Here is a 60,814-nt window from a genome sequence, read left to right on the forward strand (position 1 = left end):
CTGAGGTGTGTTGGAAATATTCCTTGAGTCGGAGAGGTCGAAAATAGGATTCTAGGTCACCACAGAACTGTATCCTGCTTGTGGGGGTGGGAGGGGGGCAGAAGGAGAGGCCCCGAGATAGGACAGATTCTTCTGCTGGGCTAAGACTATAGCTGGATAGATTAACAATATTGCCGGGTGGGTTCAAGGAACCACTGTTGTGGCCCCTTGTGGCATGTAGTAGTTTAGATCGTTTAGTGTCCTTTTTCTTTTGGAGAGAAGCTAAGTGTGTGTTGTACATGGCTTGCCTAGTTTTTGTAAAGCTCTCCAACACCACTTTCTACAAACCATTACCCTCTGATCCCACGGAGGGTTACCAAAAGTTAGTGCCTGTCTCACCCCCCGCAACCTGCAAGGTCTCGTGCCAGCAAAGGGAAGCTGCTCCCAGATCTGGAGCTGCATTCCCCTGTCGTGACGGCTGTCCTGCCCCGTGGTCTCCATGGGCTGGTAGGTCATCAACCTCCATCTCTGTCCCAGCTGCAGGATGGCCTCTGGTTCCTGCTCCTTCAGGCACCTGGAGATGCTGAAATACGGGTGTGGTTGGCAGAGCAGGAGAACACCCCATGAGGTTAAGAAATGGCAGTCAGAGCCTTTTCCCTCCCTGGGAGATTACGGTGTCCCTCTGTGGGGACTCCCTTCCTGGCAGATGCTGTGCTTTCGTTCCTGGACACTGCCAGGAGGCCCAGCTCCCAACCCTAGCAGCTTGGCTGTTCCATCCCGTACTGTGTACCCAAACTGCCTTGAAAGGACTATCCAAGCCCCTCCCAGGCCTGCTCCCATTGCGGGTCTCTCTCCTGGCGGAGCACAGGCTGTTCTGATATCGCCCAACGGGCCTGGATCCTAGTTACATGCTGCTCCTTCTCACGTGACCCCTGCACTTATTCCCTTCACCTGGGGAGAGGTTCAGTTCAGCTACTACCCCTTTCATGGCCATCTCACCCTGGGACAGCCTGAAACTGGAAACCTGGGCTCGAACAGTAACTGTTTGCTAGGAAAGGTGCTGAAGATGCAACAGAAGAGGAAATCCTTTGGACTGGATTGAAATTATTCCAAAGGAAAGTGAATGAGAGAAAATGTCCAGCGTTATCCTCCGAGCGAAAGAAAAAAATGAAGGTCAGAAAGGACCATTCTGTCCATCTTCTCTGTAACACAGGCCCTAGAACGTCACCGAGCGCTTCCTCCAGAAAACCTACGACATGGGACTGAGCCAAAGCATGTCTTCTGGAAAGACATCTCCACGCATTAGAGCCAGCTGCTCAGAAACAATCTTTCTTCTGCAGTGACGTGAAGTTAAAGGATACGGAAAAGAAGAAAACCTCGACCTGGGTTGTCACTGGAGCTGAAGCAGAGAGGCCAGGACAAACACGGCTAGGGCCCGGGACTGACTATCAGCAGATCTGCCGTTTTCTATTCCTGGCTTTTTGACCATGAGCGAATCTCTTTGCTTCTCTGTGCCTCAGTTTCCACGACTATAAAATAACGCTACTCAGGGTTATGTTTTCTTCTCTCCTCTTTTTCAAGGCGGGACACTTGGATACATTTGGGGCCTGTCTACGCTACCGGTCTAGAGTGTATTTCTAAGCTGATGACCCCCACATGTTGTTCAGAAGCTATGGATGGCACAAGCTCCAAAGTTAATTCTGTGCTTAGCCCCTAGGGCACAGCTGGGCTGGGCGGCCTTTTCTCGCTGTGCTGTGAGGAGCAGGTTCTGGGCACTAGGGATATGAAGAGGCTCTCAAGGACTAATACATGAAAATAAATATCAATGAACTGCAACCCAAATAAAAATCACTGCTGCTAACATTGGTGGGTGATAAAATAGTAGCAGAGTGGTAATTAATGATGAGGAGAGGGCAGTGACACAGAGCAATCGGATCCCTTGAGAAGCTGGACCCATTCAAAGAAAACCAGCTGGAAAAGAACCAAAGGAAGGGTCCTTTCGCTAGCAACAAAGCATGCAGGCCACACCTACAGAGTGGGGCAGTGTATCCAGGAAAGCACTGACTGTGAAGAGGATTTTGGGGCCATGCTCGGCAAGCCATTCAACATGAGCACCCAGGGTGATGCTGTGGTGAACGGGGCTAAAGCCATCATTAGATGTATGAAAAGAGCAGTGAGGAGCAGAGGGAGGTGACACACCATGAGGAAGACTCATCATGGAATCCTGCATCCAGTTTTGGCGTCCACCTTTGAAAAAAGATTTGGAAATATTGGAGATGGGGCAGTAAAAAGCAATGAAACATTTTGAGGGCTGGAGAAAAATGCCTGCGAGGGAGCTATTGAAAGAGCTCAGCCTGTTTAGATGATAAAAAAGATCGGGAGGTGACGTCATTTGAAGTGTTGAAGTGACTTCATGAAGAGAAACTATCGGGTATTAAAGGGCTCATTGATCTAGCAGAGAAAAGCATAACAAGACGCAGTGGCTGGAAACTCAAAAGAGACCAATTCATATGAGAAAGAGGGCACACATATTCAACACTGAGAATGAATCACCAAAGGAACAAACTAGAAAGGGAAGTGGTGGGAATTCCCCACCTCTTAATGTCTTCTAATGAAGACGAGATGGCTTTCTGGAACGTGTGTAGTCAAAAACTAGCTACTATTCTCTACAGAAAGCATGTGATTTGCAGGGGGTCTGATGACGTACTCTAATTGTCTCTTCTGTCCATAAAGTCTGCTAATTTATGAAAAACTGAGCTTTGCATGGGGAGAAGCCTCTGATGTTTTACTGTGTTCGGCTTGAGCCCACAATGAACGCTCATTGCGTGGGGTGACCCAGGGGAAGCAGCTCAAACATCCGGTGTGGCTGGACAGGGGCAGGACATCAGCACTGCTGGGGAGGGGTGGGTGTGGCAGTGACATCACAAGGGCCTTTGGCAGGACCTCAGCCTATTGGACAAAGGTGGTGGGGAGGCGATGATCTCACAGAGAGATCTTGACATCAGCCAGGCAGGACAGGGGGGCAGGACAGGGGCCACCTCGGAGATCCCTGTGGCTTTGCTTCAGCACGTCTCCTTCTCGAGGTCTCTCCTGGAGGACTGAGAGAGCATTCACTTGCACGTACGTGAGCGCAAGGAGGACCCTCTTTGGAGTTTTCTCCTTTTCTTTTCCTGGTTTTGCTCGAAAACAGACGTCCCTCTAGAGAAGGTAAGAGCCTCGGAGAGGTTTGGAACCTGTTCAGTCTGATCCATCAGGTGCCGGCAGATTTTTAGGAAAGGAAAACACTAGATTGTGGGGGCAGCATTTTATTTCCGACCTAGGACTTTGTCCCTTAGAATCACTGGGGACATTGGGGTTTCTCCTTTTTGTTTTCCCTTTTGCTCTGTCCCTCCTACCTTTCTCTTCTTGCTTCCTTTGTCCTCTTCCTCTGCTCTCCTCCCACCACCAGGAGCTGTGTGTCTGGAGCGGGGGTGGGGGAGGTGGGGGGTGGGGATTGTGGGAGGCCCTCACAGAGAGGTGAGACTGGACTAGTGCTCCGAGAGTGATCCCCTCGGTGGTGACCAGGGCCATTCTTTGGGCTATTTGGTGAGACCCTTTAGCCTCCCACCCCTCAAAGTCTCAACCTTGATTGGCTGAGGAGGGGGCTATTGACAGGGAGGAAACTCTGGTCTTTCTTGTTCTCTTTTATGACCAAGCAAATAAGTCACAACCAGTTAGATGTTTGACTAATGTGGATGCTGCTCTCCATTCATTGTCTCAGAGCAGTTCATGATCCTCTCGAACATTCCAATTCTTCTGAAATACTTGCTGAATAATTACTATGAACAATTGTTGGTCTGTAGCTCATTTGAGAGCAACTGCATCAGCAAAGACAAGTCCCTGCACCTTTCTCAGCCTTCGTTTCTCCTTCTGTCAAGGAGGAATAACAATCCTCTCCCATCTACCTTGCCATGGGTGGGTGATGGGGATCCACTGAAGAGTGTCACTCGGAGCAGTGCAGACTAGGGGGTGTCCGATCACACTGAGCCAAAGCAGATTATGACCAAATATTCGATTTCATTTGCATTTTATTATTTTGAAATTGTGAAGAGCAGCAACTACTTAGCTCAGCCTGAAGCATCTCATCTAATGTTCTAGATCATAGTGTCTCCCCTTTGTGTACGACGAGACAGTTTAATGCGCTTTGACAAACAGGAGATGCTCTTGTTTTGCAAACAAATATTTTTGCAAAGAATTTTCATCCTACTTGTTATGATTTCAAGAAACAAAGTGGTTTTGTCTGAATGGATTTTCTGACAGAAAACGGTTTCCATGAAAATGTTCACACCTTATTTCCTGGGCTCTGGAAGTGCTGGGATGTCAGGATCCTGCAGGTGCTGTCACCTCCGCCCTAGGGCCGTGTTCTGCACCCCCCTTCTGCTGGCTGAGTTTCTCCCTCCCTTGGCAATAAGACAGACACTTGTTTTCACAGCCAGTCGATCGCCCTCGTGTCATCACCCTGCCTGCTGGCTGGGCAGGGTAACTCCTGAGGTCACCACCCTCTCCAGCCTGCCTTGGGCTTGGGGAGTGAGGAGGAGGGTGAGGGACGTCTGCTGACCCTGAACATCCGCCATCCATCGTACCATCACTGAGAGCAAGTGAGTGGCATTCGGGTTCCCCGGTGGCTTCCCCTGTCTGTGGGGAGAGGCAGAAAGAGGGGGAGAGGATATCTCCCAAGGGGGATTTCATTTGCAAACAGCCCCCAAGAGCCCCTCACTCTTAGACCGGGCAGGAGCTTCTCCAGAGCCGTCTCCAGTGTGTTTGGAAAGGTTCCAGCAATGGGGCTCCCAGCCCTTCCCTTGTGGGACACTGTTCCCCAGGCGGAGAGTCTCTGAGCTGGGCCAGAGCCTGTGAGCTGCTGAGCATGGAAATCAATGGGGAACGAGGAGGGCCCTGGTCTTCCTGTGCCTAAGGTCTTTGTGACTTTGACGTGGGGAATGGTTTCCCAGGAGAAGTCGGGACTCCTGGCTTCTGTTCCTTCTCTAGCCTGGGTGGGAGAGTGGCCTGGGATAAGAGGAGGGGGCTGCTTGTCCAGAGTAACCGATGGTCTTTGGGACTGACCCCATTGCTGGAAAAGGATGAGACTTCCTGGATATTGCAGCAGCAGGGATTAAAAGGGGGAACGTTGGGAGCGGATCATGCAACGAACTCCTGCCCGTGTGTGTAGATGGCACTCCCTGCACTCCTGTGGGGGCAGAGGGGGCGGCTGTGGTTGAAGCAGGGAGGAGGAGGGCCGGAAAAGGGCCAGGAGTGAAAGGCTGCCTTGAGCCCAGACTCACCCCTGCTCCCCGCTCGGTTCCAGGATGGCCAGGCTCCTGCGGATGTTGCGGAGGAAGGCTCTGCAGGTGACTCCAGAGCCTGAGGGAAGCAGCTGCCGCCTTCCCGAGGGGCAGAGCAAGCCCTGCGTCCCCGCTGGCGGGGAAGCAGGTCCCGTCCAGGCCAGACGGCGGAAGTGCCCGGCCTTCTGGAAAAGGACCCCGGCTCCCGGCGCAGGCGCCGAGCTGGGAGCGGCCCCGACCAGGCCCCGGTGGAGCTGGCCCAGGCTGCGGTTTGGCAGACAGGACCCAGCCCAGGAGGGGCGCCGGGCAGGGTGGCTCTGCGGCTGGTTGTGTGGGCAGCAGCGGCCCCAGGAGCCCAGCCCTCCTTCCCATCAGGAGGCATCGCCCTGCCCGGTCTCTGAGGACCTTCCAGCCCCCGCCGGCCAGGAGGTGGAAGGTCCCTGTCCCAGCACCGGCAGCTCAGCCTGGGACCGCGGCAGCACCTGGGCCTCTGGCAGCAGCCAGGCCGATGGAGGCCACTGCTTTGTGCCAGGTGAGGAGCCAGGCTGGGCTCCGGGAGGGCTGAGGATGGGATGTGAACACCCTGGGCCCAGACGCTCTCCCAGGGATCCGGGGGGGGGTCCCCAGCCCAGGTGTCTGGCCTGAGCCCCATGAACCCCACGGACAGCAGGGACACGGAAGCTCTGGGCTTCGGCAGCTGTTGGGGGCTGAAGGCATCCATGAGAGGGAGGTCTGGGGCCCCATCTGCCCTGGGGGCCTGAGTTGGGAAGAGGGGTCTGGAATCCTGCTCTGCCCACCACGCCCCTGTCCTTCCCTCCCTGGTGCAGGCACCCCCCTGGATTCGGAGCAGGAGGAAGGGGTGGACGTGGCCAAAGATGAAGCTGCTCTCAAGGTCATCCGAGAGCAGCTCCAGTGCAGAGATAAGGTACAAATGTTCCCCACCTGGGCTGGAACCAAGATGGCCCTGTCCCTTCCCAGCATCCCCACCCCCTGCCGAAGGTCTTGTCCTTCCTGATCCACCACCCTAATGGGGCCCTTTTACATGCATGATGTGGGACCCCCAAGATGGGGGTGTTTGTCCCACAACAGCCGAGGTCGTCTCCCCCCACAGCCACTGTCCCGGTTCCTGATCCTGCTTGCGTAGGAGTGGGGGGGGATTTGGAGAATAGGCGGGTCCCCACAATCTCCCATTGAGGCCTGAGCCCTGGAGCTGGTTTGGGTGGGGCAGGAAGGTCCCTAGCTAACAGGTTCTCTCTCGCTATACCCCACTCCTGGTGGGTCCAGGATGAGGGGCAGCAGCTCCTGTTCCTTCAGGCCATCTACCCCGCATGTCTGGCTGCACGGGAGAGAGGGGAGGACACGCTGGAGCCGCGCTGCTGCAAGGCGGCTGTGGTGAAGAGGATCGTGGTGAGTGAGACACGCCATACGGCAGCTGGCGAGAGGAGAGAGACATGGGATTGGCAGGGGTATGGCCAGGCTAATGGGTGGGGGCTGGGTGGTGTTGGAGGGGGCAGCAGAGGGCAGGGATTGCTGGGGCTGAAGACTTGGGAGAAATTCTGAGATTGGTGGGTAGTGGGCAGGGGGGGAATTGTGGGGCTGGACGGCAGCTGAGAGTGGGGGACAAGGAATCCCATGGTCCCAGCTCGGTCGTCGGGATGGGGCTGAATGGGGGCAGTTTTGACAGGGAGGAGGAGAGAAGGGGATTGGGAGTGAGCTGGGCAGGAATCCGGGAAGGGGGACAAGTTGGATGGGCAGGAAGGAATCGGGGGAGCGGGAGGTGGTGGGGGATCCTGCTGGCCATGTGGGGCACTGGCTGTGTCATATCCCCACTGGGAGGTGTCAGTCGGGCCTGAATCTCACACGCTCCTTTGTCTCCTTCGCGTCTCACAGGAGCTCATCGAGGAGCTTCCCGATGACTCGTCACCCAGCGCCGTCCTCGCCCACTCCCTGGCTGCAGTGGGCTACCTCTGGTACTGAGACAGCCCCACCCCCCCACCCCGCCGGCTCCCCTCACCCCAGTGCTGCTCAGGCCCAAGGCTGGGAGTCACCGTCACTGTCCCGCCCAGGTCACCTCCCAAGAGTGGTGCCTCTGGCAGAGATGGTGGGGTGGGGAGGGTCACTCTCTCCTGGCGGGGCTCTTCTTTTCACTCCCATAACATGACAGGAGCCTTGGGGAGGGGCTCACTCCTGGGCTCAGATACAGGAGCGGCCGCAGGCTCCAGGGAACAGGAGCTACTCCTGTCCTGCCACTGTCTGTCTGGGAAGCCTTGGCCTTGTCATTCCCGAGCTCAGTGCCTCAGTTTCCATTCTCGCCAGCCTGTGCCTCTATCCCTGTGGCTTGGTGTCCGTGTTGGCCACAGTCCCACCCCCATACTGCACAGTCTAATACCAGCTCCTCTCTCTTGCCAGCACCATGAAACCTGCCCTGGAGCCAGCCCTAGAGACCCACCTCTTGCGAGCTGCCCTTCACTCCGTCTTCACCCTGGGCACGGAGAAGGACACCACCGACATCCAGGTACATCCTCCTCCTCCATCCTCCTCCTCTTCCAGAGCAGTCCTTGGTCCCTGCTCCCTTGATTCGCTGGAGCTCCAGTTTTCGGGGTGGGGTAGCGGAGATGGAACAAGCTGCAGGGTTGGATCCTTCCCTCCAGCAGGGAAGAGATTACCCCTCTCTGGGGGATTTCTTTCTTTCTTTCTTTCTTTCTTTCTTTCTTTCTTTCTTTCTTTCTTTCTTTCTTCCATAAGCCGTGCTGTGCCCAGAAGCCCAGCCTCCATCCATAGCAACTTGGCTGTTTCATACTCTTCTGCCTACAAGGCCCTCTGCAGGGACCTGCTAAACTCATGGATCAAAGGTCCAGGGGTCATCAATTCTTGTGAATTGCCTGCAGTGGGATGTGAAGGAGAGAGGCCAGGAGATGTGTTTGGGAGTCTCTCCAGTGCTTCCCAGAGACCCCTCTTCCCATCCTGTGGCAGGTGTAGGCTCAGGTTCCCTAACTCTGACCCATGCTTTGCAGGCTCTGCATAAAGTCATCCCAGAGGTCCTGGATGCCATGCTGGGGAATCTGCTGGCAGGGTCCCCAGACACAGACAGGCTCCACTTCATCTTGGAGGTGAGCCCCGTTTTACCTGAACTCTTTGGGGGACTGGTAAGGAGAGAAGGGAAGATCCATTTTCTATTGTGTCCTCCTAGCTGGGTCCCCAGTGGGCCGTCCTTGGTTGGGGAGGTCAGTGCAATGCAGTGTCAGGTCCTTCCTCCTTGAGGGACAGAGGAAGGAGCTGGGACTTCAAGCCAGAGCTCTGCCTGGTTCTGCGGAGCACAAACCACAGGGCTCCTGGCTGTCTTGGGGAGTGAGAGTCTGAAATCCCACCCTTCCCCCACCCCTCCAACACACACACGCCATGAGATTTGGGAGATGGTTCTCAGAGAAGAGGCACATGCTCCTTCCTAGAGAAACAGGAGGACCCCAGGGAATCAGCCCTTCCCTCTGATCTGCTCTGATATTCCTGGGGGGATTGTGCTCTCAGTCACTCCCTACACCCCCCTAAGGATTTGCGTAGCAGGGAAGGGTGAGGGTTCAGTCTCCTTTCTGGTGAACTGTTCAGGAATCAGGAGTTCTGGGAGGAGGGGACCAGCCCCGACCCCCAACATTGTCCCAATCTAGAGAGATGCTGACAAGTTGTGACCTGCAAGGTACAAGCTGCGTCCTGTGGGAAAGAATCCCCTTCTAAAGCTCTGCCATCGAGGCCTCAGATATTCCCCCCTGCACAGAATGTCTCAAGCCCCTGGGGCTGGGGGCGTGGGGGGCTCATTTGCAAAGCAGGTGCAGCTGGCCATTGAGTCTGACCTGCCTCCTTTCCCCACAGCATGTCAACTTCTGGGTCGTGTCCAGGGTGTCCCAGGAGCGAGCCAGGGCCATCAGGAGCAGCACAGCCCTGCTCAGATACACAGTCACCCTCCCTGAGTTTGACGTAAGTGACCTCCGACCCCAGCTTGCTGGCTCCAGGCGGAGGCGGGCTGGCTCCAGCGGGCTGCAGGATCTGCTGCTGCCGGGGCTGTGGCTTAGGAGGGTTCTTCATGGGAAGGCAGGGTCAGAGCAGGGACTGAGCTCGGCTTGAGTCAAGTTCTTCTGGTCCTGGTTCAGTGTTGTCCCTGGGCCTTTAAGGAGCCCATGCTCCACCCCTGCTTGGCATCCCAAAACAGCTCCGGGCTCCCTTGGCAGCAGAGCAAATGAAGGGTCGATCTCAAGCTCCTCTCCCCCAGCATCTCCTGCAGAGGGGCTAAGGGGAAGGAGCCCTCTGGCCCAGGGAGGACAGGGAGCTAACAGGAAAATGCTGATGGAGTCCCCTCTCCTCTCCCTTCCATTAGATCTCAGCCGAGTTCCCTAGGATGGGGCACCATGTGGCCCAGCTGGCTCTATTTGTCAGCGATCCAGACAAGGACATCAGCCGGCAGGCCAGGGAGGGGACTTACCGGCTCTACCAGCTGCTGCTCCGACAGAGGGGTAAGGAACCCAGCTGGGACACGGAACCCAACAGGGGACTGAGAGTGACCACAGGTGGACAATGGGACCCCAGACCATTTCTCTCAGACTGACCCCAGCTGGAGGACAAGTCTCTCTCTGCCTCTGTTCTTCTCCACTCCACTGTGGAGCCACCATTGGGATTGGAAGGACACAGAAACTGCAACCAGAATGAGGAGAAAAGTCTCTCTCTCTCTCTCTCTCTTCCAGGCCTGACCATACATGACGCGGAAGATCTCTGGTGCTATGACTGGCACCAGGACAGCAGGCTCTTGGGCTACAAAAATACAGCCAGAGTTGGGGAGGTAAGGGCACTGTGCCAGGGCATGACACAGCCCGGGGAGTGGGGCTGGCTGGGTTCCCTGCAGTGAATGCCTCCTGGAGACAGGAGAAGAGCCCACTCCTTATTTCCAGTTCAGAGTTCCTCATCCAGCAACCAGTGGGACAGGCTGGTGCTAAAGGTCCCACATTGGAACCTCGCTAGTTGCCGTGATTTGAGTGTCTTACATGGCTGCATTGCTCCGTGGCATAAGGAGGATCCCCGGGTGGGTGAGTTAATATAGGATTATGGCTCTGGGTGTCTCTCTGCTCCTTGTCCCCCTGGCTGATCCCCAAGTGTCTGAGAGGAGAGCACTGGGTCAGTCAGTCACGATTCCTTGATCAGACCCCTGTTTAATTCCCTGCACCCTGTAGAAGCAGAGAAAGGAGGTGGGCTTTGCCCAATTCCATTGCTGGTCAGGAAGCAGAATGCCCCAACCTGGGATCTGGGTAGGGGACATAGTGAGCTCCAGAGCCAATATGGACCACATGCGCCCCCCTCATGTCTCCAGACCTGGCCAGGGAATGGCAGAGTATCTGGACCTCAGCCACTGTTCCAAAGAAACACATTGTCACTGACCCAAGTTGCGGCTACTTACTGCACGAGTAGAAAATCAAAGACATCGACCCCACCCCCCGCCCCCGTCTCACAACTGTGGAGAGAATATCCAAACCTTCGAACACACCGTAACACAGTGCCCCCAGACTGGAGTCAAAGGTGAAATGGGTGATTTCCACAACATCACAGAGGAGGCCTTGGAGTGACTCCTGGATCGACAAGGGCATCGACAGAACGCTGCTCCACAGACGTGCCGTGAGACAGACTGTGTGAGCTTGTCCCTCCTCCCACAAGCTGAATTGCTGCAGCAGAAGAAAAGTCTCCGAGGAGTGTCTGGGATGGGGACTGGGCTATGAGTCTCCTTGTCCTTGTCAGGCTGCAGGTTGGATTCCCCTTGAAGAAACCAAGGAGCTGCAGAGGCCATTCCCAGCGACGAGAGAAATCACTAAGCTGGCGGGGAAGAGACCTTTGGCTGTCAGCTCCAACCCCCTCGCCCCCCACAACACACACACACACTCCTCTAGCCGCTGAGGTGCAGGAGATCTCTCTGCTGGAAGCAACACAGGGTCCTCTGTCGTCTCTGTGCCCTGCACAGCAGAGTGGGCCTGCTCACACACATTAGAGATCCATTTCCAGCCCATCCTGGCCCCTGCCATAAATTGCCCTCCCGAAAGAGCCACTGGACGCTTTGGTCCCTAAGCACCTGCGACCTTTTCATAAAGGGGCTTCCCTGAGCCCTGGGACCCTGAAAGAGTCCTGGGGAATGAACTGCCTTGGCCACAGCAGCTCTCTTCCCTGCCCTTTGGGGCACTAGACGGTGATGGCATTGTACGGCCAGGACTTGGAGGCTGGCTCTGGGCAATCTGCTCGAGCCTCGTGTCCTCTTGCTTCTAGGTCTTTGGAAAATTCTTCTGCGACGGGCAGAAAAGATCCTTTCTGCAGACAGCAGTGCTGGCCATCCACGACCCCCTGCTGCGTGTCAGCCAGGCTGGGCTGGTGCTCGTCTACTCCCTCCTGGGGGAAGCCCAGCAACTGATGGGGGTCACGGTAAGCAGCTGCAATCGACTCAGGAGCTTGGGGTGGGGCCCAGGGCCTCATTTCCATCCGATCGCCATTCCCTGGCCAGGTAGCAAGGAGCCTAGTGGGGACTTCTGGACTTCATGGACTTCTCTTCTTAGGATGTGGTGCTCTGCTATCACTCCTGGGAAGGACAGGAGAGTCCCCTAAGTGCCCTCTGGGAACCTTTCCTGCCCCACAGAGCTGCACCCATTTTCCCCATGGCCTAGTGTCCAAGTCACCTGAGCCACCATCGAGAGTTGCTCCCATCCCTGGCAGCCTGGGAGGCCAAGGACTGACTGGAGATGGCGACTGACCAGGAAGAGCTGAGGCACATGGGCGTGGGAAGCGGGTCTTGCTGCTGGTAGGGCTGGACCCGCTCTGGAGCGATTGGGAGGATTCAGTCAGCAGGGGCTGCTGACCTGCCCCCTTCACCAGGGCTGCCATCCTGTGGCTTCAGCTTTTGTCACTGGGGTGACTTGGGGAAAGGTCTCAGCCTCTCCCCATCCCACTTCACTGCTGCCAGAAACCCTCCTGCCCCCCGCCACCCTGCTACAGCCCCCTCCCTGCCCTACCTGGGTGGGGATGGAGGTGGGGGTGGAGGAGAGGGTTCTCCGAACTTGAGCGGTGTCCCCAGGTGGGTTGGAGGTGGAACAGCTGTCAGAGGCACTGATGGGGAGGTGGCAGGAGCTCACCCGACAAGGAGGGGGGTTGGCACTGGAGGTCACTAGAGAGGACAGCAAGCCTCCATCCTGGGGGTCGGGAGGGTGAATCCACCACTCAGACATGAGCAGCTGCTGGGTGGAAATGATGGTGCTGATTCCAGGTGCCCTTAATCCTCCCTGATTCCTGGGGAGTGTCTCAGTCTCTGACATGTTCTTGTTCCCCTGCAGCACGAGGATGTCACAGCCAAGGTCATGGGCCAGCTTCACATCATCAGGCACTTGCACCAGATGCCCGAGGCGCTGCAAGGGCTGTGGCTCATCTGATGCTCTGAAAGGTTCCCCTCCTTGTTCAGCAAGTCCCGCTCCCTGCTGCAGGTACTGCTCTGTCTCACTGTAAATGCGGGGCTAGTGGAAGCAGAAATGGAGGCCCCTGGCACTCACAGAAATTCTCTCCCCTCTCTGTGGAGCTGGGTCCTTCCCTCGGCCCCCCCAAATTCCTTCATCTGGGGCAGGAGCTCTTTCCCTCATACCCATACCCCTCCCCTCTTTCCTTCATCTCACCCCCAGCCCATTCCCCATGCTCCCAGGCAGAGATCTTCCTGCCCCATATGGCGCAGAAGTACCTTTGGGTCAGGGCTACAGACTGTCTGCCCAACTGAAGCTCAGGAAGCTCCACATTTGAGGAGGTGAGGATGGGACAGAGGCTCAGGGCTAGCTTCATCTCCTGCTCTTTATTCTTCCTTTGGCCCTTCTCTGGGCTCTCAGAGTGTGACATGAAGAGGAGCCTCCTCCCCCCGTGACTTCTAGGCCCTGGGGTGTGTGACAGCCTCCCAGATGGCTGCAGTCAGAAGCTGAGCCACCTCAGGGAACAGTGGGGACAGGTCCCTTGTCCGAGGAAACCAATCAGTGGTAGTTCTCAAAGAGGCTGAGAGGGAAGACCCTGCTCCCTCATGGAGGTAAGAGCCATTGACTTCTTTGGGCATATGGGTTTCTTGGGGGAGAAATGGGATCCCTGCTGCATAGCCTGGCTGGGAGCTTCCCCCATCCCTGCGACGGAGACATCTCCATCAATGTGCCACCCTTGTTTTTTTCCTAGGAAGAGGCTCCCCAGAGAACTCCTACTCCAACCTGTTCTCCTGGGAGCGTTTCTGGGAGGAGGCTCCCATCCCTCAGTCTCCAACTCCATCATGCAGTCTCTTTCACATAACATCTCCGCTCTCCAGCTCCACTTCCCGCAGCAGGACAAATGGACCTTCAGCTCCTAGAGAACAGACTGACCTCCTTCTGATCAGCAATGGGGTTTCACCATCCCCTCAGCAAACCTGTCAGCCGGGCTAGACCAGATTTGAAAGAGGAGGGTATCTAACAGGGTGACTTGGCCTGTGGCTGCCAAGCCTGGGGCTAGGCCAAGTTGATGACCAAGTCAGCCCCACCTGAGAGGAAACAAGGGGAAACAGCAGCAAAAGTACAGAAGCAGAGCGAGCTGTTCAGTAGACAGCCTTGGGCCGAAACCTGGAGTCCAGGGTAGGACTGGGTTCTCTCACCGTCCCTAAGGAAGGGGACACAGAAGACCATAAAAACCCAAGAAGGGCAGGCCAAGCCGAAATCAGGCTGAGGAAGAGCTCCCCACGAGGGTGGAAGGCCTTGTTTCTGTTCAAGACATTTTTGGACTTTGTTTGGAAGGAGCACGACCCAGGAAGAAGTGGAGTAAAGGCCAGTCACCTGGTTGGGGGGCTGAGTTCCCAGCCAACAAACTGCAAGCGTGAGTATCAGCGGGGTTGCTAGCCCAGCGAGAAAGCGGTGACACGAGGCCTGGCCAGCATCTAGCGGTGAGTGAACTCTGGTACGCACCTGCTTCCATTCTGGAAACAGCCTGGTATTGGAGAGTGGGTGGGGAGAGCAGGGAGGTGGGAGGGGTTCCTGAGGCTGGAGTGGGGAGGAAGCTGTGGGGCTGGGAGGGGAAGGACATGGCCCAGCTTGTGGGAGGGATCCTGCTGGCTGTGTCTGGAGCCCTGTGTAACCTCTTCTGTGGGAAGTTCCCATGCGTCAGTGGGGCCTGAATCTCTCCTGCTCCTTTGGTCTCTTTGGGCTTCACAGGAGGTGTCTGGTGAAGTGCCCTTGGACTCTGAGCCCAGCACCGCTCAGAAATTATTCGCTACCTTCAGAGAGACAGGGCACAGCTCAGCCTGTTGGGTACTCTGGAGATTCACACTTCACTTGAACACACGACACTGAGGTGGTTTTGGAAGCACAGTAACAAAGAAGAGATTTAAGTGACACTAAGGAAGAGAAAGAGACAAATTTCAAAGAGACAAACAAAACACAACACACTTTGTAGTGATTTAAACTGAATCTTAACAAGTCACAATCTTTGCCTTGGCAGTTTCCAGACTAACATCTCAGCTTTCCTAACAGACCTTCTTTGATGTCCCTGTAGGGTAGAAAACTTCTCTGTCGAATCCGCTGATTTGATTGCTTCGTCTTCTTCTGGGCTGCCTGGACCCTGACTGTAACATCTCTCTGGCCCAGCCTCTTACACAGATGTGTGCTGCAGCCAGCCCAGTGCAGGGAGCAGTGGAGACAGATGATCTCATCCTGTCAGACCAAGAAACAGGGGTCCCAGTGAGGCTTAGATGGAAGATCCAGGCATCTCCTGGAGGTAAGAACCGTCCACTCTTCCGGGCACTTGGAGCTGTTGCAACGAAGAGGGGGCTCCTGTTCCATAGCCTATTTTCATCATGACTGTGTTTTTTTTATTCTCAGAGGATGTGTCCGGGACCCTGGAGACTCTTTCGTGAAGGAGGTTTGAGCGGGGAGAGATCAGTCACTGTCATGACCCCCGGATCATTAACCCGGGTCTCCAGGGTTCCTGGGAGCAGCCACCTGGAAACCTACGAAAAACTGCTTACCTAGGACTGACGAAGTCCAGACCCAATTTGAGGCTCCATCCCTGAGGACCTATTGGCAAAGTCCCAGAACAGCTAATCGGCCCCCGGGACCTCCTTAAACCAACAGCAGGAACAAGGAGCTGTCTGAACACCCGAGCTCCTCCCCGGCTCTGGACCGTGTGTTGGCTGTTCCTGCTCCCACTCCCCAGGCTTGATTTCCTGGCATCCGGACTCGGGGTGACTCATCTGGCTTGAGGTGCTGAACACAATTTGGTCTTTTGCTTCTGCTCTTCCAGTGTCCTGACCCAGCTGACTCTCGACTCCTGCCTTGTGAGTGTGGACTCTGCCTCTGACCACTAGGTCTGGCTGCTCATGACCCGGCCATGACACTGACTTTTCGACAATTCCTCCAGTGCCCTTTTCTGCTCTCCAGCTCTGCTCTCCCAGAAAGACACACCGATCTCTGGCTCCCAAAGTCCTGCTTGCCTGCTATTCAAGGACTCAGGGGGAGAGCTTGTCTTGCCCCCTCCCCTACCACAGCTGTTTTTCCTCGGGGACTCTCCCTAGCGCAGAGGAGAGTCCGTCCTGGCAGCAATTCAGGAAGTCACAGAAGGGACGGTCTGCTCAGCTCCCTCTGCAATGCCACTGCCCGAGACCATTAGGAGTGGGTGCCCAGTGACTGCGCCGGCAGCTCCTTGAGAGACTCCTGGGGGCAGGGCAGTCGTGTTTCCCGGTGACCGCGGGAAGCCATGCAAAGCGTGCGGCATTGAGGAGACTCTCCTGCTGTCCCAAAGGGTTTCTGTTCTCCTGCACGGTCAGACCGTGGGGCCGGCTGGCAGAATGGGGAAGAGCTGGTTGGTGATGAGTCGGAGGAATCACCATAGAGGTGGCAGCAGCTGCAGATCCTGGAGTCCCTGTGGTCGGGTTACCATGCGTCCGGATTTTCCCGGACATGTCCGGCTTTTTGGGTTTTAAATCGCCCTCCAGGAGGAATTTGTAAAACTCTCCAAAGGGCTGGGATTTCCCTCCCAATGCAGCACTCTGGGGGCGCGGGGGGGGGGGGGGAGCTGCGTGCTCTGCGGGGGAGCACGGCACTGTGTCTGGCTCCGCACCCCAGACACACTGCTCTGAGCAGCAGGGTAAGGGAGCCGGGGGGCTGGAGAAGGGGCATGGGGTCCCAAGGACAGTCAGGGGACAGGGAGCAGGAGGGGTTGGATGGGTCAGGGATTCTGGAGGGAGCCTGTCAGGGGGTGGGCAGGGAGAGGGGTCGGGGGAGTCAAGGGAGATGGAGCAGGGGGGATTGGATGGGGCGGAGGTTCAAGGGGGAAGTCAGCGGCAGGGAGCGGAGGGGGGTTAGATAGGTCGGAGGTTCTGCGGGGGCAGTCAGGGGAAAGGAAGTGGTTGGATCGGTGTGGGAGACCCGGGGGTCTGTCAGGGGGCAGGGGTGCGGATAGGGGGTGTGGCAGTCAGGGGACAGGCGGGGGGAAAGTTCTAGGGGGGCAGTTAGGGTGGGGGGGTCTCAGGAGGGGGCAGTTGGAGACAGAGAGAAGGAAGGCTTAGATAGAGGATGGGGTCCTGGGAGCGGGAGATCAGGGGACTAGGAGCGGGGGGGTTGGATGGGTTGACAGTTCTGTGGGGGGCAGTAAGTGGGAGGGAGTAGATAAGGGGCAGGGCTACCACTCCGCCCCCCCACCCGGAGTGTCCTCTTTTTTGAAAGTTCAAAAATGGTAACCCTACCCTATGGGCTAAGCCTCCACTCCTGAGAGTTGAGGCGAACCTCCCCCTGTTCTCAGGGAGTCTTTGGCTTTGGTGGCTGGGCCTGCCTGCCGAGACAGAGGACTCAGTGTTTCCATCAGGCTGCTCAGTTGCAAATGCAGCCACCCAAAGACGTGAAGAAAGGAAGCGAAAGAGCAAAGCTGGACCCTCCGCTGAGCTCCTGCCATCAAGTGAGCCCAGCCTGGGAGAGACGAGGGAAAGCTCCAAGGTGGCTGGGGGCTGCAGGAATCCAGGGGAGGAGAAATAAATCATTAATGATGAATCCTAAGGGCTTTGTCTTGTGTGGTGAAGGGTTTAAAATGGGTCTAGTTACTATCACATTCAACTTTACAATGGCTGTGTCTGATTGAAGGGCAGGTCTGGGAAGGTCAGAGGTCACTCGAGGAGCTTCAAGTCTCAGATTCTGTCCCTATTGCCTGCTTTGACCAGCTGATCTCAACCCAACACATTCCTCAGGTGGTCGCAGTGATGAGCTCTTTCCCTCTTTTTCTGGATTAGCCGCCAGCAAGGGGACAGGATACATGTGGCCAAGGAAATGGAGAGGCATGGGGGTCACTTGCAGAGGCATGCAGATAACTTGCAGAGTTGCCTGTTAATGCAGCTCCTCTGGGGGAGCACGGTAGGGTCCCGTGTACTCAGGGCACCATTTCAAATTTTGGTGGTGGCGGGGAGGATAAGTTCACCATGATTCCAGGGGCTACTTAGGCACCTGAAAACTCTAGTGTTTTGGCAGATAACTTAGCAAAGAGCTGACAGGAACACTTGCCAGACTGCTTTCCGGGGAAGACAGCTATAAGAATCGATCCAGGGAATGGTTCTGCATCTCTGAGCTGTTTGGATACTTTCAGGGAACATTCCCGATGCAAGACAGAGATCCCCAAAGTTATCCTGGGTAACCCTGAGAGACTTATGGAAAACTCGCATATACCACATCTCTGCTGTCTCTTTGCACTGACAAACTTGGACTGTCTGAACCTGTTCATGTATTTTACCTGCTTTAAGCTCTCAATAACTTTCACATATAAAAGGAAGAAAATTAAATAAATGAGTGACGTAGTTACACTGATATAGGGCCGTAGTGTAAACCCGACCTCAGAGTTGTCCCATTGAAATGGAATTATTCACAGCAGTCATTAAAGTTAAACATGCACGTGTCAAGGTTCCTTCCCCACTTTGAACTCTAGGGTACAAATGTGGGGACCTGCATGAAAACCTCCAAAGCTTACTTATACCAGCTTAGGTTAAAACTTCCCCAAGGTACAAACTATTTTACCCCTTGCCCTTGGTTTTCCACTGCCCCCACCAAACATTTCTCTGGATTCCTGAGAAAACGTTGTTTGGAAACGTCTTTCCCCCAAAAAACCCTCCCAACCCTTGCACCCCACTTCCTGGGGAAGGTTTGGTAAAAATCCTCACCAATTTGCATAGGTGACAACAGACCCAAGCCCTTGGATCTCAGAACAATGAAAAAAGCAATCAGTTCTTGAAAAGAAACATTTTAATCGAAGAAACAGTAAAAAGAAAAAAATCACCTCTGTAAAATCAGGATGGTAAATACCTTCCTTACAGGGTAATTAGATTCAAAACATAGAGAATCCCTCTAGGCAAAACCTTAGGTTATAAAAAAGAGACACAGACAGGAATATTCATTCTATTCAGCACAACTTCTTTTCTCAGCCGTTTAAAGAAATCAAAATCCAACGCATATCTAGCTCGATTACTTACGAAGTTCTAAGACTCCATTCCTGTTCTGTCCCCGGCAGAAACATCCCCCAGAAAGACACAGACTCTTTGATGTTCTCCCTCTTCCCAGCTTTTGAAAGTATCTTGTCTCCTCATTGGTCATTTTGGTCAGGTGCCAGCGAGGTTATCCTAGCTTCTTAACCCTTTACAGGTGAAAGGGTTTTTCCTCTGGCCAGGAGGGATTTTAAAGATGTTTACCCTTCCCTTTATATTTAGGACAGCACGCAAGTGTTTCCAGGGCCAAGATTAAGGCCACAGCTTATGAGAGGTGCAGACGCAAGAAAAGAAGAGCTGGGCAAAAACTGAAATACCACTTGGAACTTAGCCCAAACAATGCAGCATGAAAAAATAAACTCATCTTCTTATACAGTAATAGATCTGGTTCAAAATGATTTTACACTGACAATGCAACCTTTTAACTAAAATGACACTTTGGATTACATTGATCATTTGAAAAAAGTTCCCTTTTTAAAAAAAAATTTTGGATTTCTCTGCCCATTTGAGAGAGAACGTGGAGTTTTTCCCACCAAAACTAAACAAAAGTTTGATAATTAAAAACATTTGCAAATAAGTTTGAAGAATATCGGGGGCGGGGGGGGAAGTGGTTTCTTCTTCAGTTTTCATGACCCGCTATTTTTGACCAGTTCTAATTATGAAGAAATGTCTGTGTGTCCATGAATGATAAATATGTCTGCTCCTGAAACATTTACAAACAATGGCTCTCATCAGGAGCACTGAGGTCACATTACGTAGAGAAACACCCAGGCCTGCGGGGTTCACATTCTCAAAGACATAAACCGCTCCAGGATGGGGATGTCACACACAACACAGCGTGACTGGCCCGGGTTGGTTAGGTGCATGTTTTGCTGTTGCTGGCAAATTGTGCTTTTGTGAGGTGGGGGGGAGTTATATTTGAAAGGAGTTCTTCATCCTCTCCCACTCTCATCCAGGGGTGCCGGAACAGGGGAGACCAGGGCCCACCACTTTTTACTGTCCATAAGTGTGAGCGACTGGACGAGGGGGGAGAGAAGGGAGGGGGGGAGTGTTTTGGGGGCAAGGGGCAGTGTGAAGTGGGAGCTCAACGAGAAAGGCGGTATGAGGGGGGAGTCAGGGAAGGGGGGGGTTGAGGGGGCAGGACTTCAAGGAGAAGGGGTGGCACAGGGGCTGGGTCACAGTTTGGCTGCCAGCCCCCCCCCGCCCCCACACTTTTAGGAAGCTTTTTCCCATCCTGCCTTCATCCCAAATTAGTTTGTTACAGTAAGAAAACTTTGAGCAACAAGGAGACTCAGAGACCCACAATATTACCGCTAAAATTCTCACCCGCCCCTGGAGCTGGGCAAACAGAATTTTTTGGTCGCTGGCAATTCCAAAAAAGAGATGGAAAAAAACTGGTTTCAGGTTGAACAAAACTAAAATTTTTCCGAATTTTTGATGAACCAAAAATCATTAAAAAAAACAACAACAAAAACCCAGGAACATTTCAATATTTGTAACTTTTTGAATTTTTAAAATAAAACTGAAGGACATTTTTAAACAAAAAATTGTTTCAAGCTGAAAAATCAAAATGGTTTGTTTGGAAAGTGTCTAAACGAAATGCTTTGACTTGTTAAGAACTGGGGGGAGGGGCTGGACGTGAACAATTCAGCAGACCGGATACGAATTCGCAAACTGCTGAATCTGCATTTTTCACCTTAAATTGGTTTAGATGAAAAGTTTCGCCCAGTCTAGTCCCCACCATTGAGGGGCACCGTAAGAGGGATCAGCTCCTCTAGCTGGTTTCCCAGCCCAAGTCTGTCTCCATTTAATGGGTCCCTCCCCCCGACTCCGCTTTAGGGTTGCCAATTTTAATTGGACGGATTCCTGAAGATTTTATCACATGCCATAATGTTTAATTAAAAATTAATCTTGAATTCCTGCAGACTCCCGGTCACCCTGGAGGATTGGCAATGCTACTCCAGTTTCCTGGGCCACACCCGTGTCCCCACCTAATGGATCCCTTCCTCTGGGTTCCTGGGAGAAGCGTCTGTCCTCCATGAGCAGGTCTCCTTCCCCATTCTCCAGGGCTGGGTCTCGATTCCTGTTTCTGGTTCCCTGGGCCTGCTCTCCGTCCCTGTCACACACTGCGGGGAGCTCAAATTCCTGTGAATCCTGCGGACTTCCAGGCTGCGGGGAGGGATGAGTCAGCAGCTTCCTGAAGACGAGTCGCGAGTAGGCAAACACTTTCCCCCTACCTTTCCAAAACCCACATTGGTATAGTTAGACTAGCTCCCCCACCACCCCCACCACTCCACGCACCAGGAGACGACTCCAGGACGCTGGCTCTGAAACAAAAAAAGAGAGAGAAAGGCCCCATGACTAAGGGAGTCCGTTAAATCATCCCACTGCTCCCATGAGGATCCCAGAAGATGAAGACGTTCCTGGGATACAGGAAGAGCTGAGTTGGGTCGTGCGCACATGGGCAGCACTCAGAGCAGCGGGAATGAGATCTCCAGGCTCATTATCCCCATCGGCCAACCTGACGGAGGGAGAAAGGTGAGCCAGGCAAAGCAGCCCCTGTTCCAGAGTCTGGGAACTGGGATTTTTAAGATGCTCCAGGATGGGGTCCCTCAGGTCTTAAGGTTAGAGGGGACGGTTAGGATCATCTACTCCAGCGTCTCCTGAAGCGTGGGGAAGGGCTAGCCAGGGTGGGAAGGGTGGGGTTTAAAGATATATCCAGGAAAATGGGGGGTGGGGTCGCTAACACATTACTGACGGGTGAGGGGCACGATTGGTTTCTTTGCCTTGAGGAGGGGGCTCAGCTTTTAAAAGTCTTGGGAACAATCATTTAGTCTGAGCCCTGGCATAACCCAGGCCAGAGAACGTCACCTACTGATTCCTGCACCCAGTCCAGTGATTTATTACACTGACTTGGCATTGAGAGGGATTTTATCATATGCTGAAATCCAGGTGCAGAAGGGAAAGGGCATTAGAAGCTGAAAGACCCCAGAAGTGGCTCTGGTTTTCTACTCGAAATAACCACCCAGGGCTGATTTTCCCCAGCCCAGCGCCTTGCAGTCATGCACCCTGCGCCGAGTGAGTTCGGTGTGCAGGCAGGCTCCCAAATCCAGACAGTGGCTCTTCACACCCACTTTGCCCTGGCATCAGGGACTGCCCTGAGCACCCATCCTGCAAACATATACACACCTGAGCCCTCCCACTGCCATCCAAGGCTACTCCTACGGATGGAGTTAAACACGTGGCTAAAGCGTTTGCAGAGGTTCCAAGGAGCTGAGGCTCCGTGTAAAAGGAACATTACTTCAGTTATTCCAATCTTGGGTTGATGAGATGCTCCTGCCCGCCCCCTCCCTTCACAGCTGAGTCTCCCACCCAGTGGAATTCTCCAAGGAACTTCCCACTCCAAGAGACCCTGGACACTGTGGCCAGCGCTAGCTGTCCCTCTGGCCCAATCCCATGCTTCAGGACATAGTCTGAACGCCACCGATGTCAGTAATTAATTCCCCACCAGCATTTACAGGCCACAGTGTCCAGGGTCTTGGAGTGGGGAGTTCCTTGGAGAATGACCAGAGAGATTGAAGTGATAGCTGGGAGTGCTGGTAGCGTAGGGCCTGAGGAGAGAGTCTACAGAACCAGACAATCCTGTTGTCAGGATGCCAATGCCTCAGATGAAGGGGCGTCCAGGATTTCCATGTTTATGGATCTTGGGTATCAGATAGAAGACCCCTGGTCGGGGCTCTAGGGGTGTGTCTGTGCAGATTTGTTCTTGTGCTTTTTCAGGGAGTTTCTTGAGAAGATGCTGTAGTTTCTTTTGGTAACTCTCAGTGGGATCAGAGGGTAATGGCTTGTAGAAAGTGGTGTTGGAGAGCTGCCGAGCAGCCTCTTGTTCATATTCCGACCTATTCATGATGACAACAGCACCTCCTTTGTCAGCCTTTTTGATTATGATGTCTGAGCTGTTTCTGAGGCTGTGGATGGCGTTGTGTTCTGCACGGCTGAGGTTATGGGGCAAGTGATGCTGCTTTTCCACAATTTCAGCCCGTGCACGTCGGCAGAAGCACTCTATGTAAAAGTCCAGTCTGTTGTTTCGACCTTCCGGAGGAGTCCACCCAGAATCCTTCCTTTCGTAGTCTTGGTAGGAAGCTCTCTGTGCGTTAGTATGTTGTTCTGAGGTGTGTTGGAAATATTCCCTGAGTCGGAGAGGTCGAAAATAGGATTCTAGGTCACCACAGAACTGTATCCTGCTTGTGGGGGTGGGAGGGGGGCAGAAGGAGAGGCCGCGAGATAGGACAGCTTCTTCTGCTGGGCTAAGACTATAGTTGGATAGTTTAACAATATTGCCGGGTGGGTTAAAGGAACCACTGTTGTGGCCCCTTGTGGCATGTAGTAGTTTAGATCGTTTAGTGTCCTTTTTCTTTTGGAGAGAAGCAAAGTGTGTGTTGTACATGGCTTGCCTAGTTTTTGTAAAGCTCTCCAACACCACTTTCTACAAACCATTACCCTCTGATCCCACGGAGGGTTACCAAAAGTTAGTGCCTGTCTCACCCCCCCGCAACCTGCAAGGTCTCGTGCCAGCAAAGGGAAGCTGCTCCCAGATCTGGAGCTGCATTCCCCTGTCGTGACGGCTGTCCTGCCCCGTGGTCTCCATGGGCTGGTAGGTCATCAACCTCCATCTCTGTCCCAGCTGCAGGATGGCCTCTGGTTCCTGCTCCTTCAGGCACCTGGAGATGCTGAAATACGGGTGGGGTTGGCAGAGCAGGAGAACACCCCATGAGGTTAAGAAATGGCAGTCAGAGCCTTTTCCCTCCCTGGGAGATTACGGTGTCCCTCTGTGGGGACTCCCTTCCTGGCAGATGCTGTGCTTTCGTTCCTGGACACTGCCAGGAGGCCCAGCTCCCAACCCTAGCAGCTTGGCTGTTCCATCCCGTACTGTGTACCCAAACTGCCTTGAAAGGACTATCCAAGCCCCTCCCAGGCCTGCTCCCATTGCGGGTCTCTCTCCTGGCTGAGCACAGGCTGTTCTGATATCGCCCAACGGGGCTGGATCCTAGTTACATGCTGCTCCTTCTCACGTGACCCCTGCACTTATTCCCTTCACCTGGGGAGAGGTTCAGTTCAGCTACTACCCCTTTCATGGCCATCTCACCCTGGGACAGCCTGAAACTGGAAACCTGGGCTCGAACAGTAACTGTTTGCTAGGAAAGGTGCTGAAGATGCAACAGAAGAGGAAATCCTTTGGACTGGATTGAAATTATTCCAAAGGAAAGTGAATGAGAGAAAATGTCCAGCGTTATCCTCCGAGCGAAAGAAAAAAATGAAGGTCAGAAAGGACCATTCTGTCCATCTTCTCTGTAACACAGGCCCTAGAACGTCACCGAGCGCTTCCTCCAGAAAACCTACGACATGGGACTGAGCCAGAGCATGTCTTCTGGAAAGACATCTCCACGCATTAGAGCCAGCTGCTCAGAAACAATCTTTCTTCTGCAGTGACGTGAAGTTAAAGGACACGGAAAAGAAGAAAACCTCGACTTGGGTTGTCACTGGAGCTGAAGCAGAGAGGCCAGGACAAACACGGCTAGGGCCCGGGACTGACTATCAGCAGATCTGCCGTTTTCTATTCCTGGCTTTCTGACCATGAGCGAATCTCTTTGCTTCTCTGTGCCTCAGTTTCCACGACTATAAAATAACGCTACTCAGGGTTATGTTTTCTTCTCTCCTCTTTTTCAAGGCGGGACACTTAGATACATTTGGGGCCTGTCTACGCTCCCGGTCTAGAGTGTATTTCTAAGCTGATGACCCCCACATGTTGTTCAGAAGCTATGGATGGCACAAGCTCCGAAGTTAATTCTGTGCTTAGCCCCTAGGGCACAGCTGGGCTGGGCGGCCTTTTCTCGCTGTGCTGTGAGGAGCAGGTTCTGGGCACTAGGGATATGAAGAGGCTCTCAAGGACTAATACTTGAAAATAAATATCAATGAACTGCAACCCAAATAAAAATCACTGCTGCTAACATTGGTGGGTGATAAAATAGTAGCAGAGTGGTAATTAATGATGAGGAGAGGGCAGTAACACAGAGCAATCGGATCCCTTGAGAAGCTGGACCCATTCAAAGAAAAACAGTTGGAAAAGAACCAAAGGAAGGGTCCTATTGCTAGCAACAAAGCATGCAGGCCACACGTACAGAATGGGGCAGTGTATCCAGGAAAGCACTGACTGTGAAGAGGATTTTGGGGCCATGCTCGGCAAGCCATTCAACATGAGCACCCAGGGTGATGCTGTGGTGAACAGGGCTAAAGCCATCATTAGATGTATGAAAAGAGCAGTGAGGAGCAGAGGGAGGTGACACACCATGAGGAAGACTGATCATGGAATCCTGCATCCAGTTTTGGCGTCCACCTTTGAAAAAAGATTTGGAAATATTGGAGATGGGGCAGCAAAAAGCAATGAAACATTTTGAGGGCTGGAGAAAAATGCCTGCGAGTGAGCTATTCATAGAATCATAGAATCATAGAATATCAGGGTTGGAAGGGACCCCAGAAGGTCATCTAGTCCAATCCCCTGCTCAAAGCAGGACCAATTCCCAGTTAAATCATCCCAGCCAGGGCTTTGTCAAGCCTGACCTTAAAAACCTCTAAGGAAGGAGATTCTACCACCTCCCTAGGTAACGCATTCCAGTGTTTCACCACTCTCTTAGTGAAAAAGTTTTTCCTAATATCCAATCTAAACCTCCCCCACTGCAACTTGAGACCATTACTCCTCGTTCTGTCATCTGCTACCATTGAGAACAGTCTAGAGCCATCCTCTTTGGAACCCCCTTTCAGGTAGTTGAAAGCAGCTATCAAATCCCCCCTCATTCTTCTCTTCTGCAGGCTAAACAATCCCAGCTCCCTCAGCCTCTCCTCATAACTCATGTGTTCCAGTCCCCTAATCATTTTTGTTGCCCTTCGCTGGACTCTCTCCAATTTATCCACATCCTTCTTGAAGTGTGGGGCCCAAAACTGGACACAGTACTCCAGATGAGGCCTCACCAATGTCGAATAGAGGGGAACGATCACGTCCCTCGATCTGCTCGCTATGCCCCTACTTATACATCCCAAAATGCCATTGGCCTTCTTGGCAACAAGGGCACACTGCTGACTCATATCCAGCTTCTCGTCCACTGTCACCCCTAGGTCCTTTTCCGCAGAACTGCTGCCTAGCCATTCGGTCCCTAGTCTGTAGCTGTGCATTGGGTTCTTCCGTCCTAAGTGCAGGACCCTGCACTTATCCTTATTGAACCTCATCAGATTCCTTTTGGCCCAATCTTCCAATTGGTCTAGGTCCTTCTGTATCCTATCCCTCCCCTCCAGCGTATCTACCACTCCTCCCAGTTTAGTATCATCCGCAAATTTGCTGAGAGTGCAATCCACACCATCCTCCAGATCATTTATGAAGATATTGAATAAAACCGGCCCCAGGACCGACCCTTGGGGCACTCCACTTGATACCGGCTGCCAGCTAGACATGGAGCCATTGATCACTACCCGTTGAGCCCGACAATCTAGCCAGCTTTCTACCCACCTTATAGTGCATTCATCCAGCCCATACTTCCTTAACTTGCTGACAAGAATACTATGGGAGACCGTGTCAACAGCTTTGCTAAAGTAGCAAAAAAAGAGCTCAGCCTGTTTAGGTGATAAAAAAGATCGGGAGGTGACGTCATTTGAAGTGTTGAAGTGACTTCCTGAAGAGAAACTATCGGGTATTAAAGGGCTCATTAATCTAGCAGAGAAAAGCATAACAAGACGCAGTGGCTGGAAACTCAAAAAAGACCAATTCATATGAGAAAGAGGGCATACATATTCAACACTGAGAATGAATCACCAAAGGAACAAACTAGAAAGGGAAGTGGTGGAATTCCCCACCTCTTGATGTCTTCTAATGAAGACGAGATGGCTTTCTGGAACGTGTGTAGTCAAAAACTAGCTACTATTCTCTACAGAAGGCATGTGATTTGCAGGGGGTCTGATGACATACTCTAATTGTCTCTTCTGTCCATAAAGTCTGCTAATTTATGAAGAACTGAGCTTTGCATGGGGAGAAGCCTCTGATGTTTTACTGTGTTCGGCTTGAGCCCACAATGAACGCTCATTGCGTGGGGTGACCCAGGGGAAGCAGCTCAAACATCCGGTGTGGCTGGACAGGGGCAGGACATCAGCACTGCAGGGGAGGGGTGGGTGTGGCAGTGACATCACAAGGGCCTTTGGCAGGACCTCAGCCGATTGGACAAAGGTGGTAGGGAGGCGATGACCTCACAGAGAGATCTTGACATCAGCCAGGCAGGACAGGGGGGCAGGACAGGGGCCACCTCGGAGATCCCTGTGGCTTTGCTTCAGCACGTCTCCTTCTCGAGGTCTCTCCTGGAGGACTGAGAGAGCATTCACTTGCACGTACGTGAGCGCAAGGAGGACCCTCTTTGGAGTTTTCTCCTTTTCTTTTCCTGGTTTTGCTCGAAAACAGACGTCCCTCTAGAGAAGGTAAGAGCCTCGGAGAGGTTTGGAACCTGTTCAGTCTGATCCATCAGGTGCCGGCTGATTTTTAGGAAAGGAAAACACTAGATTGTGGGGGCAGCATTTTATTTCCGACCTAGGACTTTGTCCCTTAGAATCACTGGGGACATTGGGGTTTCTCCTTTTTGTTTTCCCTTTTGCTCTGTCCCTCCTACCTTTCTCTTCTTGCTTCCTTTGTCCTCTTCCTCTGCTCTCCTCCCACCACCAGGAGCTGTGTGTCTGGAGCGGGGGTGGGGATTGTGGGAGGCCCTCACAGAGAGGTGAGACTGGACTAGTGCTCCGAGAGTGATCCCCTCGGTGGTGACCAGGGCCATTCTTTGGGCTATTTGGTGAGACCCTTTAGCCTCCCACCCCTCAAAGTCTCAACCTTGATTGGCTGAGGAGGGGGCTATTGACAGGGAGGAAACTCTGGTCTTTCTTGTTCTCTTTTATGACCAAGCAAATAAGTCACAACCAGTTAGATGTTTGACTAATGTGGATGCTGCTCTCCATTCATTGTCTCAGAGCAGTTCATGATCCTCTCGAACATTCCAATTCTTCTGAAATACTTGCTGAATAATTACTATGAACAATTGTTGGTCTGTAGCTCATTTGAGAGCAACTGCATCAGCAAAGACAAGTCCCTGCACCTTTCTCAGCCTTCGTTTCTCCTTCTGTCAAGGAGGAATAACAATCCTCTCCCATCTACCTCGCCATGGGTGGGTGATGGGGATCCACTGAAGAGTGTCACTTGGAGCAGTGCAGACTAGGGGGTGTCCGATCACACTGAGCCAAAGCAGATTATGACCAAATATTCGATTTCATTTGCATTTTATTATTTTGAAATTGTGAAGAGCAGCAACTACTTAGCTCAGCCTGAAGCATCTCATCTAATGTTCTAGATCATAGTGTCTCCCCTTTGTGTACGACGAGACAGTTTAATGCGCTCTGACAAACAGGAGATGCTCTTGTTTTGCAAACAAATATTTTTGCAAAGAATTTTCATCCTACTTGTTATGATTTCAAGAAACAAATTGGTTTTGTCTGAATGGATTTTCTGACAGAAAACGGTTTCCATGAAAATGTTCACACCTTATTTCCTGGGCTCTGGAAGTGCTGGGATGTCAGGATCCTGCAGGTGCTGTCACCTCCGCCCTAGGGCCATGTTCTGCACCCCCCTTCTGCTGGCTGAGTTTCTTCCTCCCTTGGCAATAAGACAGACACTTGTTTTCACAGTCAGTCGATCGCCCTCGTGTCATCACCCTGCCTGCTGGCTGGGCAGGGTAACTCCTGAGGTCACCACCCTCTCCAGCCTGCCTTGGGCTTGGGGAGTGAGGAGGAGGGTGAGGGACGTCTGCTGACCCTGAACATCCGCCATCCATCGGACCATCAGTGAGAGCAAGTGAGTGGCATTCGGGTTCCTCGGTGGCTTCCCCTGTCTGTGGGGAGAGGCAGAAAGAGGGGGAGAGGATATCTCCCAAGGGGGATTTCATTTGCAAACAGCCCCCAAGAGCCCCTCACTCTTAGACCGGGCAGGAGCTTCTCCAGAGCCGTCTCCAGTGTGTTTGGAAAGGTTCCAGCAATGGGGCTCCCAGCCCTTCCCTTGTGGGACACTGTTCCCCAGGCTGAGAGTCTCTGAGCTGGGCCAGAGCCTGTGAGCTGCTGAGCATGGAAATCAATGGGGAACGAGGAGGGCCCTGGTCTTCCTGTGCCTAGGGTCTTTGTGACTTTGACGTGGGGAATGGTTTCCCAGGAGAAGTCGGGACTCCTGGCTTCTGTTCCTTCTCTAGCCTGGGTGGGAGAGTGGCCTGGGATAAGAGGAGGGGGCTGCTTGTCCAGAGTAACCGATGGTCTTTGGGACTGACCCCATTGCTGGAAAAGGATGAGACTTCCTGGATATTGCAGCAGCAGGGATTACGAGGGGGAACGTTGGGAGCGGATCATGCAACGAACTCCTGCCCGTGTGTAGATGGCACTCCCTGCACTCCTGTGGGGGCAGAGGGGGCGGCTGTGGTTGGAGCAGGGAGGAGGAGGGCCGGAAAAGGGCCAGGAGTGAAAGGCTGCCTTGAGCCCAGACTCACCCCTGCTCCCCGCTCGGTTCCAGGATGGCCAGGCTCCTGCGGATGTTGCGGAGGAAGGCTCTGCAGGTGACTCCAGAGCCTGAGGGAAGCAGCTGCCGCCTTCCCGAGGGGCAGAGCAAGCCCTGCGTCCCCGCTGGCGGGGAAGCAGGTCCCGTCCAGCCCAGACGGCGGAAGTGCCCGGCCTTCTGGAAAAGGACCCCGGCTCCCGGCGCAGGCGCCGAGCTGGGAGCGGCCCCGACCAGGCCCCGGTGGAGCTGGCCCAGGCTGCGGTTTGGCAGACAGGACCCAGCCCAGGAGGGGCGCCGGGCAGGGTGGCTCTGCGGCTGGTTGTGTGGGCAGCAGCGGCCCCAGGAGCCCAGCCCTCCTTCCCATCAGGAGGCATCGCCCTGCCCGCTCTCTGAGGACCTTCCAGCCCCCGCCGGCCAGGAGGTGGAAGGTCCCTGTCCCAGCACCGGCAGCTCAGCCTGGGACCGCGGCAGCACCTGGGCCTCTGGCAGCAGCCAGGCCGATGGAGGCCACTGCTTTGTGCCAGGTGAGGAGCCAGGCTGGGCTCCGGGAGGGCTGAGGACGGGATGTGAACACCCTGGGCCCAGACGCTCTCCCAGGGATCCAGGGGGGGGGTCCCCAGCCCAGGTGTCTGGCCTGAGCCCCACGAACCCCACGGACAGCGGGAACACGGAAGCTCTGGGCTTCGGCAGCTGTTGGGGGCTGAAGGCATCCATGAGAGGGAGGTCTGGGGCCCCATCTGCCCTGGGGGCCTGAGTTGGGAAGGGGGGTCTGGAATCCTGCTCTGCCCACCACGCCCCTGTCCTTCCCTCCCTGGTGCAGGGACCCCCCTGGATTCGGAGCAGGAGGAAGGGGTGGACGTGGCCAAAGATGAAGCTGCTCTCAAGGTCATCCGAGAGCAGCTCCAGTGCAGAGATAAGGTACAAATGTTCCCCACCTGGGCTGGAACCAAGATGGCCCTGTCCCTTCCCAGCATCCCCACCCCCTGCCGAAGGTCTTGTCCCTCCTGATCCACCACCCCTAATGGGGCCCTTTTACATCCATGATGTGGGACCCCCAAGATGGGGGTGTTTGTCCCACAACAGCCGAGGTCGTCTCCCCCCACAGCCACTGTCCCGGTTCCTGATCCTGCTTGCGTAGGAGTGGGGGGGGATTTGGAGAATAGGCGGGTCCCCACAATCCCCCATTGAGGCCTGAGCCCTGGAGCTGGTGTGGGTGGGGCAGGAAGGTCCCTCGCTAACAGGTTCTCTCTCGCTATACCCCACTCCTGGTGGGTCCAGGATGAGGGGCAGCAGCTCCTGTTCCTTCAGGCCATCTACCCCGCATGTCTGGCTGCACGGGAGAGAGGGGAGGACACGCTGGAGCCGCGCTGCTGCAAGGCGGCTGTGGTGAAGAGGATCGTGGTGAGTGAGACACGCCATACGGCAGCTGGCGAGAGGAGAGAGACATGGGATTGGCAGGGGTATGGCCAGGCTAATGGGTGGGGGCTGGGTGGTGTTGGAGGGGGCAGCAGAGGGCAGGGATTGCTGGGGCTGAAGAGTTGGGAGAAATTCTGAGATTGGTGGGTAGTGGGGGAATTGTGGGGCTGGAGGGCAGCTGAGAGTGGGGAACAAGGAATCACATGGTCCCAGCTCGGTCGTCGGGATGGGGCTGAATGGGGGCAGTTTTGACAGGGAGGAGGAGAGAAGGGGATTGGGAGTGAGCTGGGCAGGAATCCGGGAAGGGGGACAAGTTGGATGGGCAGGAAGGAATCGGGGGAGCGGGAGGTGGTGGGGGATCCTGCTGGCCATGTGGGGCACTGGCTGTGTCATCTCCCCACTGGGAGGTGTCAGTCGGGCCTGAATCTCACACGCTCCTTTGTCTCCTTCGCGTCTCACAGGAGCTCATCGAGGAGCTTCCCGATGACTCGTCACCCAGCGCCGTCCTCGCCCACTCCCTGGCTGCAGTGGGCTACCTCTGGTACTGAGACAGCCCCACCCCCCCACCCCGCCGGCTCCCCTCACCCCAGTGCTGCTCAGGCCCAAGGCTGGGAGTCACCGTCACTGTCCCGCCCAGGTCACCTCCCAAGAGTGGCGCCTCTGGCAGAGATGGTGGGGAGGGAAGGGTCACTCCCTCCTGGCGGGGCTCTTCTTTTCACTCCCATAACATGACAGGGGCCTTGGGGAGGGGCTCACTCCTGGGCTCAGATACAGGAGCGGCCGCAGGCTCCAGGGAACAAGAGCTATTCCTGTCCTGCCACTGTCTGTCTGGGACGCCTTGGCCTTGTCATTCCCGAGCTCAGTGCCTCAGTTTCCATTCTCGCCAGCCTGTGCCTCTATCCCTGTGGCTTGGTGTCCGTGTTGGCGACAGTCCCACCCCCATACTGCACAGTCTAATACCAGCTCCTCTCTCTTGCCAGCACCATGAAACCTGCCCTGGAGCCAGCCCTAGAGACCCACCTCTTGCGAGCTGCCCTTCACTCCGTCTTCACCCTGGGCTCGGAGAAGGACACCACCGACATCCAGGTACATCCTCCTCCTCCATCCTCCTCCTCTTCCAGAGCAGTCCTTGGTCCCTGCTCCCTTGATTCGCTGGAGCTCCAGTTTTCGGGGTGGGGTAGCGGAGATGGAACAAGCTGCAGGGTTGGATCCTTCCCTCCAGCAGGGAAGAGATTACCCCTCTCTGGGGGATTTCTTTCTTTCTTTCTTTCTTTCTTTCTTTCTTTCTTTCTTTCTTTCTTTCTTTCTTTCTTTCTTCCATAAGCCGTGCTGTGCCCAGAAGCCGAGCCTCCATCCATAGCAACTTGGCTGTTTCATACTCTTCTGCCTACAAGGCCCTCTGCAGGGACCTGCTAAACTCATGGATCAAAGGTCCAGGGGTCATCAATTCTTGTGAATTGCCTGCAGTGGGATGTGAAGGAGAGAGGCCAGGAGATGTGTTTGGGAGTCTCTCCAGTGCTTCCCAGAGACCCCTCTTCCCATCCTGTGGCAGGTGTAGGCTCAGGTTCCCTAACTCTGACCCATGCTTTGCAGGCTCTGCATAAAGTCATCCCAGAGGTCCTGGATGCCATGCTGGGGAATCTGCTGGCAGAGTCCCCAGACACAGACAGGCTCCACTTCATCTTGGAGGTGAGCCCCGTTTTACCTGAACTCTTTGGGGGACTGGTAAGGAGAGAAGGGAAGATCCATTTTCTATTGTGTCCTCCTAGCTGGGTCCCCAGTGGGCCGTCCTTGGTTGGGGAGGTCAGTGCAATGCAGTGTCAGGTCCTTCCTCCTTGAGGGACAGAGGAAGGAGCTGGGACTTCAAGCCAGAGCTCTTCCTGGTTCTGCGGAGCACAAACCACAGGGCTCCTGGCTGTCTTGGGGAGTGAGAGTCTGAAATCCCACCCTTCCCCCACCCCTCCAACACACACACGCCATGAGATTTGGGAGATGGTTCTCAGAGAAGAGGCACATGCTCCTTCCTAGAGAAACAGGAGGACCCCAGGGAATCAGCCCTTCCCTCTGATCTGCTCTGATATTCCTGGGGGGATTGTGCTCTCAGTCACTCCCTACACCCCCCTAAGGATTTGCGTAGCAGGGAAGGGTGAGGGTTCAGTCTCCTTTCTGGTGAACTGTTCAGGAATCAGGAGTTCTGGGAGGAGGGGACCAGCCCCGACCCCCAACATTGTCCCAATCTAGAGAGATGCTGACAAGTTGTGACCTGCAAGGTACAAGCTGCGTCCTGTGGGAAAGAATCCCCTTCTAAAGCTCTGCCATCAAGGCCTCAGATATTCCCCCCTGCACAGAATGTCTCAAGCCCCTGGGGCTGGGGGCGTGGGGGGCTCATTTGCAAAGCAGGTGCAGCTGGCCATTGAGTCTGACCTGCCTCCTTTCCCCACAGCATGTCAACTTCTGGGTCGTGTCCAGGGTGTCCCAGGAGCGAGCCAGGGCCATCAGGAGCAGCACAGCCCTGCTCAGATACACAGTCACCCTCCCTGAGTTTGACGTAAGTGACCTCCGACCCCAGCTTGCTGGCTCCAGGCGGAGGCGGGCTGGCTCCAGCGGGCTGCAGGATCTGCTGCTGCCGGGGCTGTGGCTTAGGAGGGTTCTTCATGGGAAGGCAGGGTCAGAGCAGGGACTGAGCTCGGCTTGAGTCAAGTTCTTCTGGTCCTGGTTCAGTGTTGTCCCTGGGCCTTTAAGGAGCCCATGCTCCACCCCTGCTTGGCATCCCAAAACAGCTCCGGGCTCCCTTGGCAGCAGAGCAAATGAAGGGTCGATCTCAAGCTCCTCTCCCCCAGCATCTCCTGCAGAGGGGCTAAGGGGAAGGAGCCCTCTGGCCCAGGGAGGACAGGGAGCTAACAGGAAAATGCTGATGGAGTCCCCTCTCCTCTCCCTTCCATTAGATCTCAGCCGAGTTCCCTAGGATGGGGCACCATGTGGCCCAGCTGGCTCTATTTGTCAGCGATCCAGACAAGGACATCAGCCGGCAGGCCAGGGAGGGGACTTACCGGCTCTACCAACTGCTGCTCCAACAGAGGGGTAAGGAACCCAGCTGGGACACGGAACCCAACAGGGGACTGAGAGTGACCACAGGTGGACAATGGGACCCCAGACCATTTCTCTCAGACTGACCCCAGCTGGAGGACAAGTCTCTCTCTGCCTCTGTTCTTCTCCACTCCACTGTGGAGCCACCATTGGGATTGGAAGGACACAGAAACTGCAACCAGAATGAGGAGAAAAGTCTCTCTCTCTCTCTCTCTCTTCCAGGCCTGACCATACATGACGCGGAAGATCTCTGGTGCTATGACTGGCACCAGGACAGCAGGCTCTTGGGCTACAAAAATACAGCCAGAGTTGGGGAGGTAAGGGCACTGTGCCAGGGCATGACACAGCCCGGGGAGTGGGGCTGGCTGGGTTCCCTGCAGTGAATGCCTCCTGGAGACAGGAGAAGAGCCCACTCCTTATTTCCAGTTCAGAGTTCCTCATCCAGCAACCAGTGGGACAGGCTGGTGCTAAAGGTCCCACATTGGAACCTCGCTAGTTGCCGTGATTTGAGTGTCTTACATGGCTGCATTGCTCCGTGGCATAAGGAGGATCCCCGGGTGGGTGAGTTAATATAGGATTATGGCTCTGGGTGTCTCTCTGCTCCTTGTCCCCCTGGCTGATCCCCAAGTGTCTGAGAGGAGAGCACTGGGTCAGTCAGTCACGATTCCTTGATCAGACCCCTGTTTAATTCCCTGCACCCTGTAGAAGCAGAGAAAGGAGGTGGGCTTTGCCCAATTCCATTGCCGGTCAGGAAGGAGAATGCCCCAACCTGGGATCTGGGTAGGGGACATAGTGAGCTCCAGAGCCAATATGGACCACATGCGCCCCCCTCATGTCTCCAGACCTGGCCAGGGAATGGCAGAGTATCTGGACCTCAGCCACTGTTCCAAAGAAACACATTGTCACTGACCCAAGTTGCGGCTACTTACTGCACGAGTAGAAAATCAAAGACATCGACCCCACCCCCCGCCCCCGTCTCACAACTGTGGAGAGAATATCCAAACCTTCGAACACACCGTAACACAGTGCCCCGAGACTGGAGTCAAAGGTGAAATGGGTGATTTCCACAACATCACAGAGGAGGCCTTGGAGTGACTCCTGGATCGACAAGGGCATCGACAGAACGCTGCTCCACAGACGCCCCGTGAGAGAGACTGTGTGAGCTTGTCCCTCCTCCCACAAGCTGAATTGCTGCAGCAGAAGAAAAGTCTCCGAGGAGCGTCTGGGATGGGGACTGGGCTATGAGTCTCCTTGTCCTTGTCAGGCTGCAGGTTGGATTCCCCTTGAAGAAACCAAGGAGCTGCAGAGGCCATTCCCAGCGACGAGAGAAATCACTAAGCTGGGGTGAAGAGACCTTTGGCTGTCAGCTCCAACCCCCTCGCCCCCCACAACACACACACACTCCTCTAGCCGCTGAGGTGCAGGAGATCTCTCTGCTGGAAGCAACACAGGGTCCCCTGTCGTCTCTGTGCCCTGCACAGCAGAGTGGGCCTGCTCACACACATTAGAGATCCATTTCCAGCCCATCCTGGCCCCTGCCATAAATTGCCCTCCCGAAAGAGCCACTGGACGCTTTGGTCCCTAAGCACCTGCGACCTTTTCATAAAGGGGCTTCCCTGAGCCCTGGGATCCTGAAAGCCTCCTGGGGAATGAACTGCCTTGGCCACAGCAGCTCTCTTCCCTGCCCTTTGGGGCACTAGACGGTGATGGCATTGTACGGCCAGGACTTGGAGGCTGGCTCTGGGCAATCTGCTCGAGCCTCGTGTCCTCTTGCTTCTAGGTCTTTGGAAAATTCTTCTGCGACGGGCAGAAAAGATCCTTTCTGCAGACAGCAGTGCTGGCCATCCACGACCCCCTGCTGCGTGTCAGCCAGGCTGGGCTGGTGCTCGTCTACTCCCTCCTGGGGGAAGCCCAGCAACTGATGGGGGTCACGGTAAGCAGCTGCAATCGACTCAGGAGCTTGGGGTGGGGCCCAGGGCCTCATTCCCATCCGATCGCCATTCCCTGGCCAGGTAGCAAGGAGCCTAGTGGGGACTTCTGGACTTCATGGACTTCTCTTCTTAGGATGTGGTGCTCTGCTATCACTCCTGGGAAGGACAGGAGAGTCCCCTAAGTGCCCTCTGGGAACCTTTCCTGCCCCACAGAGCTGCACCCATTTTCCCCATGGCCTAGTGTCCAAGTCACCTGAGCCACCATCGAGAGTTGCTCCCATCCCTGGCAGCCTGGGAGGCCAAGGACTGACTGGAGATGGCGACTGACCAGGAAGAGCTGAGGCACATGGGCGTGGGAAGCGGGTCTTGCTGCTGGTAGGGCTGGACCCGCTCTGGAGCGATTGGGAGGATTCAGTCAGCAGGGGCTGCTGACCTGCCCCCTTCACCAGGGCTGCCATCCTGTGGCTTCAGCTTTTGTCACTGGGGTGACTTGGGGAAAGGTCTCAGCCTCTCCCCATCCCACTTCACTGCTGCCAGAATCCCTCCTGCCCCCCGCCACCCTGCTACAGCCCCCTCCCTGCCCTACCTGGGTGGGGATGGAGGTGGGGGTGGAGGAGAGGGTTCTCCGAACTTGAGCGGTGTCCCCAGGTGGGTTGGAGGTGGAACAGCTGTCAGAGGCACTGATGGGGAGGTGGCAGGAGCTCACCCGACAAGGAGGGGGGTTGGCACTGGAGGTCACTAGAGAGGACAGCAAGCCTCCATCCTGGGGGTCGGGAGGGTGAATCCACCACTCAGACATGAGCAGCTGCTGGGTGGAAATGATGGTGCTGATTCCAGGTGCCCTTAATCCTCCCTGATTCCTGGGGAGTGTCTCAGTCTCTGACATGTTCTTGTTCCCCTGCAGCACGAGGATGTCACAGCCAAGGTCATGGGCCAGCTTCACATCATCAGGCACTTGCACCAGATGCCCGAGGCGCTGCAAGGGCTGTGGCTCATCTGATGCTCTGAAAGGTTCCCCTCCTTGTTCAGCAAGTCCCGCTCCCTGCTGCAGGTACTGCTCTGTCTCACTGTAAATGCGGGGCTAGTGGAAGCAGAAATGGAGGCCCCTGGCACTCACAGAAATTCTCTCCCCTCTCTGTGGAGCTGGGTCCTTCCCTCGGCCCCCCCAAATTCCTTCATCTGGGGCAGGAGCTCTTTCCCTCATACCCATACCCCTCCCCTCTTTCCTTCATCTCACCCCCAGCCCATTCCCCATGCTCCCAGGCAGAGATCTTCCTGCCCCATATGGCGCAGAAGTACCTTTGGGTCAGGGCTACAGACTGTCTGCCCAACTGAAGCTCAGGAAGCTCCACATTTGAGGAGGTGAGGATGGGACAGAGGCTCAGGGCTAGCTTCATCTCCTGCTCTTTATTCTTCCTTTGGCCCTTCTCTGGGCTCTCAGAGTGTGACATGAAGAGGAGCCTCCTCCCCCCGTGACTTCTAGGCCCTGGGGTGTGTGACAGCCTCCCAGATGGCTGCAGTCAGAAGCTGAGCCACCTCAGGGAACAGTGGGGACAGGTCCCTTGTCCGAGGAAACCAATCAGTGGTAGTTCTCAAAGAGGCTGAGAGGGAAGACCCTGCTCCCTCATGGAGGTAAGAGCCATTGACTTCTTTGGGCATATGGGTTTCTTGGGGGAGAAATGGGATCCCTGCTGCATAGCCTGGCTGGGAGCTTCCCCCATCCCTGCGACGGAGACATCTCCATCAATGTGCCACCCTTGTTTTTTTCCTAGGAAGAGGCTCCCCAGAGAACTCCTACTCCAACCTGTTCTCCTGGGAGCGTTTCTGGGAGGAGGCTCCCATCCCTCAGTCTCCAACTCCATCATGCAGTCTCTTTCACATAACATCTCCGCTCTCCAGCTCCACTTCCCGCAGCAGGACAAATGGACCTTCAGCTCCTAGAGAACAGACTGACCTCCTTCTGATCAGCAATGGGGTTTCACCATCCCCTCAGCAAACCTGTCAGCCGGGCTAGACCAGATTTGAAAGAGGAGGGTATCTAACAGGGTGACTTGGCCTGTGGCTGCCAAGCCTGGGGCTAGGCCAAGTTGATGACCAAGTCAGCCCCACCTGAGAGGAAACAAGGGGAAACAGCAGCAAAAGTACAGAAGCAGAGCGAGCTGTTCAGTAGACAGCCTTGGGCCGAAACCTGGAGTCCAGGGTAGGACTGGGTTCTCTCACCGTCCCTAAGGAAGGGGACACAGAAGACCATAAAAACCCAAGAAGGGCAGGCCAAGCCGAAATCAGGCTGAGGAAGAGCTCCCCACGAGGGTGGAAGGCCTTGTTTCTGTTCAAGACATTTTTGGACTTTGTTTGGAAGGAGCACGACCCAGGAAGAAGTGGAGTAAAGGCCAGTCACCTGGTTGGGGGGCTGAGTTCCCAGCCAACAAACTGCAAGCGTGAGTATCAGCGGGGTTGCTAGCCCAGCGAGAAAGCGGTGACACGAGGCCTGGCCAGCATCTAGCGGTGAGTGAACTCTGGTACGCACCTGCTTCCATTCTGGAAACAGCCTGGTATTGGAGAGTGGGTGGGGAGAGCAGGGAGGTGGGAGGGGTTCCTGAGGCTGGAGTGGGGAGGAAGCTGTGGGGCTGGGAGGGGAAGGACATGGCCCAGCTTGTGGGAGGGATCCTGCTGGCTGTGTCTGGAGCCCTGTGTAACCTCTTCTGTGGGAAGTTCCCATGGGTCAGTGGGGCCTGAATCTCTCCTGCTCCTTTGGTCTCTTTGGGCTTCACAGGAGGTGTCTGGTGAAGTGCCCTTGGACTCTGAGCCCAGCACCGCTCAGAAATTATTCGCTACCTTCAGAGAGACAGGGCACAGCTCAGCCTGTTGGGTACTCTGGAGATTCACACTTCACTTGAACACACGACACTGAGGTGGTTTTGGAAGCACAGTAACAAAGAAGAGATTTAAGTGACACTAAGGAAGAGAAAGAGACAAATTTCAAAGAGACAAACAAAACACAACACACTTTGTAGTGATTTAAACTGAATCTTAACAAGTCACAATCTTTGCCTTGGCAGTTTCCAGACTAACATCTCAGCTTTCCTAACAGACCTTCTTTGATGTCCCTGTAGGGTAGAAAACTTCTCTGTCGAATCCGCTGATTTGATTGCTTCGTCTTCTTCTGGGCTGCCTGGACCCTGACTGTAACATCTCTCTGGCCCAGCCTCTTACACAGATGTGTGCTGCAGCCAGCCCAGTGCAGGGAGCAGTGGAGACAGATGATCTCATCCTGTCAGACCAAGAAACAGGGGTCCCAGTGAGGCTTAGATGGAAGATCCAGGCATCTCCTGGAGGTAAGAACCGTCCACTCTTCCGGGCACTTGGAGCTGTTGCAAGAAAGAGGGGGCTCCTGTTCCATAGCCTATTTGTCCTCATGACTGTGTTTTTTTTATTCTCAGAGGATGTGTCCGGGACCCTGGAGACTCTTTCGTGAAGGAGGTTTGAGCGGGGAGAGATCAGTCACTGTCATGACCCCCGGATCATTAACCCGGGTCTCCAGGGTTCCTGGGAGCAGCCACCTGGAAACCTACGAAAAACTGCTTACCTAGGACTGACGAAGTCCAGACCCAATTTGAGGCTCCATCCCTGAGGACCTATTGGCAAAGTCCCAGAACAGCTAATCGGCCCCCGGGACCTCCTTAAACCAACAGCAGGAACAAGGAGCTGTCTGAACACCCGAGCTCCTCCCCGGCTCTGGACCGTGTGTTGGCTGTTCCTGCTCCCACTCCCCAGGCTTGATTTCCTGGCATCCGGACTCGGGGTGACTCATCTGGCTTGAGGTGCTGAACACAATTTGGTCTTTTGCTTCTGCTCTTCCAGTGTCCTGACCCAGCTGACTCTCGACTCCTGCCTTGTGAGTGTGGACTCTGCCTCTGACCACTAGGTCTGGCTGCTCATGACCCGGCCATGACACTGACTTTTCGACAATTCCTCCAGTGCCCTTTTCTGCTCTCCAGCTCTGCTCTCCCAGAAAGACACACCGATCTCTGGCTCCCAAAGTCCTGCTTGCCTGCTATTCAAGGACTCAGGGGGAGAGCTTGTCTTGCCCCCTCCCCTACCACAGCTGTTTTTCCTCGGGGACTCTCCCTAGCGCAGAGGAGAGTCCGTCCTGGCAGCAATTCAGGAAGTCACAGAAGGGACGGTCTGCTCAGCTCCCTCTGCAATGTCACTGCCCGAGACCATTAGGAGTGGGTGCCCAGTGACTGCGCCGGCAGCTCCTTGAGAGACTCCTGGGGGCAGGGCAGTCGTGTTTCCCGGTGACCGCGGGAAGCCATGCAAAGCGTGCGGCATTGAGGAGACTCTCCTGCTGTCCCAAAGGGTTTCTGTTCTCCTGCACGGTCAGACCGTGGGGCCGGCTGGCAGAATGGGGAAGAGCTGGTTGGTGATGAGTCGGAGGAATCACCATAGAGGTGGCAGCAGCTGCAGATCCTGGAGTCCCTGTGGTCGGGTTACCATGCGTCCGGATTTTCCCGGACATGTCCGGCTTTTTGGGTTTTAAATCGCCCTCCGGGAGGAATTTGTAAAACTCTCCAAAGGGCTGGGATTTCCCTCCCAATGCAGCACTCTGGGGGCGCGGGGGGGGGGGGGGAGCTGCGTGCTCTGCGGGGGAGCACGGCACTGTGTCTGGCTCCGCACCCCAGACACACTGCTCTGAGCAGCAGGGTAAGGGAGCCGGGGGGCTGGAGAAGGGGCATGGGGTCCCAAGGACAGTCAGGGGACAGGGAGCAGGAGGGGTTGGATGGGTCAGGGATTCTGGAGGGAGCCTGTCAGGGGGTGGGCAGGGAGAGGGGTCGGGGGAGTCAAGGGAGATGGAGCAGGGGGGATTGGATGGGGCGGAGGTTCAAGGGGGAAGTCAGCGGCAGGGAGCGGAGGGGGGTTAGATAGGTCGGAGGTTCTGCGGGGGCAGTCAGGGGAAAGGAAGTGGTTGGATCGGTGTGGGAGACCCGGGGGTCTGTCAGGGGGCAGGGGTGCGGATAGGGGGTGTGGCAGTCAGGGGACAGGCGGGGGGAAAGTTCTAGGGGGGCAGTTAGGGTGGGGGGGTCTCAGGAGGGGGCAGTTGGAGACAGAGAGAAGGAAGGCTTAGATAGAGGATGGGGTCCTGGGAGCGGGAGATCAGGGGACTAGGAGCGGGGGGGTTGGATGGGTTGACAGTTCTGTGGGGGGCAGTCGGGGGCAGGAAGTGGGAGGGAGTAGATAAGGGGCAGGGCTACCACTCCGCCCCCCCACCCGGAGTGTCCTCTTTTTTGAAAGTTCAAAAATGGTAACCCTACCCTATGGGCTAAGCCTCCACTCCTGAGAGTTGAGGCGAACCTCCCCCTGTTCTCAGGGAGTCTTTGGCTTTGGTGGCTGGGCCTGCCTGCCGAGACAGAGGACTCAGTGTTTCCATCAGGCTGCTCAGTTGCAAATGCAGCCACCCAAAGACGTGAAGAAAGGAAGCGAAAGAGCAAAGCTGGACCCTCCGCTGAGCTCCTGCCATCAAGTGAGCCCAGCCTGGGAGAGACGAGGGAAAGCTCCAAGGTGGCTGGGGGCTGCAGGAATCCAGGGGAGGAGAAATAAATCATTAATGATGAATCCTAAGGGCTTTGTCTTGTGTGGTGAAGGGTTTAAAATGGGTCTAGTTACTATCACATTCAACTTTACAATGGCTGTGTCTGATTGAAGGGCAGGTCTGGGAAGGTCAGAGGTCACTCGAGGAGCTTCAAGTCTCAGATTCTGTCCCTATTGCCTGCTTTGACCAGCTGATCTCAACCCAACACATTCCTCAGGTGGTCGCAGTGATGAGCTCTTTCCCTCTTTTTCTGGATTAGCCGCCAGCAAGGGGACAGGATACATGTGGCCAAGGAAATGGAGAGGCATGGGGGTCACTTGCAGAGGCATGCAGATAACTTGCAGAGTTGCCTGTTAATGCAGCTCCTCTGGGGGAGCACGGTAGGGTCCCGTGTACTCAGGGCACCATTTCAAATTTTGGTGGTGGCGGGGAGGATAAGTTCACCATGATTCCAGGGGCTACTTAGGCACCTGAAAACTCTAGTGTTTTGGCAGATAACTTAGCAAAGAGCTGACAGGAACACTTGCCAGACTGCTTTCCGGGGAAGACAGCTATAAGAATCGATCCAGGGAATGGTTCTGCATCTCTGAGCTGTTTGGATACTTTCAGGGAACATTCCCGATGCAAGACAGAGATCCCCAAAGTTATCCTGGGTAACCCTGAGAGACTTATGGAAAACTCGCATATACCACATCTCTGCTGTCTCTTTGCACTGACAAACTTGGACTGTCTGAACCTGTTCATGTATTTTACCTGCTTTAAGCTCTCAATAACTTTCACATATAAAAGGAAGAAAATTAAATAAATGAGTGACGTAGTTACACTGATATAGGGCCGTAGTGTAAACCCGACCTCAGAGTTGTCCCATTGAAATGGAATTATTCACAGCAGTCATTAAAGTTAAACATGCACGTGTCAAGGTTCCTTCCCCACTTTGAACTCTAGGGTACAAATGTGGGGACCTGCATGAAAACCTCCAAAGCTTACTTATACCAGCTTAGGTTAAAACTTCCCCAAGGTACAAACTATTTTACCCCTTGCCCTTGGTTTTCCACTGCCCCCACCAAACATTTCTCTGGATTCCTGAGAAAACGTTGTTTGGAAACGTCTTTCCCCCAAAAAACCCTCCCAACCCTTGCACCCCACTTCCTGGGGAAGGTTTGGTAAAAATCCTCACCAATTTGCATAGGTGACAACAGACCCAAGCCCTTGGATCTCAGAACAATGAAAAAAGCAATCAGTTCTTGAAAAGAAACATTTTAATCGAAGAAACAGTAAAAAGAAAAAAATCACCTCTGTAAAATCAGGATGGTAAATACCTTCCTTACAGGGTAATTAGATTCAAAACATAGAGAATCCCTCTAGGCAAAACCTTAGGTTATAAAAAAGAGACACAGACAGGAATATTCATTCTATTCAGCACAACTTCTTTTCTCAGCCGTTTAAAGAAATCAAAATCCAACGCATATCTAGCTCGATTACTTACGAAGTTCTAAGACTCCATTCCTGTTCTGTCCCCGGCAGAAACATCCCCCAGAAAGACACAGACTCTTTGATGTTCTCCCTCTTCCCAGCTTTTGAAAGTATCTTGTCTCCTCATTGGTCATTTTGGTCAGGTGCCAGCGAGGTTATCCTAGCTTCTTAACCCTTTACAGGTGAAAGGGTTTTTCCTCTGGCCAGGAGGGATTTTAAAGATGTTTACCCTTCCCTTTATATTTAGGACAGCACGCAAGTGTTTCCAGGGCCAAGATTAAGGCCACAGCTTATGAGAGGTGCAGACGCAAGAAAAGAAGAGCTGGGCAAAAACTGAAATACCACTTGGAACTTAGCCCAAACAATGCAGCATGAAAAAATAAACTCATCTTCTTATACAGTAATAGATCTGGTTCAAAATGATTTTACACTGACAATGCAACCTTTTAACTAAAATGACACTTTGGATTACATTGATCATTTGAAAAAAGTTCCCTTTTTAAAAAAAAATTTTGGATTTCTCTGCCCATTTGAGAGAGAACGTGGAGTTTTTCCCACCAAAACTAAACAAAAGTTTGATAATTAAAAACATTTGCAAATAAGTTTGAAGAATATCGGGGGCGGGGGGGGAAGTGGTTTCTTCTTCAGTTTTCATGACCCGCTATTTTTGACCAGTTCTAATTATGAAGAAATGTCTGTGTGTCCATGAATGATAAATATGTCTGCTCCTGAAACATTTACAAACAATGGCTCTCATCAGGAGCACTGAGGTCACATTACGTAGAGAAACACCCAGGCCTGCGGGGTTCACATTCTCAAAGACATAAACCGCTCCAGGATGGGGATGTCACACACAACACAGCGTGACTGGCCCGGGTTGGTTAGGTGCATGTTTTGCTGTTGCTGGCAAATTGTGCTTTTGTGAGGTGGGGGGGAGTTATATTTGAAAGGAGTTCTTCATCCTCTCCCACTCTCATCCAGGGGTGCCGGAACAGGGGAGACCAGGGCCCACCACTTTTTACTGTCCATAAGTGTGAGCGACTGGACGAGGGGGGAGAGAAGGGAGGGGGGGAGTGTTTTGGGGGCAAGGGGCAGTGTGAAGTGGGAGCTCAACGAGAAAGGCGGTATGAGGGGGGAGTCAGGGAAGGGGGGGGTTGAGGGGGCAGGACTTCAAGGAGAAGGGGTGGCACAGGGGCTGGGTCACAGTTTGGCTGCCAGCCCCCCCCCGCCCCCACACTTTTAGGAAGCTTTTTCCCATCCTGCCTTCATCCCAAATTAGTTTGTTACAGTAAGAAAACTTTGAGCAACAAGGAGACTCAGAGACCCACAATATTACCGCTAAAATTCTCACCCGCCCCTGGAGCTGGGCAAACAGAATTTTTTGGTCGCTGGCAATTCCAAAAAAGAGATGGAAAAAAACTGGTTTCAGGTTGAACAAAACTAAAATTTTTCCGAATTTTTGATGAACCAAAAATCATTAAAAAAAACAACAACAAAAACCCAGGAACATTTCAATATTTGTAACTTTTTGAATTTTTAAAATAAAACTGAAGGACATTTTTAAACAAAAAATTGTTTCAAGCTGAAAAATCAAAATGGTTTGTTTGGAAAGTGTCTAAACGAAATGCTTTGACTTGTTAAGAACTGGGGGGAGGGGCTGGACGTGAACAATTCAGCAGACCGGATACGAATTCGCAAACTGCTGAATCTGCATTTTTCACCTTAAATTGGTTTAGATGAAAAGTTTCGCCCAGTCTAGTCCCCACCATTGAGGGGCACCGTAAGAGGGATCAGCTCCTCTAGCTGGTTTCCCAGCCCAAGTCTGTCTCCATTTAATGGGTCCCTCCCCCCGACTCCGCTTTAGGGTTGCCAATTTTAATTGGACGGATTCCTGAAGATTTTATCACATGCCATAATGTTTAATTAAAAATTAATCTTGAATTCCTGCAGACTCCCGGTCACCCTGGAGGATTGGCAATGCTACTCCAGTTTCCTGGGCCACACCCGTGTCCCCACCTAATGGATCCCTTCCTCTGGGTTCCTGGGAGAAGCGTCTGTCCTCCATGAGCAGGTCTCCTTCCCCATTCTCCAGGGCTGGGTCTCGATTCCTGTTTCTGGTTCCCTGGGCCTGGTCCCCGTCCCTGTCACACACTGCGGGGAGCTCAAATTCCTGTGAATCCTGCGGACTTCCAGGCTGCGGGGAGGGATGAGTCAGCAGCTTCCTGAAGACGAGTCGCGAGTAGGCAAACACTTTCCCCCTACCTTTCCAAAACCCACATTGGTATAGTTAGACTAGCTCCCCCACCACCCCCACCACTCCACGCACCAGGAGACGACTCCAGGACGCTGGCTCTGAAACAAAAAAAGAGAGAGAAAGGCCCCATGACTAAGGGAGTCCATTAAATCATCCCACTGCTCCCATGAGGATCCCAGAAGATGAAGACGTTCCTGGGATACAGGAAGAGCTGAGTTGGGTCGTGCGCACATGGGCAGCACTCAGAGCAGCGGGAATGAGATCTCCAGGCTCATTATCCCCATCCGCCAACCTGACGGAGAGAGAAAGGTGAGCCCGCCAAAGCAGCCCCTGTTCCAGAGTCTGGGAACTGGGATTTTTAAGATGCTCCAGGATGGGGTCCCTCAGGTCTTAAGGTTAGAGGGGACGGTTAGGATCATCTACTCCAGCATCTCGTGAAGCGTGGGGAAGGGCTAGCCACGATGGGAAGGGTGGGGTTTGCAGATGTATCCAGGAAAATGGGGGGTGGGGTCGCTAACACATTGCTGACGGGTGAGGGGCACGATTGGTTTCTTTGCCTTGAGGAGGGGACTCAGCATTTAAAAGTCTTGGGAACAATAATTTAGTCTGAGCCCTGGCATAACCCAGGCCAGAGAACGTCGCCTACTGATTCCTGCACCCAGTCCAGTGATTTATGGCAGTGACGTGGCATTGAGAGGGATTTTATCATACGCTGAAATCCAGGTGCAGAAGGGAAAGGGCATTAGAAGCTGAAAGACCCCAGAAGTGGCTCTGGTTTTCTCCTCAAAATAACCACCCGGGGCTGATTTTCCCCAGCCCAGTGCCTTGCAGTCATGCACCCAGCACTGAGTGAGTTCGGTGTGCAGGCAGGCTCCCAAATCCAGACAGTAGCACTTCACATCCACTTTGCCCTGGCGTCAGGGACTGCCCTGAGCACCCATCCTGCAAACATTTACACACCTGAGCCCTCCCACTGAGATCCAAGGCTACTCCTACGGATGGAGTAAAACACGTGGCTAAAGCGTTTGCAGAGGTTCCAAAGAGCTGTGGCTCCGTGTAAAAGGAACATTACTTCAGTTATTCCAATCTTGGGTTGATGAGATGCTCCTGCCCGCCCCCTCCATTCACAGCTGAGTCTCCCACCCACTGCAATTCTCCAAGGAACTTCCCACTCCGAAACCCGAGACACTGTGGCCAGCGCTAGCTGTCCCTCTGGCCCAATCCCATGCTTCAGGACATAGTCTGAACGCCACCGAGATCAGTAATTAATTCCCCACCTGCATTTACAGGCCACAGTGTCTAGGGTCTCGGAGTGGGGAGTTCCTTGGAGAATGATCAGAGAGATTGAAGTGATAGCTGGGAGTGCTGGTAGCGTAGGGCCTGAGGAGAGAGTCTACAGAACCAGACAATCCTGCTGTCAGGGTGCCAATGCCTGAGATGAAGGGGTGTCCAGGATTTCCAGGATTATGGATCTTGGGTAGCAGATAGAAGACCCCTGGTCGGGGTTCTAGGGGTGTGTCTGTGCAGATTTGTTCTTGTGCTTTTTCAGGGAGTTTCCTGAGCAGATGCTGTAGTTTCTTTTGGTAACTCTCAGTGGGATCAGAGGATAATGGCTTCTAGAAAGTGGTGTTGGAGAGCTGCTGAGCAGCCTCTTGTTCATATTCCGACCTATTCATGATGACGACAGCACCTCCTTTGTAAGCCTTTTTGATTCTGATGTCTGAGCTGTTTCTGAGGCTGTGGATGGCGTTGTGTTCTGCACGGCTGAGGTTACGGGGCAAGTGATGCTGCTTTTCCACAATTTCAGCCCGTGCACGTCGGCAGAAGCACTCTATGTAGAAGTCCAGTCTGTTGTTTTGACCTTCAGGAGGAGTCCACCCAGAATCCATCTTTTTGTAGTCTTGGTAGGAAGCTCTCTGTGGGTTAGTATGTTGTTAAGAGGTGTCTTGGAAATATTCCTTGAGTCGGAGAGGTCGAAAATAGGATTCTAGGTCACCACTAGCTCCTGGGACACCCTGGACAAAACCCAGAAGTTGACATGCTGTGGGGAAAGGAGGCAGGTCAGACTCAATGGCCAGCTGCACCTGCTTTGCAAATGAGCCCCCCACGCCCCCAGCCCCAGGGGCTTGAGACATTCTGCGCAGGGGGGAATATCTGAGGCCTTGATGGCAGAGCTTTAGAAGGGGATTCTTTCCCGCAGGACGCAGCTTCTACCTTGCAGGTCACAACTTGTCAGCATCTCTCTAGAGTGGGACAATGTTGGGGGTCGGGGCTGGTCCCCTCCTCCCAGAACTCCTGATTCCTGAACAGTTCACCAGAAAGGAGACTGAACCCTCACCCTTCCCTGCTGTGCAAATCCTTGTGGGGGTGTAGGGAGTGACTGAGAGCACAATCCCCCCAGGAATTTCAGAGCAGATCAGAGGGAAGGGATGATTCCCTGGGGTCCTCCTGTTTCTCTAGGAAGGAGCACGTGCCTCTTCTCTGAGAACCATCTCCCAAATCTCATGGCGTGTGTGTGTTGGAGGGGTGGGGGAAGGGTGGGTTTTCAGACTCTCACTCCCCAAGACAGCCAGGAGCCCTGTGGTTCGTGCTCCGCAGAACCAGGCAGAGCTCTGGCTTGAAGTCCCAGCTCCTTTCTCTGTCCCTCAAGAAGGAAGGACCTGACACTGCATTGCACTGACCTCCCCAACCAAGGACGGCCCACTGGGGACCCAGCTAGGAGGACAGAGTAGAAAATGGATCTTCTAGTCTCTCCTTACCAGTCCCCCAAAGAGTTCAGGTGAAATGGGACTCACCTCCAAGATGAAGTGGAGCCTGTCTGTGTCTGGGGATTCTGCCAGCAGATTCCCCAGCATGGCATCCAGGACCTCTGGGATGACTTTGTGCAGAGCCTGCAAAGCATGGGTCAGAGTTAGGGAACCTGGGCCTACACCTGCCACAGGATGGGAAGAGGGGTCTCTGGGAAGCACTGGGGAGACTCCCAAACACATCTCCTGGCCTCTCTCCTTCACATCCCACTGCAGGCAATTCACAAGAATTGATGACCCCTGGACCTTTGATCCATGAGCTTAGCAGGTCTCTGCAGAGGGCCTTGTAGGCAGAAGAGTATGAAACAGCCAAGTTGCTATGGATGGAAGCTGGGCTTCTGGAAGAAAAAGAAAAAGAAAGAAAGAAAGAAAGAAAGAAAGAAAGAAAGAAAGAAAGAAAGAAAGAAAGAAAGAAAGAAAGAAAGAAAGAAAGAAATCCCCCATGGAGGGGTAATCTCTTCCCTGCTGGAGGGAAGGATCCAACCCTGCAGCTTGTTCCATCTCCGCTACCCCACCCCGAAAACTGGAGCTCCAGCGAATCAAGGGAGCAGGACCAAGGAGCACTCTGGAAGAGGAGGAGGATGGAGGAGGAGGAGGTACCTGGATGTCGGTGGTGTCCTTCTCCGTGCCCAGGGTGAAGACGGAGTGAAGGGCAGCTCGCAAGAGGTGGGTCTCTAGGGCTGGCTCCAGGGCAGGTTTCATGGTGCTGGCAAGAGAGAGGAGCTGGTATTAGACTGTGCAGTACGGGGGTGGGACAGAGCCCCTCCCCAAGGCCCCTGTCATGTGATGGGAGTGAAAAGAAGAGCCCTGCCAGGAGGGAGTGACCCTTCCCTCCCCACCATCTCTGCCAGAGGCGCCACTCTTGGGAGGTGACCTGGGAGGGACAGTGACGGTGACTCCCAGCCTTGGGCCTGAGCAGCACTGGGGTGAGGGGAGCCGGCGGGGTGGGGGGGTGGGGCTGTCTCGGTACCAGAGGTAGCCCACTGCAGCCAGGGAGTGGGCGAGGACGGCGCTGGGTGACGAGTCGTCAGGAAGCTCCTCGATGAGCTCCTGTGAGACGCGAAGGAGACAAAGGAGCGTGTGAGATTCAGGCCCGACTGACACCTCCCAGTGAGGAGATGACACAGCCAGTGCCCCACATGGCCAGCAGGATCCCCCACCACCTCCCGCTCCCCCGATTCCTTCCTGCCCATCCAACTTGTCCCCCTTCCCGGATTCCTGCCCAGCTCACTCCCAATCCCCTTCTCTCCTCCTCCCTGTCAAAACTGCCCCCATTCAGCCCCATCCCGATGACCGATCTGGGCCCATGGGATTCCTTGTCCCCCACTCTCAGCTGCCATCCAGCCCCACAATTCCCCCCCACCCACTACCCACCAATCTCAGAATTTCTCCCAACTCTTCAGCCCCAGCAATCCCTGCCCTCTGCTGTCCCCTGCAACACCACCCAGCCCCCACCCATTAGCCTGGCCATACCCCTGCCAATCCCATGTCTCTCTCCTCTCGCCAGCTGCCGTATGGCGTGTCTCACTCACCACGATCCTCTTCACCACAGCCGCCTTGCAGCAGCGCGGCTCCAGCGTGTCCTCCCCTCTCTCCCGTGCAGCCAGACATGCGGGGTAGATGGCCTGAAGGAACAGGAGCTGTTGCTCCTCATCCTGGACCCACCAGGAGTGGGGGATAGCGAGAGAGAACCTGTTAGCGAGGGACCTTCCTGCCCCACCCAAACCAGCTCCAGGGCTCAGGCCTCAATGGGGGATTGTGGGGACCCCCCTATTCTCCAAATCCCCCCCCACTCCTACGCAAGCAGGATCAGGAACCGGGACAGTGGCTGTGGGGGGAGACGACCTCGGCTGTTGTGGGACAAACACCCCCATCTTGGGGGTCCCACATCATGGATGTAAAGGGGCCCCATTAGGGGTGGTGGATCAGGAGGGACAAGACCTTCGGCAGGGGGTGGGGATGCTGGGAAGGGACAGGGCCATCTTGGTTCCAGCCCAGGTGGGGAACATTTGTACCTTATCTCTGCACTGGAGCTGCTCTCAGATGACCTTGAGAGCAGCTTCATCTTTGGCCACGTCCACCCCTTCCTCCTGCTCCGAATCCAGGGGGGTCCCTGCACCCAGGAGAGAAGGGAACAGGGTGATGCCTGCTGCCACTTGAGGGGTGGACGGGGCGTGGTGGGCAGAGCAGGATTCAAGACCCCCCTTCCCACCTCAGGCACCCAGGGCAGATGGGGCCCCAGACCTCCCTCTCAGGGATGCCGTCAGCCCCCAACAGCTGCAGAAGCCCAGAGCAGAGCCCCCCTCCCCTGCCCAGGACTCCAGGGGAGGTGTCTGTTCCCCCCGCCCGGAGCAGCAAGGACCAACTGGCAGCAGCTCTTCACGCCCCCACCCCCAGGTCCCCGTGCGGAAGGGGCAGCTGTGTGACGGCTGCTGCTGTCCAGTGCTGGGACACGGACCTTCCCCCTCCTGGCCGGCGGGGGCTGGAAGGTCCTCAGAGACCGGGCAGGGCGAGGCCTCCTGATGGGAAGGAGGGCTGGGCTCCTGGGGCCGCTGCTGCCCACACAACCAGCCGCAGAGCCACCCTGTCCGGCGCCCCTCCTGGGCTGGGTCCTGTCTGCCAAACCGCAGCCTGGGCCAGCTCCACCGGGGCCTGGTCGGGGCCGCTCCCAGCTCGGCGCCTGCGCCGGGAGCCGGGGTCCTTTTCCAGAAGGCCGGGCACTTCCGCCGTCTGGCCTGGACGGGACCTGCTTCCCCGCCAGCAGGGACGCAGGGCTTGCTCTGCCCCTCGGGAAGGCGGCAGCTGCTTCCCTCAGGCTCTGGGGCCACCTGCAGAGCCTTCCTCCGCAACATCCGCAGGAGCCTGGCCATCCTGGAACCGAGCGGGGAGCAAGGGTGAGTCTGGGCTCAAGGCAGCCTTTCCCTCCTGGCCCTTTTCCGGCCCTCCTCCTCCCTGCTCCAACCACAGCCGCCCCCTCTGCCCCCACAGGAGTGCAGGGAGTGCCATCTACACACACGGGCAGGAGTTCGTTGCACGATCTGCTCCCAACGTTCCCCCTTGTAATCCCTGCTGCTGCAATATCCAGGAAGTCTCATCCTTTTCCAGCAATGGGGTCAGTCCCAAAGACCATCGGTTACTCTGGACAAGCAGCCCCCTCCTCTTATCCCAGGCCACTCTCCCACCCAGGCTAGAGAAGGAAGAGAAACCAGGAGTCCCGACTTCTCCTGGGAAACCATTCCCCACATCAAAGTCACAAAGACCCTAGGCACAGGAAGACCAGGGCCCTCCTCGTTCCCCATTGATTTCCATGCTCAGCAGCTCACAGGCTCTGGCCCAGCTCAGAGACTCTCAGCCTGGGGAACAGTGTCCCACAAGGGAAGGGCTGGGAGCCCCATTGCTGGAACCTTTCCAAACACACTGGAGACGGCTCTGGAGAAGCTCCTGCCCGGTCTAAGAGTGAGGGGCTCTTGGGGGCTGTTTGCAAATGAAATCCCCCTTGGGAGATATTCTCTCCCCCTCTTTCTGCCTCTCCCCACAGACAGGGGAAGCCACCGAGGAACCCGAATGCCACTCACTTGCTCTCACTGATGGTCCGATGGATGGCGGATGTTCAGGGTCAGCAGACGTCCCTCGCCCTCCTCCTCACTCCCCAAGCCCAAGGCAGGCTGGAGAGGGTGGTGACCTCAGGAGTTACCCTGCCCAGCCAGCAGGCAGGGTGATGACACGAGGGCGATCGACTGCCTGTGAAAACAAGTGTCTGTCTTATTGCCAAGGGATGGAGAAACTCAGCCAGCAGCAGGGGGGTGCAGAACACAGCCCTAAGGCGGAGCTGACAGCGCCTGCAGGATCCTGACATCCCAGCACTTCCAGAGCCCAGGAAATAAGGTGTGAACATTTTCATGGAAACCGTTTTCTGTCAGAAAATCCATTCAGACAAAACCACTTTGTTTCTTGAAATCATAACAAGTAGGATGAAAATTCTTTGCAAAAATATTTGTTTGCAAAACAAGAGCATCTCCTGTCCATCACAGTGCATTAAACTGTCTCGTCGTACACAAAGGGGAGACACTATGATCTAGAACATTAGATGAGATGCTTCAGGCTGAGCTAAGTAGTTGCTGCTCTTCACAATTTCAAAATAATAAAATGCAAATGAAATCGAATATTTGGTCATAATCTGCTATGGCTCAGTGTGATAGGACACCCCCTAGGTGGTGATAGGACACCCCTATTTTGCTCCTAATATACTTTACCAACTCCTTCTTACTGTCCTTAGCCCTGTCAGCCATGGGTTATTCCCTGATGTCTTTAGCTTCCCTTATCCATTTTCTACACTTCACAACTTCTAATGCATATCACTTGCTATCTATTTCCTCTTTTTTCCCTTCATTTTATGTTGCTTTTTTATTTCTAATTGCTGGTTCACTTCACCAATGAACCAGGATGGGCTTTTAGGCAAAGTTGTTCTCTTTCTCGACTGTAGAATCATTACAGGGTTTTTTTTCATTTGTTTATTTTTGTTGTTGCCATCTAATAAACTCTTCCTAAAGAACTCCCCATTTTCAATCATATTTTTTCTGTCAAATTTTTTCTTCCTGGTCAATTTTGCTCATAATTTTCCTTAGCTTTGGGAAGTTTCCCCTTTTGAAGCATCAAGCATATATATGTTACTTGTTGGGACTAACCTTTGTTTGCCCATATTGAATGTAATCAGGTCATGATCACTGATCCCTAGGCAATCACCCACTTCCAGTCCAGTGATTATCCATCATGAGATCCAAAATAATTACCTCATTTGAGTGGCAATATCTTTTCCTTTAGCAAACAGTGATAATTTTTAGACAATCTAACGATGTTTTACCCCTGGCTACATGAAACGTCCAGCATATGTCTCCCAAACTGGAGTAATCCATAATCAACACAATTTTTCTTTCCAGAGATTACAGACAGGTGCTTATGGAATAACTCCTCTTGATCTTTAATTTGATTCGATGGTCTATAATAGACCCACACCAGTGTCTTCTCCTGGACTTGGTAAGTTAGCACATGGAGCCATGTACCAATATTCTGACCCGTACAGCAGTATCGGCAGAAGCATTCTCACAGATATGCTGATTTTTTATTCAAATCTGTTTGGCCCTGCATCTCATGTAGAGTTGGAATATGAGGAAAGCCAATGAATGAAAGATACTGGCTGCAGAACTGAGCTGGATGAGGGTGGATGTTGAGAGTCTCAGGACTGCAGAAAAGAAATGACAATGTGATAAGAAAATGACTAGGGCAAGAAATAACACTGTTACATAAGATTCAAGAATCATAGAATCATAGAATATCAGGGTTGGAAGGGACCCCAGAAGGTCATCTAGTCCAACCCCCTGCTCAAAGCAGGACCAATTCCCAGTTAAATCATCCCAGCCAGGGCTTTGTCAAGCCTGACCTTAAAAACCTCTAAGGAAGGAGATTCTACCACCTCCCTAGGTAACGCATTCCAGTGTTTCACCACCCTCTTAGTGAAAAAGTTTTTCCTAATATCCAATCTAAACCTCCCCCACTGCAACTTGAGACCATTACTCCTCGTTCTGTCATCTGCTACCATTGAGAACAGTCTAGAGCCATCCTCTTTGGAACCCCCTTTCAGGTAGTTGAAAGCAGCTATCAAATCCCCCCTCAGTCTTCTCTTCTGCAGGCTAAACAATCCCAGCTCCCTCAGCCTCTCCTCATAACTCATGTGTTCCAGTCCCCTAATCATTTTTGTTGCCCTTCGCTGGACTCTCTCCAATTTATCCACATCCTTCTTGAAGTGTGGGGCCCAAAACTGGACACAGTACTCCAGATGAGGCCTCACCAATGTCGAATAGAGGGGAACGATCACGTCCCTCGATCTGCTCGCTATGCCCCTACTTATACATCCCAAAATGCCATTGGCCTTCTTGGCAACAAGGGCACACTGCTGACTCATATCCAGCTTCTCGTCCACTGTCACCCCTAGGTCCTTTTCCGCAGAACTGCTGCCTAGCCATTCGGTCCCTAGTCTGTAGCTGTGCATTGGGTTCTTCCATCCTAAGTGCAGGACCCTGCACTTATCCTTATTGAACCTCATCAGATTCCTTTTGGCCCAATCTTCCAATTGGTCTAGGTCCTTCTGTATCCTATCCCTCCCCTCCAGCGTATCTACCACTCCTCCCAGTTTAGTATCATCCGCAAATTTGCTGAGAGTGCAATCCACACCATCCTCCAGATCATTTATGAAGATATTGAATAAAACCGGCCCCAGGACCGACCCTTGGGGCACTCCACTTGATACCGGAGTGGAGAAAACCATAAGAAACCATGACGTGGTTTGGACATGGGCCAAGAATGGATCAGAAATCACATGTGGTGATGCATACCAGAGTACCAAGCAACTAGAAATAGAGGAAGCCCAAGGCTGCATGGGCTAATCATGGTGAAGAACATAGAATAAAAAGATTTAAAGATGATGGAAGCCAAGACTCTGATACAAGACAGAAGGTGGTGGGAAGACTTCATCCAGACCCATCATTGCTGCTCAGCTGATGGGCAGGAAACAAAGGAGAAGACACTGAACCATATGCATGTAAGATTCTGCAGTTCCAAGTTATCAATAAGTCTAAAACAGGTAATGGTGTCTTTCATACAGAACGCCACCTCCCACCCCCCTGCCAACACACACACACACACCCCTCTTTTGCCCTCAGAGATATTAATGTTGCAATCATAATGATCATCCCACCAATTTTCAGTGAAGCCAATTCTATCAAATTTCTTCTCATCAGGGAGAACCTCCAGCTACTCCTACCTCTCACCCAGATTCCCAGCATTTGGTACAAAGTAACTAATTCCCCCGCCCGCCCCCACTGCTTTTTCACATCCTTTGCCACATTGGTTCAATTTGTTTGTGGCATGCTGAGTTGTGTATGTACTGCATTTGCCTTCTTAGCACCCTCCCCTCTCATTTCTAATTTAACATGGGCCTAGCTGCTCCCGCTCGTCTCCAGAGAAGATTAGCCCCCCTATCTGGGAGATACAGGCTGTCCCATTCAGACAGCCCTCCTCTCCCATGGAAATGTGGCCCCATATTCAACAAAACCCAAACCTGTTCAGGTTCAGACCTGTTGCACCGCCAATGATTCACTTCCAGTATTTTCCACCTTTTCTCACTCATAGGACCAGAAGGACCCTTTGTGCAGGATTCTTGCACATGGTTCTACGGGAGCACCAGCTGGCCGCTAAAGCCAGCTTACTGTTTCAATGTGGACTTTGGGACAGTGAACAAAATTTTGGGTCATTTGAGCTCTGGGTTCCAGAGATACCGCGTCCCCCAAAGAAAGAACTTTTCGTAAAGTAGAGGGATTCTACCAACTTTTTTTGTGCCGACCTAGGAGGTCAAACCATGTCTCTGAGCCTGACCGCAAGGGTAACCGTCATTTGACACTTATCCTAGTTAGTGTACAGCAACCGCTGCCTCTTGGGAGGAGCAAAACAGAGCACAGTGTTCACCGGGGAATTTAGCTCTCGCGATTGGTGTGTGTCTAACATTCATTTGCCAAACGGTTTACACGGCATATGTGAAGACAGAGGGTCAAAAGGGACTTGCTAGCCAGAAAAGATAAACAAGAACACTGGGGGTTCAAGGCAACAAGTTACAGCCATTGAACCCGAGTGAAAGCCAGGCCCTGGGAATCTGAGTTTGGCCCTCGGGAGAAATAGACTTGTGTTGCTAAAATCTGCCTCTGTCAAAGGGGTCTTTTTTCCCCAATTTTTGCTGAATGGAATCGAAGCTGGGCAGAAATGCAGCAGGCCCTGAAATAGCTTTAGGAAAGATGGGGATAAACTGGACAGAGGCCAGAGGAGAGCAGCACAAATTAAAGGTTTAGAAACTCTGGCCTCTGAGGAAAGGTTAAAAAAAAAAACAACTGGGCAGGTTTGATCTTGAGGGAAGAAGACTGCGGAGGGGACCTGCTTACAGTCTTCCAATAGGTTATGGACTGCTATAGAGGGTATGGGAATCAATGGTTATCCATGGCCCCTGAAGGTAGGACAAGAACTAATCGGCTCAATCTGCAGCATGGGAGATTTGGCTTAGTATCAAGCTGTCCTTCAGCGGCTCAAGAGCATGAATGCCAACCTCGGGGCAGACTACCACAGACAGGGCCCAAAGCCCAGCTGAGTTCTATACTTAGATTTCACCCGCCAGATCTTAAATGTAAACTCTTCAGGCCCCAGTAGCCTAACCATGGAGTCACAGGCAACCTCCTTGGACACTCGTCTTTCTTGCCATCTAGGTATGCTTCCTTTCATGATAGATGGTCCCTTAAACCCAAAATCACAACAATATTCAAATTAATCCCAGTCCCATAGGACCGGTCATGTACCCCAGGTCAGTTGCACGGTAGATCGTACACCAAAGACAACGCTTGTAGCCAATCCAGTAATAAACTAGCTAAAGATTTATTAACTAAGGAAAAGAAATGGGAGTTATTTATAAAGCAGTTAAATGTATACACACAAACGAGTCACAGTCTTTAGTTTCAAAAGGTAATTAGAGTTTCTATTGTAATCAAACTTTACATGTTTTTTAGGGCTATCCCAGGCTGTATAGCTGGGGATCCCGTGCTTTTTCTTAGAAATCTTGCCCTCGCAAAGTCCAGCAACACAGAGATAACTTAGTCCTCCTTGTTGTGTGTGTGTGTGGGGGGGTATTCCTCTTTCTTTGCAACCCCTCGACAGGAGGAATAGGTCTGCATATCCCCAACTCATGGCAGGAGTGGGGGTAGGGGGGCAGGAAGAGCGATGAAGAGAGTCTTTTGTTCTGTGATGCTCACTGATGGGTCATCTGCTGTTGATGTACCTTCACGAAACCAGTACTTTACAATAGTTGATGTCCGGTAATTTGCCTGGCGCCGGAGAAAATGACATTCCGTCTGTAGGAAGTGAGGATTTTACACTAGCTAATGCTGAGGTTTAGGAAGGACGGGAGTGGAACAGAGTTAGGCCTGGCCTACACTACAGAATTACTTTGGGATAACTTACGTCGCTCAGGAGTGTTATACCGAGCTAAGCACCGACGTAGACAGCGCTCGGCCAGTGGGGAACCTCTCCCGCCGACATTGCTGTCACCTCTCGCGGAGGTGGAGTTATTAAGCCGACGGGCAAGCTCTCTGCCATTGGCTTAGAGCATCTTCACCAGAAGCACGACAGCGGGACAGCTGCGCTGCTGGAAATTTGTAGCATAGCCGTGTGCCCTTAGGCCTCGTCTATGCTTACAAATTGGGTCGTCCCCGTTACGTCTCTCAAGGGTGTGAAAAATCCACCCCCTTGAGCAACGTGGTTACACTGACCCAAGGCACCTTGCAGTTCTGCATTTGATTGTTCCTTCCTAAGGCCAGGTCTAGGCTACAGACTGACAGCCGTCAACGTAACGCACGCCCGTAAAAATCCACACCCCTGAGCGACTTGACCTAATCCCCAGTGTAGACATGCTCTGTTGGCAGGAGAGCATCGCTTTGTACTGTGTCAGACCCTAGTCCTGCATGTTTCTGGTCCCTTCTGGGCAGAGACCCAGAGCGTCCCAACTAAAATCCCATGTCTCCTCCCCGCTGCTTTTCTCCCTTTCTTTGGGCCAAACAAAGACAAAGGCTGCAGTGGAAGGCACGTGGATTACATCAGCCTAAAATAAAAAATAATTAAGGTTTGTCCACAGGTGCTGACTTTTATTTTTCCCCATTGGTGCTCCACCCTGAGGCCCCACCCCCCACTCTGCTCCTTCCCCAAGGTCCTGCTCTTGCTCCGCCTCTTCCTGCCCCCCCATCCCCTCCCCTGAAGCCCCCCACTGGCCTGCTGCTCTCCGCCCTCTCCCAAGTGCCTCCTGCCAGCCACGAAACAGCTGATTGGTGACGCAGCTGGAACAGCTGTGGCTGGTGGGTGTTGAACACCCACCAATTTTCCCCCATGGGTGCTCGAGTCCCGGAGCACCCATGGAGTCGGCATCTATGGGTTTGTTTACACTAGGATTTTAGGGGGAGACGGGGGTCTCTAGGCATTGCATTTCAAGGCAGGGAAAAAGCCGTGACTCTGCAAAAGGCTTCGGGGTCATGATGGACAAGCAACTCAGCATGAGCTCCCAGTGTGATGCTGGGGCAAAAGGGGCTAATGTGATGCAGCACCGCAGGGGCGGGGAGGTAATTTTACCTCTATCTGTGGCACTGGGCAGACCAGTACGGAGGGCTTGTCTATACAGCGCGCTAAATCAGCACCACTGCAATCGATGACGAGGCATTGGTTTAGCGGGTCTAGTGAAGACGCGATGAGTCGATGGGAGAGCGTCTCCCCACCGCATTAGGTCGATGTAAGCTATGTCGCTCCGGCGGGTGATTTTTTTCACACCCCTGAGTGATGTCACTTACATTGACTTAAGTGGCAGTGTAGACCAGGCCTGAGATCGCAAATACAGTTCTGGTGTTTGCACATTAAACGGGATGTTGAAAAACTGGAAACAGGGCAGAAAAGAGCCGCAAACCTGATCTGAAGTCTGGACAAAATGCATTCCAGTGAGAGACTTGAAGTTCAATCTGTTTCAGCGGTTCTCAAAGTGTGGGTCGGGACCCCAAAGTGGGTCTCGGCCCTGTTTTAATGGGGTTGCCACGTCTGTCATTAGACTTGCTGGTACCCCAGGCTGAAGCCAAAGCCTGAGGTTTTCAGCCCTGGGTGGCAGGGTTTGGGCTCCCGTCCCCTCTCCCCCCCATGCCCAGGGCGGTGGGGCTCAGGCAGGCTCAGGCTTCAGACCCCTCTCCTGGGGTCATGTAATAATTTTTGTTGTCAGAAGGGGGTCACGGAGCAATGAAGTTTGAGGACCCCTTTATCAAATGGAAGATTGAGAGGTGACGTGATTGTGATGTATAAGTACCGGGTCCTGAAGGGATCTTAAATCTAGCTGCGAAAGGAATAACAAGAACAACTGACTGGAAGCTACAGCCAGAGAGATTCAATTGAGAAATAAGACACAAATTTGCAACAGTGAGAAATTTAATCATAGAATATCAGGGTTAGAAGGGACCTCAGAAGGTCAACTAGCCCAACCCCCTGCTCAAAGCAGGACCAATCCCCAACTAAATCGTCCCAGCCAGGGCTTTGTCAAGCCTGACCTTAAAAATATCTAAGGAAGGAGATTCCACCATCTCTCTAGGTAACCCATTCCAGTGTTTCACCACCCTCCTAGTGAAAAAGTTTTTCCTAATATCCAACCTAAACCTCCCCCACTGCAACTTGAGACCATTACTCCTCGTTCTGTCATCAGCTACCACAGAGAACAGTCTAGATCCATCCTCTTTGGAACCCCCTTTCAGGTAGTTGAAAGCAGCTATCAAATCCCCCCTCATTCTTCTCTTCCGCAGACTAAACAATCCCAGTTCCCTCAGCCTCTCCTCATAAGTCATGTGTTCCAGTCCCCTAATCATTTTTGTTGCCCTCCACTGGACTCTTTCCAATTTTTCCACATCCTTCTAGTAGTGTGGGGCCCAAAACTGGACACAGTACTCCAGATGAGGCCTCACCAATGTTGAATAGAGGGGAACGATCACATCCCTCGATCTGCTGGCAATGCCCCCACGTATAAATCCCAAAATGCCATTGGCCTTCTTGGCAACAAGGGCACACTGTTGACTCATATCCAGGTTCTCGTCCACTGTAACCCCTACGTCCTTTTCTGCAGAACTGCTGCCGAGCCATTCGGTCCCTAGTCTGTAGCGGTGCATGGGATTCTTCCGTCCTAAGTGCAGGACTCTGCATTTGTCCTTGTTGAACCTCATGAGATTTCTTTTGACCCAATCCTCTAATTTGTCTAGGGCCCTCTGTATCCTATCCCTACCCTCCAGCGTATCTACCTCTCCTCCCAGTTTAGTGTCAGTGGAGCAAGCTGTCTTCAGATCACGGCTGGACACTATTCTGAACCTTAGACAAATACAAGTGACTGGGCTCAATAAAGAGGAAAAACTGGGTGAAACTCTTTGAACTCTGTTATAGATCCGACTAGATGATCTAATGGTCCCTTCTGACTTTGAGACCTATTAATGTTGTGGAAATGTGCTAATGGAAATATAACCTACAAGTGGGCCATGAACGTAAGATAGCCAATCCAGAAATATAAGCAAGTCAGTAGTAAAATGACTAATGAAGTAATTGATGAAAACCATGCACTCTCATGTTTGCAGAATGGGGGAATTAGTTAAAGAAACTAGGGCAGAGAGGAGGAGGGGTATATAAATAGATATGCTTGGAGGAATTTGATTTTTTTTAATAATTTTGCTGGATATTTATTTTAAATCTTTTTTTTTTTTTACCAATGTCAATGTTCCCAGTTGTGCAAAATTATGGGGGTTTAAGCTTTATTTTACTTTAATTTATTTAAATTCTCATTGTCGTGGGAAATTATAGGGGGCATGAGACAATGGGCGGGGCCAGACAATAATTCTTTAATGAATGCATCCGATGAAGTGGGTTTTAGCCCACGAAAGCTTATGCCCAAATAAATTTGTTAGTCTCTAAGGTGCCACAAGGACTCCTCTTTTTTTTTTTTTTTCTGGCTGATACAGACTAACACGGCGGCCACTCTAAAATCTTTAATGACCGCAGATGTTGAGATTTTAATGGTTAAAGCTTTATAATCGAGACACACAAATTCTCAACATCACGTGTCAAAATATACCAAGTAAGTCTCCTTAAATGAAACTCTCAGACGTTCTCAAGGGGCAGTTTTCTTACTTTTCCTGGCTCTGAATTTCAGTTATCAGCTATGGAACTGTTTTTTGT

The 60,814-nt window shown here is 53.3% G+C and overlaps 1 protein-coding gene and 2 long non-coding RNA genes across 3 annotated transcripts; 2 read left to right on the top strand and 1 right to left on the bottom strand.

Moving 5' to 3' along the window:
- The first annotated feature begins 12,668 nt into the window (after positions 1 to 12,668).
- Positions 12,669 to 13,706, top strand: LOC140897939 (uncharacterized). Its single transcript, XR_012154886.2, has 3 exons — positions 12,669 to 12,790; positions 13,181 to 13,371; positions 13,512 to 13,706. It is a non-coding gene; the product is annotated as an uncharacterized LOC140897939 (long non-coding RNA).
- Positions 13,707 to 36,794: 23,088 nt separating this feature from the next.
- On the top strand, positions 36,795 to 37,832 carry LOC140897941 (uncharacterized). Its single transcript, XR_012154888.2, has 3 exons — positions 36,795 to 36,916; positions 37,307 to 37,497; positions 37,638 to 37,832. It is a non-coding gene; the product is annotated as an uncharacterized LOC140897941 (long non-coding RNA).
- A 7,519-nt stretch (positions 37,833 to 45,351) lies between these two features.
- On the bottom strand, positions 45,352 to 48,691 carry LOC140897942 (maestro heat-like repeat family member 5). The gene is made up of 3 exons (XM_078848615.1): positions 48,590 to 48,691; positions 47,978 to 48,073; positions 45,352 to 47,223 (listed from the first exon to the last, which is right to left on the bottom strand). The coding sequence occupies exons 1-3, from the start codon at positions 48,689 to 48,691 to the stop codon at positions 47,170 to 47,172; spliced, it is 252 nt and encodes an 83-aa protein (XP_078704741.1). The 3' UTR covers positions 45,352 to 47,169.
- Positions 48,692 to 60,814: the final 12,123 nt, after the last annotated feature.

This window comes from Lepidochelys kempii, chromosome 14, assembly GCF_965140285.1.
Source record: "Lepidochelys kempii isolate rLepKem1 chromosome 14, rLepKem1.hap1, whole genome shotgun sequence".
Classification (NCBI taxonomy): Eukaryota; Metazoa; Chordata; order Testudines; family Cheloniidae; genus Lepidochelys; species Lepidochelys kempii.

Coding starts and splice junctions, on each gene's coding strand:
- LOC140897942 (XM_078848615.1), bottom strand. CDS start 48,691: ATGAAACCTGCCCTGGAGCCAGCCCTAGAGACCCACCTCTTGCGAGCT. Junction 48,074..48,589: donor AGGACACCACCGACATCCAG/GTACCTCCTCCT, acceptor CATGCTTTGCAG/GCTCTGCACAAAGTCATCCC. Junction 47,224..47,977: donor GGCTCCACTTCATCTTGGAG/GTGAGTCCCATT, acceptor CTTTCCCCACAG/CATGTCAACTTCTGGGTTTT.